The sequence below is a fragment of the Miscanthus floridulus genome, chromosome 11 (assembly GCF_019320115.1).
Source record: "Miscanthus floridulus cultivar M001 chromosome 11, ASM1932011v1, whole genome shotgun sequence".
NCBI lineage: Eukaryota > Viridiplantae > Streptophyta > Magnoliopsida > Poales > Poaceae > Miscanthus > Miscanthus floridulus.
Genome location: NC_089590.1, coordinates 92812199 through 92881990, shown reverse-complemented (window position 1 = coordinate 92881990; position 69792 = coordinate 92812199). Strand labels below are relative to the sequence as shown.

Here is a 69792-nt window from a genome sequence, read left to right as displayed (position 1 = left end):
TCAAAAATACGACTAATATATACCGAATCGATGCGAAAAAAAACTAGGCGAGGGAGCGAGGATATCTTGTTCTCGAAGATCTATGGATCAAATCAAAGTTTCCAAGGTCCAATATGCCGATTCGTGAGGTAGGGTGAAGTGGAGAGAGAGAGAAAACCCGAGAGGGAGGAGAAAGAAGACGAAGAACGCTCGGGCAGGAAGGTTGGGGCGGGGTTAAAATAAAGGCTCGGCGCTAGTCATCCTGGCGTCGAGCTCGGCGTCAAGATCTACGGCGCCGAGCTTCCTGCCATGTCACCTTCCACATTCGCTTTGAGCCCAGGAGCTCGACGCCAGGGACACTGGCGCCGAGATGTGTTAGCTCGGCGCCAGCACCGATGGCGCCGAGCTAAGGGTCCAGATTCTAAAATCTTTCCTCCAGGAGTTTATTTGTGAAAAACTTAAAAAAAAGGCTAAAAAGTAAAAAATTCGACATAGAATGGATCGGAGGGAGTAGCTGTGAGGAGAAATATGACAAAAAAAAAACTACAAAAAAGCGTATCATTTGGCTTCCAGCTTGTTTTTGTCGTAAGCTATATGCAATGCTTTTTTAGAATAACTATATGCAATGTTGTGCCAGCTGCCCAGCCCGCGCTGCGCAGCGGCTGCCAGTGTATAGATGCATGGCCAAACGGGGCAGCATGGCCGGGCCCTTGCTCGATATTGGGCACGATGTTGTAGTCGTGTCGGGTCGTCGTGCCCACTCTCGGGCGTGCCTATGGACACGGCGGCGCACCGTACCTGTGAAGGCCCGAGTCCATGCCGCATCGTCGATGCAGCCTCGCCTTGCACTCGAGGATGTCGCGCCGCGCCGCCGCCACTCCCCAGCTCCCCTCGGTGAGGCCGTCGCGCCGCCCCTCCCTGCACCAAGGTTGTCGTGCCACACGTCGAGGTCGATCCCTAGCTCCCCTAGCACCGAGACCGTCGCGCCGCGCGCTGAGACCGCCGCTACCTAGCTCCCCCAAGCCGAGGCCGTTGCGCCGCCGTGGGGAGTACAGGAGGAGGCGATGCAGACGCGGTCATGTGGACGTGCCAGGCCAAAATCCGTGTCGTGCCTATGTAGTGTAGACCGTGCGGGCTGGAGTCACAGGCTCCGGCACGACACTACTACACTCATGCTGGAGTCACGGCTGAGGCACAACGCTACGCTCATGCTCGTGCCGACACCGGCACTGCAGCATCGCACGTCAGAGGGTAGGGTAACCCAATAATGCCTCCCACAGCCACGGCTTGGCATGTCGGCAGCATGCTGCCAGCCACCGATATATATACTGCCTTTTTAACAGTGCTTTTTTGGGGTCATTTTAACGACGATTTGACGTATGACCGACTGTCATTTTGTGTGTGGATCAGCATAGCGCCATAGCACCTATCATCGAGAGAAGCAAATCATGCAAGGGCAGGGGCAGAGAGCCAAAGAGCAAGAGCAACAGAAGCAAGAAGCAGCACAGCGGGGCCTATATTTTATTTTACAAACACGGCAGGGGTACTTGTACAATCCAGTAATGAAAACACATGAAACTAACAGCATAATCGACTACACAAGGATTAAGGACAGTGTCCTATGGAATGGTGGGGTGCCTGTGCTTGGGCTTCGCGGTCGGCGGAGAGCCAGCATGCATGGCCACGCCACTGTAGTCCGCGCTGTAGATCAGTCCTGCCTCAGCGTCCTCCCCCTTATCCGCCGTCCATCGTGCCTTTGCCTCCTCATCCTCCTCGGGTTTCTTCACCTCCATAGCCACTTCCTGCACGCCATGGACGGAAAACTGTGTCAAGTTCTCTGTCTCCACATTGCTGAACATGTTAACTGAACCCAAAGAATTGAAGATGTTTACTGAACCCAAAGAAATGCATCCTATGTAGGGAGGACGTACTGAAGACAGGCAGGCAGGCAACGGCTGGATTCAGCCTTCAGGCACTCAGTTTTTCTTTAGCAGATAACGAAATGAAACTTCAACAGGCTCTTGGTGATGGATGTATGAGCTATGTATGAAGTATGGAGTATGAACTGACCTCATGCTGCTGCATGTGCTTGCTCTGATGCTGGTAATGGTATCCCGAGGACTGGCTGAGTTCTCTGCCTTTGCGACCTAGAACCAGCTCTGGATGCCTGCCGAGGAAAGACCGAGGCGAGGATGAAGAAGCACCTGCAACTGCAAGAGTGGCTAGAAGAAGGCTTGAAACAAGTACTACACAGGATGCCTTCATCATGCTGCTGTATTGGGCTATTGGCAATGTTGTCGATGCTGGTAACACGAGAAGAGCAGAGCAGGCTCCTCTCCACGGCTCTCTTGGGTATATATAAAAATAAATTGGGACGGCTGCAGGACCCAAATGCACGATGGTGTCTAGAGTTTGACACTTTTGCAGATTAGACCTGTATATTTATGAAAAGTTAGATACTTATGATTCGGGTTAGCTTAGTATCATCTATATGCACCACTTTGCAACACATGGCAAAACGGGTGCGCAACTAAAGATGGCAACGGGCCCCGATACCCGATACCCGATGGGTATTTGATCCATTAGGGGATGGGATGAGATCATATCTTTACCCGCGGGCATCTAAATGGGCAAGAATCCATCCCCGATGGGTATAGCGGGTACGGGAACGTTCCCTATTTACCCGTCCCCGTTACCCGTTGGAAACCCGACTATTTGAGCTGTCATGCGAGTATTAAGCCCAAAGAAGCTCAACATAGGTATTTTGACCCAAATCTGAACAATCATATATATAGTTTGTGTGTTCTAGGAACCATAGTTCAATTTTTCCTCACCATCTCCGTCAGCAGCACAAACACGCCTGCCTCACGAGCGCTCGTGCCCCTCGCTTTCTCAGTTCGGTCTCTCTACCACCTTTGCTCGTCCTCATCGCAACCTCGCTCGGGTGAAGAAGAAACATCTCCGATTGCAAAGCTGCGCCCCCAAGTGTCCTTATTTATCGGGTATGCAGTACCCGTCAGGTATCCCCGACCGATGCCCGACGGGTATGGGGATGGGCAAGAATCTATACCCGAGACAGTTAACGGGGACAGGGACGGGATGAATTCTCCGTAGCAGGGAAGAGAACGTTCCGGCGATACCCGACGGGTACATCCCCGTTGCCATCCTTAGGCGCAACACATGGCAAAACGGGGCGGTACTAGCATAATGAGCCTTAGTTTGTGGACCATTACGTCACATGTGAGTGAGTAAGCAATTGCGTTAGGAGGCTATAGGAATAGAAGTGTACAATTATTAGGTAGCTGGGGGCACGGGCAACCCCGGAGTTTGGCGTTTTCCTGAATGCATTTTTGAATGGCTTTTCTTTCTTTCTTTTTCTCTACGGGCTCTCGTGAGAATGGATCTCTACTAAATCTGCCAAACTAAAGAGGGACCCCATCACCCAGGCAGGCAACGTACTGCAGGCAGCATACACACATGATGCTGCTCCATCGGTCGACTGAACTGATCAATCCTGTCTCTCGTCTGCACTACCGTTTACCGGCCTGATGGGATGGGCAATGTCCTCGCACTGACACCCCATGCCTCAGGGTTCTTTCATGCTCATGGTCTGGGTGGATGCATGATGCATCATGCCTGCTGTGAGATTCCATGTGCTGTGTGTATGCTGCGTGCACCTCAATATACCAAGGTTGTAGGAGACCCTATCTATGGCAATAGAAGAGAGAGAGAGAGAGTGACTCTTTACAGAAGATGAATGTTCAGATAGAAAAAAGCAATGGCCATCAAACTGAAGTTTGAGCTAATTTGCAGGACTTCCGAAAAACATTTTTGCAGATTCTCAACATCTCCTGGCCCCTCTTGGGCCTCACCGTGACCCCCATGCCTCAGCGTTTTTTCACGCTCATGGCTCATGTTCTGGGTGGATGCATCATGCCTTCACTCAGTTTACCCAAACAAGGCCGCCCTGCTCCTCCGACAGGAGCCCCGTCCACGTCGCCCAAATTAACCTCAGCCGTCCGATCTGCCGATCAACGGTCCAAAAAAAACGAAGCGGATTCCGTCGGGAGCAGCTTCTCCTGCGTTATCCGGCTTCTCAGCTGCTTCGTCTCGGCTTCCCTGGCTTCTCATCCGAATCCGGCCTAGCAAATATATATTTGGGCTTCCGCTTCTCGTTCCAGGTTCTTCTCCCAGCTTCCTCTCTCCCTCACCCGTCGGTCTCTCCCTCTCCCTCTCAATCTCCACGCGGACAGGGGCGGCGACGGCGCGGGCGTGCACGGCGGCTGCGGCCGGCCTCCTCCTCCTCCTCCTCTCCCCCTCCTCCTCTTCCCCTGGCCTCGCGCCGTGCCGGCCGTGCCCGCACCGCCCGCTCACGGCGCGAGGCGCTGCCAGGGCGCGGGGCTGCGGTGCCCGTCCCCGGCCACGGCGCGGCGCAAGCGGGCGAGCCGGTGGCTGCCCCTTGGTGATGCCTCCTCCCTCTGCTCTGTGTGTGCTCCTGTGCTACAGGAAACCCTAGCTGTCCGTGCTGGAGGTCGCGAGCGCCCAGCGCCGGCCCCACCCCTGGCGGTGGTGCCCTGCTTCCGCGTGGAGACGCTCGCCAACGACAGCAACGGCGGCTGCGTGGACGACGAGGTAAGCTCCCAGCTCTCCTCTCTCTTGCCCTCACTTTCTCTATCTTGATGAAGCTCACATCTCGCAGCATAGACCTTGTTTGTGCAAATATGGCTCCAAACTGGCCCAGGGAAAAAAGTTCTGGGAGTTCTCCCGACGTGGCGGCGAGGCGCGGCGAGGCCGCTGCCGGCCCCCAGGCGCCCGTACTGCGTCGGGCGGAGAGGGGCCACGTCGCCGTGCCGCACCTCCCATCTCCAGCGCCGGTGGTCTGCCCTCTCCCTTCCCACAGCCTCCTCGATTCATGGTTTCTCCATTGTTTATTTTTGTTTTTGTTTCTACCAGATTCGTTGCCCCTGCCACCTCTAGGGTTTAGGTTTCTAGGTCAGCATTGGGAGCAGTGATTCACGCTGTTTTCGATCCATTCTTTTTTTTTTGTTATTTGGCACCAGTTTGGAAGAGCGGCTGAATTGTGCTACTGTCATTTTCCCTTTTTATCTAATGACCTCTGGTATTGAGCTTACATTCATGTTTTTAAAAGTTTTGTAATAAAATTGATGCACTCATATTTTAGTTCTGAACAATATTGAAACTGCCCACCACATCAATGCGGGGTGTGGTATTGTGCAGTGCTTTTAAGTATGTTGATTACAATAAGGTAATAAGATGACGCTATTCAGTCTGCAATAGTTAAAATTCTAAAGAATTTTTTTTCTCTTTATGATGGTTGCCACATTCGGTACCTATAGAACTATTTGTATTCATTGCTTTTTTAGGTTACAAAACTATTTGTTTCTTCCTCACAGGGACACTATGGTGATAGATGCACAGTTATGTGATCATGGTCAATGCTAAGTTTAATGCTCCAATAACAGTGTGGTTATGGACAAGCAAACCGCTCTACCAGCTGCATCTTAGTTCTAGGTGCCTCTTAATTCATGTGGATCCTTATATATAGTGTTTCCATTTTTTAAGTGGTAGCTACAGGTCCAAAATATCTGATTAGCATTTATATTTCACATTATGTCCTTTTTAGTTTATCTAGCTGTCATATATTCTGCTCTCTTTGTTTTATGTTGGTGGTCACATGTCCAAAATATCCTCTAACTATTATGGCAGCTATCATAAGATATTTTTGGTTCAATATGTGGCTTCCCATCTTGTGCTCACGTTTCCAAGAATTTTGAAGCGATACACGGTTTAGATGAATTCATCTATTGCATACTAAAAGTTTTCCTTCGAATCTTGACTATGCTGCTCAGAAAAGTGTGATTTTCTACCCTTGTTTTTTTGGGTGCAGAGTTGCTCTAAATCAGGTTTGTGTTTTTGGATCAATGACATATCAGTGCCTCTATTTTTACCCTATGAAATTGCAGTTTGTCACACTGCTTTTTGTGGTTCTATTTTTTTTAGGAAAATAGCTTACTGAGTTCATCGGAAGCATGCTACAAGATTGGCTTTAACTACATTATCATGCTTGCTCTGACAATGTTTGCTTCTTTCTGCATAGGTTGAATTGGTTTCACGAGTTTGCTTCTTGTGCCATAAATTGAAGTGGTTTGATGAGCCCATTCCTTTGGCTTCGGCCAAACCTTAAATTAAGATTAGTGTTATCACCATGTTCATCTCTCTATATGCGTATGGGTTCACAGTATTGTAACGTAGTGCAGAGATAATAGATAGACACCACTATGGCCATGACTTTATATTGCTATTGCCTTTTTACAGTGGCGCAAAGCAGGTCTGTGATGCCGTCAGGTGATGGCTTGGAGCAGGTGTGTACCGCTGTGCTCATCTTATTGGTTCTTCAATTTGATGCAATTGTTGATCGATTTGGTTGATTCGTGGTTCCACCTATGAATTTATACTTTCCCAGCCATTGCAGCCGACCTGTGTGCCTCTGACCACACCGCACATTGTTGCCCCTTGTCATACTTTAGGGCAGAGGTAGGCGCTGCTCACAGTGGAGATGTGTTCCTTCTGTTTAGTGCAGGTAATGGTAGAATCCCTGGTTGGAGATTTTTTTTATGTTCGTTTTTTTGGCTTTTTCTTTGTTCCCCAAATTAATTAGTTCTGTAATAAAATCATCTACTTACATGATGCTGCTGTGAATGAAAAATTGATCATCAAGCAATCAACTTCCATCTTCTCGAGGATCAGTCCAAATATATGTGCTTCACTGGTTTGGGTAGCTGCAGCCTGTGTAGTAGACGAAGCAGAAAAAAAATTCATATTTCTTCTTTCTGATATTTTTTTTGGGTATCACATTTTTGTTTGGTTCAATTTATTTGGCTTCGTTCATTCCTTCACTTCAGTCACCGGTGCTTTTCTCATGTTCTCTTACATCGTGCAGTTTCTTTACATCGGTGCGGTTCCAAATTATATGTGATCAGCAAAACAAAAACATTCACTTAATTGCCACCTCAAGATTTGTTCATTTGATACATTTTTGCCGGCAATTTCCAGGCCAGAATTCAGGAGGGAAACTAGATTGAATATATATGGATCCGGGGCTGCCAAAATGTTGGTGAGTAAATACTTATTGCATTTGTTAGTTCTTCTAGCTAGAGCTTATTTGGGCAGGGCTTCATGTTCTACAAACTGAATTAAAATCTCTTTCATGCACATCTCCAACCATTTTTATTCTTATGGCAGTCCATTTACTCATCTGATATTTTTTTAACCTACATGCGCGAACTGAGCTAAAATATTTCTCATGTATGAACTGAGCTAGACCACTGTTCTTATGGCAGGCCATTTACATGTATGAACTGAGCTAACATAACAGAAAGCAAGCTGATATTTCTCATGATGTAACCACTGATGCAGAATAATTAATGGAAATATGTTCAGTACTCTTTGTGACCTCAGTTTCACCCTTTTTAGATCATAAACTTTGTACTTACTGATGCTTTGCTAACTTATTCTAAGTATTTGTGGTGTGAAGAAAAAAACAGCCATTGTGTCTACAGATTCAATATGGTTGTCTTCTGAAACTTTTCCTGCTATTATAAATGGTGAGGTCGATAGGATCGGCAGAGCTACATGCTAAATTAAAACAGTGCACTCTTCAGACTTTGGGTTTATAATATGTTTGCAAGACCACCAATTCTGTCCTATGGGCCTGTAATATTCCATTTGTTCTACAAAGACTCTAGGTAATTGTATCATGCGCTCTTATACTGCTAATAAGACTTAAACACGTGGTGTACAATGAGCTACTTTCCTTTGCCCTTCTACCACCCATGAGTTGTTATAGACAAATTTACTTGATGCAAGCATATATATCCCTGGATTATTCCACGATTTAAAAAGGAAACTAAGTCCATAGGTGCTAATTTGTAATAGTTATATGAGTGGAAACACATGCCTCCATTTTTTTCATGCTCTGTGTTATTTCAGATTTCAATGGAATGAGTGTGTACTTTCATCACAATTTGAGCTTTAGACCTACTGAATCATTGGTGGTTTATACATGTAAGTATTATGTCAATTAGTTTCGAATTACACATGTTGATTTACGAAAATAAACATTTAAGTTACTGCCTCATACATGACTGACCAAGATTTATCTGAATCAGTTGTGTTTTCTTTATAGCTATCTTAGTTCACAGCTATTGGTCTGCTGCTGCCTTCACTCAACCTAAATGAGGGAATGGAGTGCTTCATAAAAAAAGAACATGATCCTTACCATCAGCGAGGATGGAGGGAACATGAGCATTTGAACTGCCTTTGCTTTTGAGTCTTGACGCCACTTCACTCAAGGCACCTAAACAACCTCAATACTATATTAGAATATGTTGGTATAATGGTTTGGACAGTTTTTTATTACATGCAAAACTGAAAATATTGGAGCCCAAATTTAGAACCACGTAGTACCTTTTATGATACCCTCATTGCTTTAGCGATGTCTTTGTGCTGGGCCATCAACCACGTAATCTCGTGAGGATACTCTGCGTCCATACCACACCTATACTGCTTTAGCCTCCATCTTTGGTCCATGGTTCACTTTGGTTGGGCAGTAGCAGTACGCAGTAGCTCCTTTCTTTGCCACTTGGGTGCCTATTACTGTCAAGGCATCTCACTGTTAGTAATTGGATTAGATTCATGTATACAATTGAGACTACGCTCTCAATTTTTGATTTGTATGGCTGCTGTTTTTTTTACAAAAAGACCAAGGCTTCTGTCTAAATAGACAGTTCAAACTTACGCCAGGTTAAAATATATATAATGGACAAACTTTTGATCCATTAGTTTTCAGAAAGTATAACCATAGCCTACCTAAATTTTGCGGATGGTAGACCATCTAGATTTCAGTTATATTCGGTGTGGGGAAACTGTCACCACAATTGATAGCTAACAACTCTAGATGGCCTGCATATTGGTTGATAAACCTGTCCATAATTATGTTTCCTGTATTACTAATGTTTCCTATGTATTGTAGTGACTGCTTATTAGCTTGTTGGCTGCACGGTCGAAATGACAGGTCCTTATACAATGCTAGCCCAATTCTATTTGCAGCGTCCCTGTCTAATCAGTTTCCCCACTAATTTCTTTGCTCCTTGCGGTGCAGTGAATAGCCGGTATTTCGCATCGATTCACTTAGCAAGCAGTTTTCAGAGACGCTCTCTTATTTTGGTAAGAAACCTACTTTGGGCCTCTACCTATCTTCATCACCTAGCACATACAAATTCTTTTAGCTTAGCACCATTTTTCAGTCCAGGTAGATGCCTTTTAGGCCTCGAAATAATATCATCTTATTTGGCAATGCCTGTATCAAATTGGTAAGTTAATTTTACATTGTTTGTGACGAAGCACTGATACTTAGGTTATGTAGAGTCTCATGTGTTACTTGGGGACACCCATTTTGGCATGAGTGCAAGAAGCCCGTGCCAGCCACCATAGGCCATCTGATGGTATGTGTTACCTGAACCACATACCCATTATATACTGATGGTATGGTATCGATCACTGAAACTATGCTGGAAGCCTCTTTGTTTATGATATGTTGTTCTAAGCATTTGGATTTATTTTTCTGATTCAAAAACCGGATTCATTTTTCATCTTCCCTATACGCTGTCATTGTTTCTGCATGATTTATTTCACATTCTGATATGCGGATGTACCTCATATTTTTTGTTACACATACTGTGCAAATTAGAAATAGCAAAATGGAAACGCCGTCCTTTTTTTACATGTACTTTGACTGATATGAGTTATGTTCAGAATTAATTCGTAATGACATTAATCTCACATCCTTTTTTTGTTTCCAGAAATAATCACAGAAGGCCGTAATGTTACAGGATGCTCAAAGTATTTTGTCTCCTTTTGTTCGGCATTGTCCCTTAACTGATCTTCATCTATGTTTTGCTATAGTAAATTAGTAATCGACATCAAACCATGCATGCCTTGCTGCGGCTTGACACCAAATGGAGCAATGCCATGGGTGTTCCAAGTATTTTGTTTTCCCTTTTTTAGGCATTGTCCCTTGACTGATCTTTATGTATGTTTCCCTACAGTAGTCGTCATCAAACGATATGTTTTACTGTAGCTCCGCACCGAAGGGAGCAATGCCATCTTCCTGGATTCAATATATATTTTCAAAAGTAAACTTACATGTTCCTACCAACGCGCGCAAGGGCGCGCGCCTTATACTAGTATTACCATATGCTGCATGCATCTCAATATGTCAAGACTGTAGTTATAGCCTTGTAGGAGACCCTATCTATGGCAATAGAAGAGAGATCCAGTGACTCGTTGCAAAGAGATAAGCGTTGAGATCAACAAAGCAATGGGCATGCCCTTCAAAAACAAAGCAATGGTCATCAAGTCTTTAGTTTGAGCCGATTTGCAGGACCAGGCCGATAATAACCAACCACTAACCACCCTGATTTATTTGGTCCTTGTCTAACGACGGCAAGGCAACCTCCAAAAATGCATATCTTTCTGTGGGGGACTTGTGCTGCAGATTCGTTGTACGCTTGGCACTTGGCAGCATGTGCAGCCTGTTCTTTTCGGATGGATTGGTTTATAAGTCATGACTGAAAGTACTGCTGGCTGGTTTGGTGTGAGAGAAAAATACTGTTCGTTGGCTGAAAGCTGAGACACCTCATTGATATTTGGTTATTATTAGTTCCTGATTAGAGCCGTCTGGTGCTTGTGTCTGCCAGAATGGGGGGCTCGAGGTCAAGCTCAGGGAGGTTTCTTTTTATCAGACCTTGACCTGCTTTGTCTCTTGCTAAGCTGTTGGTCACGGAAACGTCAAGTTTTATATATGGGCCCGGTGTATAATAGTACTAGTATGGAAGTGTGTACCGACATGCATGCGGCCTAAAATGACATGCCACCAGCAGCGGATAGCATCGTCGTCTCTTGCATTGCGATCGTTGTCTTTTGCATTGCGCTTCGGTCTGGACCAGTGGCAGACTTCAGCACTAGTTCTTTTCCCTCTTTCCGCTGCCGTTGCTCTTATTAGTTGTAGTTGGGTTCACAAATCACAACAGAAATCAGAGTGACCATCTGATCACAATGTTTGTCAACAGAAAACTGTGCGCCAACTGCCAAGTGCATATATAATCGTATATAGAACCAATGATGCACGCCTAATTTTGGGGGGAGATTCTCTCTACTCTTATCCACTGTGAGCGTATTTGAATAAGGAAATAGTCTAAATTACCCCATGAAGGTTTGGTCTATGTCTGAATAATCACCTACATATATCAATGTTTGGTTCGATTTACTCCTTGCTCATTTCAGCTAGTCCAGTTTATTCCTTAATAAAATTTGTTATTTTATTTCTCTGCGTACGAGTTGAGTCTAAATTTCATTTCATTAGGTGATAGAGGGCACAATACTTTAGTTTAAAAAATATATCTTGAATTTTTTTTTCATCACTATTCTGGCAGGTTAGGAAATTCAATAAAAAAAAAATAAATTAACACTAAAGGTACAATATATAGTGATGAAATTTCATAATGTATTTTTCTAACACAAAATATGATGTTTTCTTTAATTTCATATAAGAGTAGTGGTACGTATGTCAGCAGAAAACTGAACCAACTAACTTCCAGTCCTCAGCTGCCAGTGTGATAGTAGTACCAATCATGCACGCTTAATCTCGGAGGTAGTTTTCTTAATTAACTATCCACTCTATTAATTTGAATAATACCAACAGTCGCGTATTTATAATACAAAACCATATATGGGAGTTTGGAGTTTACTCGAACTGTGTAGTCGTCTAGTGCATGGTTGGAGCGTCCGTCCGTCTGAACGGAAGAAACAGGGCCAGTCAGCCACCCACGACTGACTTGGATTGGACGCCTCACATTTTAATAGCGGAGAATCCTTATCCAGCGAGCAGATTCGCTTGTCTCATCCCGTGGAGGTGTGGACACACAGCCCTCAAGGGAAGGCCTTGCTTTAGCGCGTGTTTAGTCCCTAAATTTGGAAATGTGAGCTACCGTAGCATTTTCGTTTTTATTTGGTAAATAGTGTTCAATCATGGATTAATTAGGCTTAAAACGTTCGTCTCGCAATTTCCAACCAAACTGTGTAATTAGTTTTTTTTTCGTCTACATTTAATACTCCATGCATGTATCGTAAGATTCGATGTGATAACTACTGTAGCACTTTTTAGGAATTTGGTGTGGAAACTGAACACGCGCTTACTACAGAGAGAGAGAAGGCCTGGCCTGCTTTAATTTCTGGCTAGCCAGGCCCGAGGTGGAGGGCGCGGCGTTTGCGCCAATTCCATTCCATCCGGCTCTCGTGTGCCTCGGCCAGATTGGCGCTTGGCCCATGCCAAACGACCCAGACTTGAACAGTTGAACTGCCGCCACAGCGCGGTCCGAGCCCAGTCGTGGCAGCGGGAATCATGCAGTCCCCTGCGCGCGCGCGCGGGCGTCGCGGTCTACCCAGCTCGCGCCGCCGCGTGCCGTCCGGTCCAGGACGGGCGCCGGCTCGAATGCTCGATTCCGCGCGCGGCCTACGCGTCGTCACCGGCGCTAGCTTGCCACGCTCCGCGCCGGCTGCTGGCCCGCATGACGCATTCGTGGTGCGTTGCCTTGTTCTGCCGGCCTGCATCGGCGCGTTCGTCACGTCGCTGGGATGGCATGCAGGCACTTGCAAAAACAGCTGGGGAAGAAAGCTAGGAACGGCACTAGAGAGAGTGGCTGTTCCTGCTTCCAAATGCGGATCGAGTAGAACGGCACGGCATCGGAATGCAGCACACGGACGGGACGGCGAACACTTCTGACTGCAGTGCAGAATGGGAAGGGGTGTGGGCGGCTGGGCAACAAACAAGTCAAAGGAGGACTACAGGTCTCTCTGTCTCTCTCTCAGTAGTGCGTGTTTGACCCACGCAGGATCATTGTACACGGTAGACGGTACAGCCCAGCGGGCAATGCAACCAACGATAAGCCTGTTCGCTGGGTTATAAACGATCGTAAATTTTCAGTCAGAACAGTATTTTTCTCTCACACCAAATCAATCAGCAGTAAATAATTCACGATCATTTACGGCCTGCCGAACAGGCTGTAGACGGCAGAGCGAGGTACCGTACCCACAGGCCATAACCCACTTTTCTCACCACAAAGTAGCTTTCACAGCAAGCCCCGTTCGCGTGCCCTTAAATCCGGTTTGATCCGTTTTTTTTTCCATCCGGAACAGTATTTTTCTCTCACAAATTCCTCCAGAATTTCTTCAAATCATCTAAATTTCTTCAGAACCATACCATCCGAACGGGCCCAAGTACTTTTACAACATCCAATTTTTCCCCCTTTTTTTTGGAAAGTTCTGGAGGGGCCAAGGCCCCTATAGTAAAGAAATTAAATTAAACAAGCAAGGAGAGTTTTACACCAACATTCAAGAAACAAGAAAGACGTTCTCTAAGCTATGAATTACAACCAGTTTTGAATCCATGTAAAATAGTTCACGTTGGGAACTTTCTTTTGCTTTGAGAGGGGTCAAGGCCAACTCCTTTTTGAAATTGTTCCTGCAAACTTGAATGTTTGGTCCAATTCCATTGAAGATCGAATCATTTCTAACTCCCCAAATTGTCCAACACGTGATGATAGCTGCATTCAAAAAGAATTCAGACTTCAGAAGATCTCTGAATTGCAGCGTGACTTCATGGAACGAAGCATGTGCTGGGAAGTTCAAGTTTAGGATGTTCTGGCACGATCTTGCGATATTCAAGGAAAAGATGGTTAAGGGTCTCTTCAGTTGCTAGCTGACAAAGTTCACAGTTGTAAGACTGTAGCTGGATATTATTTCTCTTTAGGATGTTTCTTGTGCCCAATCCATCTTTCAGGAGCAACCAGAAAAGGCATTATTATATGAGCAACCGAAGCATTATGATTTCATATGATCACAATTACTTTGGGTTGCCAAAAATACTTGAAACCGAAGCATTATGATTTGATAAGAGCTCAGATACTCTGCATTACCAAAAATATGAGCAACCGAAGCAGAATTATTTGACAGAGCTATACATGCAATAGAAGCAAAATACAAATATAATTTTGCAAACTTTATTTTAAATTCACAATCAATATTGGCGTCATCAACTAGGCTTTCGCCAAGTCCCAGCAAGGGGCTTCACCATCCGTGATATCGACTAAGAGTCAGCGCAAACTAATATAAAAGCATGAAGGGGCTCATTTTGCTGCTTCTAGCCCCCTCAGCTAAAAAGGTATGGGATTTGTACCAAAGTAATCTAAAAGAGCTGAGGGGCTCATTTCGTAAATCCTCACCCCGTTGCCCCATCACCTCAAAAGGTATGGGGCTCGGCGCCAAAGTAATCTAAAAGGCGCCAAGGGGCTCATTTCGCTACTTCTAGCCTCCTCAGCTCAAGTGGTATGGGGGTTGGCACCCATGTAATTTAAAAGCGCCGAGTGGCTCATTTTGTGACTCATCACCCCTCACCCCAAATGGAACGAGGTTAGCGTGAAAGTAATCTAAAAAAGTCGAGGGGCTCTCTTCGCTGCCTCTCCCCCACTTCGCTATTGAAAGTTCAGCAACCCACTGTTCGAGACTTTGGTTGAGTTACGACGAGGGGCTTCGCCATCGACTTCGGTGTCATCAATTATGCCTCCGGTAACATTTTGGCGAGGGGCTTCGCCACAAGCCTTGGCGAACTTGACACCAACCGACCCAACATTTTTTGTAAAGGGCCTCACCACTGATTCTGACATCGGTGTGTGTAAATACCTCAAAATGAAACAACAAATTTTCTTCATCCACAGTAAGTTCCTTGACACCTGTACATAACACTCATTGATGAGATGAGCACATGTAAGAATTCTCAACCTCTTTACATTATGAGCAATGGCAAAACAAGTGGCATTTTGAGTGTCATGACTCCTTCACTCCATTCACTAGCTTTGCATCTTTGTCCTTAGACACTTTGGATTGCTCATTCTGTGACTTTGCATTTTTTTCCTTCGATTTTCTGTCATTAGACACTTTGGGTTGGTCATCCTATGGCTTTACTTTTTTGCCATTAGACAATCTGGATTGGTCACCCTGTGGCTTTGATTTTTTTCCCCCTTAGACAGTTTGGATGGGTCATCTTGTGTCTCTGCTTCTGGGTTCTCATGGACCAACACAATCCGTTCATTGTACATAGCTTCTGCCCCGTTTTAATTTTCCCATACATGATGACTCAATGTTGCTTCTACACTAAATTAGAGTGAAGTGTCTTCTCAGCAACACTAGTCAAAGTGACTTGTTTAAAAAATAAAAAGCTATATAAGGTAACACATATAACATTTGAATACTGACAATGCCTGAATGAATAGCCTAATTGTCGATCTTAATGTGAGTTGTCCTAATTCCTAAATGCACTACAACTCAAAATATATATAGTGAATTGACCTAATATAATGGCATATATTAAGACCTAGTGAATATGTGAACGAAGTTACCCCTAACGTTGTCCAAATAGCAATTAAGAGAAATGAAGTTGTTTCAACAACAATTAAACTCACCTGCCATTCCGTTTAGCAGCAATAACATGTTCTTGCCTTCTTGCTAAAAAAATGTGTTCTAGTTGCCCTTGTTGGTGGGGATTTTTTTTTAATTTTAACCTTTTTTCGAAACTAATTTTAAATCTAACACGTCCGATTTTTTTTAAACTAACACTTTTGGCCACGCCTATTGTCCTGGCGCGGCCAAATGCCTGTGCCGCGCCATGCATGGTGGCGCGGCACAGGGCTGACGTGGCGGCGACCAAGAGCGATGACCGCTGACGGGGCAGGGCCTGCCGCGCCACCCATCTTGGCGCGGCAGTGCCGCGCCAGGGGTCATGGCGCGTCTGGGCCAAATAAAACCCCGCGGCCGAGCTCCCGGCCGCACGCACCCCTGCCCGCCCGCCTGCGCCGCCAGCCAGCCGACGCGCCCCGCCGCCGGCCATCGCCCGCCTCCAGCGCCCGCGCCTGCCCGCGCCCACACCGCGCCCGCCTCCAGCGCCCTCGCCGACCGCGCCCGGCCACTCGGGCGGCCCTTGCCCTCGCAGCACCCGCGCCGGCCGCGCCACAAACCTCGGCGCGTCGAGGCCGCCCGCTCCTAAGGTACCGCCCTCTCGGTTTAATGTTATTATGATTATTATTGTTTTAGCATAATTAGTTTGTGATGTACGTATGTAGTTTTTAGTTTTTAGGTTAGGATTTTGGGTTTAGGGATTGATTAGGTATTTGTTATTTAGTTTGTAGTTATTGATTTAGTTATGGATTGTAGCGGTGCAGTTGTCACTGGTAGATCCGGTTATTATTTAGTTTATAGTTAGTTATTTAGTTAAGGATTGTAGCGAGCCGGTCGAGGGATCGTATTCTATTCGAACGTTTCGATCGTAGGTTCATCCCGCTGTGGCCGTAACGCTAAGCGTAACTCGCTCCCTCGCTTCTTGGTTGGCTTTGTCGTACTACGATCTCTAGCCTCTATCCACGTCCCTAGCACATGACCATCGGGTTTTACCTCTTTTGCACGCTTGTTTATCCTATCCTTGTGCCGATTTATTTTGGGTTAGAGTGAATATTTTACTTTGCAATGCTATATAATGTTAATTTGAATTTTGTTAATTTGAGTACTCTAACGCTTTGTTTTTCAATTTGTAACAGGATTGCCCATTCCACGTAGCACCCGTTGTACCCCATTCTTGAGGTGGAGTACGACGACCAGCACCGAGCACACATCTTGAGTGACAACGACGCAGAGGTGGTCTTGCCTCCTTTGAGGCCCCGCACGCACACCAGGGCGCACCAGTGGGACGAGCGTTACGCACCGTACATACGGCGTGCTGGCTTCCTCGAGCTTATCCGTGTTGTCAACCACGGTCTTTCGCCCCTTGACCCAGCACTACTTACCGTAGCTGTAGACAGGTGCGAGTGCATTCTTTGTACGTAAACTTTCTTATAACAAATTTGAGGCAACTAACAGTCGTTCTATTCTTATAACAGGTGGAGGCCTGAGACCCACACGTTCCACCTACCTTGTGGCGAGATGACCTTGACGTTGCAGGACGTGAAGGCTATTTTAGGCCTTCGGTTGGGGGGCTTCCAGTGACAGGGATAGTTGACAACGATCACTGGAGGGAGCTGGTGGCTCAGTTTGCTGGCTTTGTTCCACCGGACGATGAGGCTTCCAAGAAAAATAAGTGAGAAATTCAAGCCTATTTAATATTTGCATCGCTTTCCTAGAGCCATCGGGTCTCATTTTCTTTGGTAAATTTCAGGAAAACTTCTGGTGTTTCGTCGTCCTGGATCACGGAGCGCTTTGATTACTTAGACCCGCAGGCTAAGGAGGCTCAGATCGACAGGTTTGCTCGAGTGTGGCTCTGGCACTTTCTTGGTGCTTTCCTCTTTCCAGACGCCTCGGGCAACACCATCAGCTGGATCTTCCTTGATATACTACGCCAGCCGTGGGAGAACATAGCGGCGTACAGCTGGGGCAGCGCTGTCCTGGCATGGACATATCGACAGCTATGCGTTGCCTGCCATCGCACCTCAGGGTATGCAAACCTTGGGGGTTGCTCGTACCTACTCCAGGTTTGGTGTTGGGAACAATGGCCCGTTGGGAGGCCTCTTAATATGGGTTTACCGGTAAGTACTTGAGTTCATTATATTATTCGATATGGTTACATATGATGAGTTTATTAATGGCTAATTCATTATCGTGTTCAATGCAGCAATGGAACAGGCAGGATACACTCCCTACAGCTCTGTTTATCTGGACGGAATCAGAGTTAGTTAGAGGGAATGCGAGGCGTAAGTACAGGGAGTACACGGACGGTCTCGGCGTCCTGACACAGCACTAGGTTACGCTCTTTTTACTATCATACATGTGTCTTGTTCGATCTACACTATATCACAACCTAACTCAATTACGAAATGTTTAGGTGCATTGGTGTCCTTGGGATGCTCTGGAGTTTCAAAACTATCTCAGTCCTATCACTAGGGACGAGTCAGAGGAGTATCGCTGCAACGTCCCTCTTATTTTCTTCCACGTGGTCGAGATTCACTACCCCGTCAGGGTCTACAGACTGTTTGGAAGAATGACAGGCTGCCCACCACCGCTTTACTCCACCAACCAAGTATTGCATGGGTGCGTTACTTATTAATAACAGAGCTACAATCCAAAGGTGTGTGTGGTAGAACTAACATCGTTTTGTTGTAGGTTTGACCGTAGGAAGAGGTATAAGACCAAGGATTGGCGCGTGACACACAGCGTGTACATCCACTTGTGGGAGACCAGGGAACGGCAACCGGTCCATGCGGGTCCTCCACACGACCAGCACACCTTCGGCGAGTACCTGCGCTGGCTTCACAGGTCTATGAGGATACATATCAAGCCCCCATACACTGAGGAGGTGATTGACAAGGACTCGGAGGAAGATATGATCGAAGATGTGTACGACGTTGCCACTAGAGAGGACACACAGCTACAGAGAGCCCCGCTACAAAGATACGTGGTAAGATACTTGAATGGTATAATTTGTTATCCATTTGGTATTAATTATGTATACTAAAAATGTTCAACCGCGTTTCTAAACCCAGGCGACACAATTGTCGAGACTGTCCAACGAAGCAGCGTACCGGCTTCACGAGTCTAGAGGGTAGGGGCCAGACGTTCTCGAGGCTTTTGTGGAGGTAAACATAAACTAGTCTGTTCTGAAAATGTTTCTTTAGTGTATATGCGTTTATGAAATGCGCTAACTTTAACGTCTATTTATGCGGAAGGTGAAGAAGAGCTGCAGAAAGCTAGCTTAAAAGTTGAGCTACATGGACACTCCTTATGAGGAACCGCCACTCCCAGCGCAGTCGGGTGGTACGTCTTTAGCCTCTTTGAGGACGCCAGCCGGCTCTTCTCAGCCGGTGACAGGTGCCACTTCCGCGGTGCATACACCACCACATTATAGCGCTGGGAAGGACCCTACAATCGAGGACGACGAGGACGACGACGACGAGTGAGAAGATTGGCCGTAGGACGAGATCGGCATGTCTCAGCTAGGTGGTGCCCCGCTTGGCACCCAAGGAGTATCACAGGTACTAACAAAGGTATTCTAAGTAATCGTGCATATCACATACTTGCAGGGTACGAGCCATACGCACCGCACCGATGTTGGCTACACTCCTAATGTGTTGCCAACAAATCCGAAGAGACATAGGCGTCCGAGAAATCCTTACACTCCTGGGTCTTAGTTTGTTAGGTCGAACTATTATTGAGGTCCGAAACTTACAGGCTTATTTGGTTATGTTATATCAAACTTAAGTCAAACTTATGTGGCAGCTTGTCAACTTATGTTATTTGCTTCATATTCGTTTCAATGCGTCGCGACATCACTGCTTGCGAGATTAAGTAGCAACTAGTTCAAAAAACGGCTTTCAAAAAATATTCGTTTCAATCCGATCCAATTTTTCGTAATCGATTAGTTAACATGGTGTTTAACCGTATTATGAAAGACGGAAAAAATATCAATTGCCTTATCAATTTTTCTATTCGGCCTTGAAAAAATTTAACAAAATATAGAAATAAATTTACTATTCATTTTACGTCAAACAATCCTTACAACAACTCCCACCATCGGCGCGACGCGTTCCGATTAAACCGTCCAGGTACCGCCGGTTTGGCGGCGAGCGCGGCGGGCAGGCTTGCTGCTCAGGCTGGCATGACTGGCTGCGGTGTTTTATTTGGCTCAGTCGCGCCATGACCCCTGGCGCGGCACTGCCGCGCCAAGATGAGTGGCGCGACAGGCCCTGCCCCGTCAGCGGTCATCGTTCCTGGTCACCGCCACGTCAGCTCTGTGCCGCGCCACCATGCATGGCGCGGCACAGGCATTTAGCCGCGCCAGAGCAATAGGCGCGGCCAAAAGTGTTAGTTTTAAAAAAAACCGGACGTATTAGATTTAAAATTAGTTTCGAAAAAAGGTTAAAATTAAAAAAATCTTGGTGGTGGTGACGGGTCCTTTGTACTCCTATCTCAGAAGTCCTAATGAGCAGCAATAAACATTAACATTAAGGGTGTGTTTAGTTACCCCAAAATCCAAACTTTGGCACTATGCAAAAAGAAGATTCCCCGTCACATCAAACTTGCGGTACATGCATGGAGTACTAAATATTAACGAAATTAAAAACTAATTGCACAGTTTGGTTGTACTTTGCGAGACGAACGTTTTGAGCCTAATTAGTCAACGATTGGACAATTGTTTTGTAGTCCAACAGGGTGCAAGACGTGACTTGGACGAAGGCGACGTGATGATCCGATGATCAACACCTTAAGCAAGACCTTAGGAGCACAAGAAAAGACCCAAGATATCAAGAAAAGTCCAAGCATGAAGATAGGAACCAAGCCGTACGCAAGATCACGAAGAAACGAGCTCGCAGATGCGACCGGACGCAAGGACCGGACGCTCGAAGTGCGACCGGACGCTGGACCGGTGGCTCGGCAGACAGGCGACCAGACGCGAGGACCGGACGCTGGCGGCAACCAACCGGACGCAGGAACGCAGCATCCGATCGAGTACAGAAAGGATCCAGAGTGGCATATCTGCGACCGGACGCGTCCGGTGGCAGGCGACCGGACGCTAGCCAGCGTCCGATCAGTGTTTTGCTGGCTCAACGGTCGGGACGACCGGACGCGTCCGGTCAGGACGATTCAGCGTCCGGTCAATAGCAGTTTCGCGGGAATTCGACCCCAACGGCTACTTTCTCAGTGGGGCTTATAAATACAACCCCCAACCGGCCATTTGAGGTGTGTGGAGCTGAGGAAACCTACCAAGGGTGTTGATACACCATTTTAGTTATCTCCACATGCAAGGTGCTTAGTGTTTTATTATGTGATTAGCATAAGTGCTTTGCAAAGTGCTTAGGTTGATTAGACCACCGCTTATGCGCTTGCTCTAGGTTTATGCCTAGTGTTTAGTGAGGTTTGCATACCTCTTGCCACTCCGTGCTTGCGAGCACAAGTATTGTACATCGAAGGGGCTTGAAGTCTTGCGAGATCACACCAACCGCTTTTGTGGTGTGGCCGCCACCGTGTACCGGAGGGAACAAGGCCCGCGGCGTTTCGACCGAAAGCTTGATAGTGAAGACGGCAGGGAGCATCCGGGAGAGGCTTGCCGAGAGGCACATCGGAGACCCACTTGCGCGTGAGGAAGGCCCGAGGCTATCCACGGAGTTACCCGACCGGGAGCTTGGCCCTTGCGAGGGATTCCTTGCGAGGGGCTCCAACGAGGACTAAGGAGAAGCTTGCGCGTTTCTCGATACCTCGATAAAATTATGAATCTAAAAAAGGCAAAACGTTTTATAATTTCGAATAGAGGGAATATCAAGTTAGCAATTTTATAGAACCATATTTAGCCACACACACACTAGCATATTTTAGTTTGACAGTAAATGCGTGCCCCATTCAGCTTACTTTATAATCCGGCTTGTTCGTTTTTTTAGTCGGAACAGTATTTTTTTCTTACAATAGTTCAGCTGAAACAGTGTTTTTCAGCCAAGCAAATAGGCCCTAATATAATAGCGCAAAATACTTACCAGCGAGTAGATTCGCTTGTCTCTCGTCCCGTGGACGCATCGCACACGTACGCTCAAGGGAAGGCCTGCCGGCATTTGCGGCCGAGTCCCAATTCCAGTTCTGTTGTGCCCAGGCCAGTTGAGCATGGTCGGTTGGCCCATGCCAGATCCAGACTTAAACAGCCCACAGCGCGCGCGCGCACGGCCCGGCACGAATCCAGACTTAAACGTCTGCTCAGGTCGCGGCTCGCGCCGCCCGGCCCAGGACGACCGAGATCATCGTCCGCGCTAGATTGCCCCGCTCCGCGCCGGCAGTAGGCGCGCATGACGCGTCATCAACATCATCGATCGTGCGTTGTGCCGCCGGCTTGGCGCTCGTCACGTCGCTGGGACACGGGACGGCATGCATGCAGGCCCTTGCAAATGCAAACATAAAAGGAACGACACTGCTAGCGAGAGTGGCTGTACTGCTGTTCCTGCGTCCAAGTGCGGATAGAGACACGGACGGGACGGGGACTGAACGGGAAGGGGGAGAGCGCGTGGGCGCCTGCCGGCCTGCCGCCTGCGCAAACAAAAGTCCAAGGAGCAAGGAGGACTAGGTCTGTGTGTGTCTGTGTCTCTCAGTGCGTGTTTGACCCGCGCAGAGGCAGGCAGACATGGGGATTGCCAAAAGGGTTTGGTTTTTTTAGGGGCTGTCTCATCGAATGTTTGACACATATATGGAGTATTAAATATAGATTAATTACGAGTCGTTGTCTCATCGGATGTTTGGACACATATATGAAGTATTAAATATAAACTAATTACGAAACTAATTGCACAGCTTGTGACTAATTTATAAGACGAATTTTTAAGTCTAATTAGGCTTAATAAATTCGTATCGTGGAGTACTGACGGATAACCTGTTCGTTTGGCTGTGGCTTGTCGTAAACGATCGTAAATTTCCAGCCAGAACAGTATTTTTTTCTCACACAAACCAGCCAGCAGTACTTTTTCACGAACCCGCAATGATACGAACTAGCCAACCGAACAGGCTGGGATTCTGTAATTTATTTTTTTATTAGTATCCAAACACTCCATACCATACTCTTATGTCACACCTCCTAAGTTTTAGTCACCGGATCCGTACTTGGCCAATAGCGAGATACTACCGTATCCTAGCAAGGTAGGAGTAGTTGAGTTGACATCATGATCATTGTACATTGTACAGTGCAAAAAGGGCGAGGAGCCGTACCCACAGGTCACAAACCCACTTTTGTCACCACCAGGCTGCTTTCACAGGAAAAAGTATAGTTTTACGGCAGTCAAAGATTGTATCGACTCAACGGAGACCGAAATTCGACCAGTTCGTCGAAGTCAAGCAGCACCAGCGGCGGAGCGACGGCCATCCAAACGTGGGCCGGCCGCCAGAGATCCGATGGCGCCGGCTTTATTTAGCCCGCGAAGTAATGAGGAGCGCACACGTAGATGAAACATCTTCCGTCCACAGCTAGCAATGCAAACAGCTGCAGACCACACTGGCACACAGGTATCCATCCAGCAGCATTTGACGTCCATGGAATGGTTTATGTGTATCCAGCTAAGCGTCACTGTTCCTGCCGTTACGTGTATGCCCGACTACATCCATGCATGCCGTCTCTCCGCGCGCAGCGACAGTCCCCGTCCCCTTTCCCTGGCATGCATGCATTGGCTTCGAAAGGGCCGCGTCGGATGCACCATGCCATGCTTGCGATTGCGATGCGACATGGTCCCGTTCCGTTCTGCAACACCACTCTGGTTCCTTCTCCACGAATTCCCTGGATATAGTACAACACTACATGTCACGACGACGATCACATGGGCCGTGGGCCGGGTCTCATGTCCTGGCCCAGCGTGCATGGAATGTTCAGTTGGCCAGCTAGGCCCATTGCGTGTCAACGTGTTTTCCATTTCCTGCACTCAGTTCGTCGTTTATTTTTACCACGTACCGGCACGCGGCAGCTACCATGAACGCTAGTTCTGGCAACGGTCGTCTCGTGGGCCTGTACGTTGGTGCCGGAGTAAAAACGACGCCAGACGCGCCTGCTCGTCTGCTCACCTCACCTGAAACTCTTAGATTTTGTACTACTCCTATAGTCGTCATCGATCGTTAATACGCGTATCCAAGCCTTTTTCTGACCTCGCGATCGCGCTCCACAGAGACAGCGAAAGACAACCGGGTAAAAGACAAGCGGATAGATTAGCTACAGATTTAGGCCTTGTTTAGTTCCATAAATTTGGATTTTGGGGCTACTGTAGCACGTTCGTTTTTATTTGGCAAATAGTGTTCAAACATGGACTAATTAGGCTCAAAACGTTCGTCTCGCAATTTCCCACCAAACTGTGCAATTAGTTTTTCTTTTCGTCTATATTGAATGCTTCATACACGGGCCACAAACATTCGATGTGACAGATACTGTAGCACTTTTTTAGAATTTGGGGTCCAACTAAACAAGGGCTTACATATTGATTGCGTTCCTGTGGGCATGCAGGAGATCACATTGAAATCTTCTCTGCTCATTGGAGTTAATAAGATTTGCATGCCCATAATAATCATGAGCCAACTTTAATTTAACCAAAAGATTTGCTAGCAGCTATAGGCCCGGGCCCTGACCAAAATTAAAGCAACTGGAGCGGGTGGCAGTACTTAGGTCCTGTTTGATCTCGTCAATCTCGTAGTGATTCTAATTAGTGGTGTACTCCCTCAAAACTTGTATATTTAAATAGGTTTAGCATAAAAATATATGACGTGATTAATCTAATAATAATGTTTATTTGGTATCACAAACATTAGTATTTTTAATATTTTTTTTGAAGTTAAAATTGTTAATTTTATCGAAATGAAAGATGGACACTTGTATTATTTCAGGATGGAGAGAGTAGAAACTGGATTCTAGATAAGAAAAGAGAGATGTGTTTGTATGCTATTCTCATAGATGTTATTGTCTTTGCATATATTGTGAGAATATCCAAATAGCAGGGTTTTGGTAGACAATTGGATTATAGAATCTTATTCTAGAGTCAAAGTGTTTGCTTATTCTCTTTTTCCCTACTATATTCTCAGTTTTTCTTAGGAGATCCAAAACAAGTCTTACGTACTACTCCATTCCCAAAGCTAGCTTTGTCCTAGTTAAACTATATATCGTACGCTTGATAATGTTTATAGAGAATAACATCATCTTCGACATTTGTTTTTTTTATCAGAATCTTCAACATTTGTGACATCAAATACGTAATATGAAGATATATTACATGATGAAGTCTTATTTGGTACCTCTAATATTAGTTATCTTTTGTATAAAATTTTGGTCAAACTTAAAACAATATGAGTTTAAACAAAAGCCATAATGAGTTTCCTTTTAATTTTGGGATGGAAGACCTACCATGATTTGACAACCAACGGCCGAAAAAACTATCATTTTGGCCTCCTTGGGAACACGTTTTTTTTTCCTGAAATATTTATGGGTCATGCCTAAACTCCAGTCTTGTGTATATGGGGCCTCGATGTCCTTCAAAAGGATTACTAGAGTGTGGCGGCCACAGTCATGGCCTATGCTTGTTATCCAGTACACACATGATTAGCTATTTTGTGGCCCCATATATACCCATATTGTGGATTAGCTCATGACACATACACGTTGGTTCATCTTAAGTGGTACGGTCATATGGTGGATTTGCTGATGACACATATCTACACATCTTCAGCCTGTTCGGTTGGCTGGTTTATATCTTTGCTGGTTCATGAAGAAGTACTGCTGGCTGGTTTGTATGAGAGAAAATACTATTCTAACTGGAAATTTATGATCGTTTACGACAAGCCACAACCAATCGAACAAGCTGCTTAAGGAGGAGGAGGCGGAGGCGGAGGACGTGATTGCAAGTGATCTTGTGCCTTGTTTAGTTGGCGAATTTTTTTGGGAAACGGTACTGTAGCACTTTCGTTGTTATTTAGCAATTAGTATTCAATCATAGTCTAATTAGGCTTAAAAGATTCGTCTCGTGAATTTCGTCTAAACTGTGTAATTAGTTTTATTTTTTATTTATATTTAATGCTTCGTACATGCATCCAAAAATTTGATGTGACGGAAAATCTTAAAAATTTTTACAAAATTTTGGAAACTAAACAAGCACGTGTTGAACCACTACTAGTACACTGTACTAGTACTACCGATGGATCTGAGTCAACGAATTGAAGCCACCGGATTCTTCCATCAGCCCCCCCATATCCATGCATGAATATATTGCTCCACTACACCGGTCCACTACCATTCTGTTGGATTATTATTGGATCTGGCAAGCAAGCTAAGCTGCCTAGAGATCGATGCTGCTAACTCTGCCTATACGCTAGCTCAATTCTGATCGATCGATCCACTGACATGAACGCGGCTAGCTAGCTAGCTTAGCTAGACGATGAAGCTACTAGCACAGTGCTCGCTCGTAGTCGTAGTACTTGCGCAAGAGACGGTGCCCTACAATTTTTCATCTCTTCAAGTGTGCCAAGTGCCAAAGTACAGGAGGAGACTCTGCACTAAGGTTGCGATCAGTTCTCGAAATGAAAATTTTTGGACGTCACATCGGATGTTTTGGGGATGTCGGATACTAATAAAAAAAAATTAATTACATAGCTCGACGGGAAACTGCGAGACGAATTTATTAAGCCTAATTAATCCATCATTAGCGCATGTAGTTACTGTAGCACTTATGGCTAGTCATGGACTAATTAGTCTTAAAACATTCGTCTCACAATTTCCAACCAAACTGTTCAATTAGTTTTTTTTCATCTATATTTAATACTTCATACATATGCCGCAAGATTCAATGTGATAATTTAGGGTAAAATTTTTTTGGAACTAAACCAGACCTAAACCAAAACCAGTGCACAAGACTAGCTACAAGAGTCGGCGTAGGGCCAGCCATCGATCAGAGGGCACTCTCGCGAGTCGCGCGCGCGCGTCCGTGTCCGTGCATGCTTTAGCCTGCGTAGAGTAGGGCCGCCGCGCCATGATCGAGTCTGTGGGTCTGGCCGCTCTGAACGGAGGTGGTTGGCGACGACGTGTCCTTGCCTCCTTTCGCTCTCATCTAGCGATCGAGCGCGTCACGTACAGTACAGGCGCACAGCACAGCACAGCACAGCGCAGCGCAGCGTCCCAGCATTGGCACTTTGGCAGCTATAGCTAGCTGCTCGACAGCGATAGATGGTGAGAGAGAGAGAGAGAGAGAGAGAGGGAGAGGGGGAGTACGGTGCAGAAACAACCAAGGCCTTGTTTAGATTGAGAAAAATTTCAACCCGATGAATAGTAGCACTTTCGTCTTATTTGGTAAATATTGTCCAATCGTGGACCAACTAAGTTCAAAAGATTCATCTCGTGATTTCCAACTAAACTGTGCAATTAGTTTTTTTTTTACCTACATTTAATGCTCCATGCAAGTGGCTAAAAATTGATGTGATGAAGAGAGAGTGAAAAAACTTGGAATTTTGGGGTAATCTAAACAAGGCCCAACCCGGAGAAGGAGGAGAGGGTAGCGGAGGAGGCTGGTTCCTCGGTTGCTCCGATCCGGCCACCTCTTCCTCTTTCTCCTGTCTCTCTCCATCGCCTCGTGCAATCCTTCTTCTTCCCCGGCCCCGGCGGCGCCGTTCCGCTGACCGTTTTTTGTCCCCTCATGCTTGGCGGTGGTTCTTGACTTCTTGCTAGCAAGCTCCGTCCAGTACTCCTTGTGTATACAGCTGCTCCTTGTTTTGTTTGGAGCTCTCGTGCAGTCGTGCTCTCTACACTCTGTATAAATAAATATACATACGCTCTCTACCGTACTGCATGCGTACATACCCGCGCTCGTTTCTCTCTCCTCGTCAACAATGCAACCCTACAAACAAAAACTTGTACCAGGGCCTCGTTCACTTTGCAAAAAAAGTGAACCCGATGAATAGTATCACTTTCGTCTTATTTAGCAAATATTGTCCAATCGTGGACTAACTAGGCTCAAAAGATTCATCTCGTGATTTCCAACTAAGCTGTGTAATTAGTTATTTTTTTACCTACATTTAATACTCCATGCAAGCGGTTAAAAATTGATGTGATGGAGAAAGAGTGAAAAAATTTAGAATTTGGATGGCATCTAAACAAGGCACAGAAGCAAAAATACTATACTAGCCTGCTGGCCCGTGGACAGTGGTGACAGCCCTGTTTCGTCGATCGATCCGCAGTCTCGCTCGCTCCCTCTCCTTGTCGCCATTTACAAGCCATGATGTTGACTGAAGGAGGGGACGAATGTCCTATTCGTATGACTAATAAGACATGATTAAAAGTACTGTTATTGATTTATTGTGAGAAAAAAATACTATTTATTAACTGAAAAAAAGTACGACTTATAAACTAAACTAACGGAACAGCAGATTTTTTTCAACAAACAATACAATGAGGCAGCCGGGCAGGCACTCAGCACTCTCGAATGGGGTTTGACCGTGCAACGCCAATGCTCTCTTTCGAGTTACTCCGTATGGGCTCATGGGGTTATGGCCGGCGGCGACAGTGGTCACTTGGTCACTCGAGCCTCGGCCTGACCAAATGGAACTACAGTTGCCACATTGACTACTCCTACGTACAAATACAGCACGGCTGGGGCAGGGCTCGGCTCTCTGCGTCAGTTGCATATATTGCTAACCGGAGTAGTAGTACGTGCATCGGTGCATGCAAGGAATCATACGTGCATGTGCAGGCAGGCATGCACGCACCTGGTGACTTGGAAGCATGGCGTTTTCGTTCTTGCACGTTCCATCCCAAACGGCCAAACCTATGGGTGACGATTAAACATAACAAGGGCTAGTTGGAGAAACTTCAAACTAGGGCTAACTTGCTGTACAGACACCGTGGTTGTTGCACTCCAGTTTCACCATGGTGTCAAGCTAAAGGAAAACGTGGCCGCCTTTTCAAACCAAATCATCCTCGTCCGGTCCGGCCGTGTGGGCGAAGAGAGAGAGAGAGGGTGACTTTTTTGAGAGAGAAAGCTCGATCTATCGAAGGAAAGGGGGCTACGGGAGTACTCCCTCAGTCCCAACAAGAAAGACGCTACATGCGTGTAAGGCCTTGTTTAGATGTCATCCAAATTCTAAGTTTTTTTACTCTCTCTCCATCACATCAATTTTTAGGCGCTTGCATGGAGTATTAAATGTAGGTAAAAAAAATAACTAATTACACAGTTTAGTTGGAAATCACGAGATGAATCTTTTGAGCCTAGTTGGTCCACGATTGGACAATATTTGCCAAATAAGACGAAAGTGGTACTATTCGTCGGGTTGAAATTTTTTTACAATCTAAACAAGGCAAGTCAATTTTTTTTTAGATTTTGATTAGATTTATAAAAATATGTGTAACATTTTTATCTTTAAATAAGTTTATTATAAAAATATATTCAACGGTGTATCTAATGATACTAATTATGTATTATAAATATTAATATTCTTTTATATATAATTAATTAAAATTAAAAAAATAATTTTTCGAAAAGCGAGAATGACTTCTATTGTAACGGAGGTAGTAGTATCGTCTCACACTCACTCTGTGCGTTGGGCCCCTCTGGTCACCAAACTTTCCATCTCCTCCGCACCTTTTCGGTCTGTGCAAAGTGGCCTGGGCGCCTGTGCCTGGGTCCTGGGTGTCAGGGTGTGGGCGTTTCCTTCTCTCTCTTGCCCACGGCTGGCTACCGCTACCGCTACGGGGCTGAGACTGAGACAGTGGCAGGGAGGCCCAGAGAATTGAAGATCCTTCAATGCGGTTTGGTGGCATCCCCGCACTGGCCCCTAGCTGCCCCCTTGCCCTCTGCACCTTGCCTCCCCCTCGCTCTCCCTCTCCACAGTGGACGCGGAGGCAGTCATGGCATGGCATGGGCCGACCCGTCCATGGCCGAGCACCCCCACCACCAGGCCACCACCACCCCCTACATAAAAACCCCCCTTTGCAGCGTTGCAGCAGCGAGGTCGATCGCGAGAACCTCAGCTACCCTGCAGCTCCGAGCTTTTACCCCGCTTTGACTCCACTCTATCTCACGCCAGGCTCCAGCCCCTGTTGTCTCCCACCGCAAGAATCCGGCCGGCTACCGCTACCTCCTCCTCCTCCTCCCAACGCCTCTGCTAGTGCTAGCTAGCTCGATCCACACGTCACCGCCGTCCCCACGCGCCTCAGCTTGTTCGTTAAGCTTGCTGGCCGCCCGGCGCCCCGCGCCTTCATTCATCGGGCGTCACCGCGGCGGCGGCCGCCGCTGCTGCGCACACTGCGCCTGGCGGCGCATCGGCGCGTGCCCGCAGCATGAAGAGGCGGTGGTCCCGCGCCGCGGTGCTCGCGTGCTTAGTGCTCCTCGCGGCCGCCGCGTGCGTCGCCGAGTCGCGCGCGGTGCCTGCGGCCGGGAGCGGGACCGGGAACGCGACCGCGGCGGGCGGCGGCGGCGGGAGGCGGGGCGCGTTCGACGTCGTGGTCGTCGGCCTCGTCAGCATCGGGCTCGGCCGCCGGTGGCGCGCCGGCGGCGGCGAGATGGTCGACGAGGACAAGCGCCGCGTGCCCACGGGGCCCAACCCGCTGCACAACCGATGAGCGCCACAGAGCCGTGCCTGCCTGCCTAGGCGCCATAGCTACTAGCTACCTTATGATCGAGGTGCGGTCATTACTGCGGCGAGCGCGCTGCGTCGCCTGGCCGCCGGCCCTCAGGCCGGTGGTGAGTCCGTTGTTGCCAGCCATCACCGGCCGGGGCGCGCGCGCGCGTGCTGGTCAGGTCTCGGTCGCCCGCGCCCGTGCATGGCGAGGTGGAGGAGAAGAATGCGAAGGAGAAGAGAGGAGCGTGTTAGTATTTTACTACTATTCCCTTCTGCTTCCCTTTCTTCTCTTTTCCCGTGCTAGTATTTTTTTTTCTTCTCTCGTCTGTTCTCGTGGCTGTTTTTTCCCTGCTTGTATTGATTGGCTTGCCAAGCGAACAGCAGCTATTCTGTTGATTGAAAGAGATAGATATATGAGTATAGTGTTTCTGGTTTGAATATACTTGTATTTGTATATATATATTGTCATGGATTTGAGTAAAGTGCACCAGCGGTTTCTAAACTTGTACCGCTGTGTCATTTCGGTCCCTAAACTCGTAAATCGACCGTTTAGGTTATATAAAATTTGAAATTATCCAAAATTTTGAAATTTGAAATTTAAAATTATTAAACAATCTTAGATATTGATATGGTCTATATAAAAGTTATAGTTCTCAATACGATCTACAATTTTATAGTTGAAAAGTTTTTTTGTTTGAAGTTATTTAGTGTCTCAAAATTTAATTTTAAATTTCAATTTTCAAAATCTATAAACATATAATAATATTTTGGGACCCTAAATAGTTTTAATTAAAAAAAATTTTAACTACAAAGTCGTAGATCACGTCGAGAGCTTCAATTTTGATATAAAGTTTGTCTTTATTCGAGTTAATATGAAATTATTTTTTGATATAAAATTATTAGATCATCATATTTTGACTCAAAATTAAGTTTAGGGACCGGAATGACATAACTAAACAAGCTTGAGGACTTAAACGGTCGATTTGCAAGTTTAAGGACTGGGATGACATAGCCGGATAAGTTTAAGGACCGAGATGATACAGTTGAACAAGTTTAAGACCTAAACGGTCAATTTGTGTGTTTAGAAACCAAGATGACATAACGATACAAGTTTAGAAATCGTAGGTGCACTTTACTCCATGGATTTTATATCACCTGAACCAGGACGATGCAAAAGTGTTCGTTTGGGCATCCTTTTCGCTTCTATCCAGTACTACGTCCGCAAAAGAACGTAGCTATACGATGCGTGTCAGTTAAGGAAGCATAAGTTTAATCAAGTTTATAGCAAATGTCATTAGTATTTATATCTTTAAATAAATTTATTATAAAAATATATTCTATAACTAATTCAATGGTATTTACTTTAGGTCCTGTTCGGCTTGTAAAATTTTGGCCGAAATTGGCTAAAAAACACAGTTCTGGTTGAATTGTTGGGAAAAAAAAACACTGTTTCGGCTAAAAAAAAGCCGAATAGACCGAATATGAGGTAAACCGAACAGGCCATATCGTAAATGTTTGTATTTTTTATATAAATTTAGTTAAAATTTAAATTATTTGACTTCTCGAAAAATAAAAATCGTATTCTTGTGTGGACAGAGTTCTGTGGACAGAGGGAGCATTAGATTTCTTCCTTTTGATTTGATCCACTACTACAAGAAAATAGTGGACTCTGTTAGGATGCATATATGGATCGGTGAAAAGTCAAAGTTTTGGCAAGAAACTAGAAAAAAAAAAGGGAAAATGGTGTTCTTACCCCTTACACACATGTGTAATTGTGATTTTACTCTTGCTTTTCTAACTTTGTGATTTTGCCCTTAACTGTAGCAAAGTCAACGCGTTTTTGCCCCTAGTCAACGCGAATTTGCCCATGTTTTTACCGTTGACCAGGGGCAAAATCACGTTGACTTTGCTACAGTTAAGGGCAAAATCACAAAGTTAGAAAAACGAGGGCAAAATCACAATTTCACGTCAAAGTAGGGACAAGAACACCAGAGCCAAAAAAAAAAAAGGGAAAATGGTGTTCTTGCCAAAAAAAAAAAAAAAAAAAAAGAGCTAGACAAAATTGTGGATTGAGGTATACGATATCGTGAGTACTGACATCGATCAAGAAGGTAGGGAATGCCGGAATGGAGTGAAGGGAGTCTTCTCCAATAAGAGATCAAGAGAAAAGTCATCTTTTTTTCCGACCTTTTGAAAAGGTGCAGGTGAAGTGGTGAACACATTGATCGACACCTCCGACGCCACTTAATGCACTTCCAGTTTTTTACCAACAATTTTCCGGGTTTTTTTATTTATTTCTTTGCTCACATGATTCAATTTCAATCCAACTTCCCAAGCTATACTCCTTTTCAGGTCAGTACTCCTTTCTTTATTGTTTCTGAATACAATACCGTACCAGCTGAATTAGATCGAGCACAACTAGCTGCCTCTTCATGATCGAACATTCCTGTTAGAACAAAAGTGGATGGATGAAAATGACTGTCAGTATTGATGAATGAACAGTGTACAGATATTTATACAAGCTTAATAAACAATTAAATGTTAGCAAAAGGTGTCTCTACATTGAACCGTCATTAGTAGTTGCTAATGACGAGATTAACTAATTGATCATAATTTATTTAATCTTAACACTCCCCCTTGATCAATTGGTTCCCGTAGACGTCTTCATTTGTTCATCAGTCATCATCTTGAAGCTTTGGAAAATATTGTGGGAAAAAAACCAAAGTATACCGATATACCAGGCAAAACTCTTTGAAACCCGGTGGAAAAAAATAAGGAGAAACACCATGATATATATATATATATATATATATATATATATATATATATATATATATATATAACTTCAATGTTAATAGACCCTTTAGGTGTCCCAAAGACATAGTCTAAAAACAATTTGATCAAAGATCAATATGTCATAAATATTATCTTCGAAAAACATCTGTGAGAAAAAATAGATAATATGACATTTACTATGTGTTAACATTACCTCATTAAAAACTTTATGTGAGAAAACTCCAGAAGAGTAAAACTCATATAAAGGAAAAAAGTATAATGTGATGTTGAAACAGGTTATATTTTATAGAGGTTCTCCCCTTGATTCTTGTAAATCTCTAAGTCTTTTCATACCAATGCCCTCAACACATTTATGAAATGCGGAGTATGGTAGAGATTTTGTGAACAAATATGCTAGATTATCACGTGACTTAATTTGCAAGATTTCAATTTCTCCATTCTTTTGGAGTTCATGGGGGTAGAACAACTTGGAAATAATATGCTTAGTCATATTACTCTTAATATAACCTGATTTCATTTGTGTAACACATGCCGAATTATCCTCAAAGATAATTGTCGGTGTCTCAAGTGCACCAGTGCACCAATACCACATGATTGTATTATGTGGTTTATCATTCTGCGAAGCCATACGTATTCACGTGATGCTTCATATAAAGCAATTATTTCAGAATAATTAATGGAAGTGGGCACCAAAGTCTGTTTTGAAGACTTCCAAGATATTGTTGTTCCACCTTGTAAGAATACAAAGCCTGTTTGTGATCTGCCATTGTGGGGGATCTGATAAATAACCAGCATCTGTATATCCTAACAAAATTGGATCTTGATTTTTACTATAGAATAATTCAAGATCTCTAGTGCCATTGAGATATCTTAAAACGGTTTTAACTCCTACCCAATGACGTTTGGTAGGTTCAGCATTATGTCTTGTCAGGAAGTTTATTGCGAATGCAATATCCGGCCGAGTGCTATTAGCAAGATACATTAGTGCTCCAATGGCACTAAGATATAGGACATGTGGTCCCAATATCTCTTCTTCTTCTTCCCGTGGTCTAAAAGGATCATTTTCAACATCTAAAGATCTCACTACCATCGGGGGTTTTGTTGGATATGACTTGTCTATATTGAATTTCTCCAATACTTTCTAGACATAGGAAGCTTGGTATACAAATATACCAGAACGTAAATGATCAAGTTGTAAACCCAAGCAGAATTTGGTTTGACCCAAATCTTTCGTTTCAAACTCCGTCTTTAAATGATGATGTGCTCCATTAATATCAGGTTCGTTGCCAATGATATTTAGATCATCAACGTACACCGATATAAAACAAAATTCTCTTGATGATTTTTAATGAAGACACATGAACAGTCATCATTATTTTATGCATCCCTTCAACTTAAGGAATTCACTTAACCGATTGTACCACATTCGGCCCGACTGCTTTAAGCCATATAATGACTTATGCAACTTGACGCAATACATGTTGCGATTTGCCTTGGGATTTAGTATACTAATTCCATCAGGAACTTTCATGTATATCTCAGAATCTAATGACCCATATAAGTATGTGGTCACTACGTCCATCAACTGCATAGATAGACGATTTTGTACTACCAACAATATTAAATATCGGAATATTATTCCACACATTACCGGAGAGTAAGTTTCGTTGAAATCAACACCAGGTCTTTGCATAAAACCTTGTGCCACAAGTCTTACTTTACATCTCACCACTTCGTTGTTTTCATTCCTTTTATGGATGAAAACCCATTTATATCCCACAGGGAAGATACCAGGGGGTGTTGGCATTACAACCGAAAACACTTCCCTTTATAAAGTGAGACAATCTCTATTTCAATTGCTACCTTCCACTTATCCCAGTCCAAGCGCTTCTTGCTCTCCGTAATAGACTTAGGATCTAAATCAGTTTGATGGATATTTGAAATTTGTTCAGAGAAATAAATATCGACTATTATGGACTTACGATTATAAGACTCTCCCATTTTATGAAATTTATAGAGATTTCGTCTACCCTTAAAGATTCATCATGACTTCCCAAAACGATGGATCTAGGGTCTTTCGATGTTCTAGCCTCAGTGTTTATGCGCATAACTGAGCTTGATTGTGGTCACTTCTATCCACGGTACATTGTATGCCCTCTAGGTGTCTTTCAACCAAAGGTTGAGTTGCATTTTCAGTCTTCTTTTGCTTGCCAGCAATCATATCTTGCCTCTTGGAAGTGCTTTCCCCCCTCTTTTTGCCAATTTGGGGGTGAGTGGTTTTATTAGGTACCTCCACTTTTTCAGGCACATTCCTTGCAGGATGGAGAAACTTTGTAACACCTTTATAATCAGAGAAAGTGTCTGGCAGATTATTTGCAATATTTTGCAAATCAATAATTCTTTGAACTTGTAGTTCAGTTTCTGTAGTACGTGGATAAAAAAATGGAATACCTTCTGCATTCCAATCAATTTCCTGGCATTCCTTTTGGTACAATTCTCCCCCTACTGCTGGGAAATGAACCTTATTAAAAATACAATCAGCAAATCGAGCTTTAAATAGATCCCCTATTAGAGGTTCTAAGTATTTAATGATCGACGAAGATGAATATCCCACATAGATCCCCAATTTTCTACGAGGACCCATCGATGTCCGCTAAGGTGGTGAGATAGGTACGTATACTTGAAAGGTCCTTGTGTGGTTTTGGTAATTAAGTGACAACCTAGGTGGACTAATTGTGTTTATATGAGATACACATGTGATTAGTCCACATGTATATATGTGTGAGCAACATATGCCATGAAGGTGAAAATGGCTTGGAGATGTTGCAAAGCTCACACATGTGATGATAAAGGAGCTCATTGCAAATGAGACATGATATTGAGTCATGTGATCAAGGTGGAGAAGATCAAGACATGACTTGGCTTGATGGATTGGTTGCAAGCGTGAAGGGCAAGTTGGAGGCTTTGGAGCGATGGACCACGTGGCGGTGAAGCTTAAGCAAGACTTGGCGCCGATGGACGAAGGCAACGGTGAAAAGCAAGTGAAGTCAAGATCGATGAACCAATATGATCACGTGATGATATAAAGTGGATCATATCATTGTTGATCGTGTTGGTGCATGTGTTCCATTGACATTGGAGGAGATGGAATGGAATGCGCAAGGCAAAGGTATAACCTAGGGTATTTCATTTCGCCGGTCATAAGTGTGTAGAGAAGTTGATGACCGGGTTTAGGATAAATGGCCATACTATAAAGAGGGGCAAACTTGTTTGCATATTGGTTATCTAGTGCCACTCGAGTGATCTAACTTTGCATCATCGTTAGGATCGAGTGGCGTGGCAAGTTGAGTGGCTAATTCTTTAGAAAATGTTTGTGAAAATGCTAACACGCATACACATTGTGGTGTACACTTGGTGGTGTTGGCACATTTACAAAGGAGATGAAGTTGGAGTTCATGTGGATCAACTCGACGATGAAAAGGAGACGAGAAAGGTTCGAAACTCTACCGGCGCCCTATATAGAAAAGATAAGGGTTTCACAGTGTGCGGTGGCATGGCCCACGCATGGCCTGGCCGGCAGCGCGCACGCGATGGCCACGCCGCAGCAGCCCAGCGGCGTAGCCTGGGCCCATGGAGGCGGCTGAGGCCAATCTCAGCCCGACGCGCGGCCGATAGCCCGCAAGGCCGGAAAGGGCACGACCATGGCCAAGAACGGCTAGGTAGCGGCAGCGCACGCGCGTGGTGACTGCAGACACGGGCCGCGCAACGACGAGTGGTGACGTGCATGAATTTTGAAGCGTAGCAAAAGTTACTAACGATCACAGTTGAGCTTCAACTAACTCCCCTATTGTAAAGTCCACATTGCCAATGACCTAGCAACGCCATCGCCATGACCAGAGAGCAACCAAGGAAGGAGAGAGATGGATGCCAGTATGAGCTCGTCGCGTTGAATGCCAGTTCGCGAACAGAGCGTCCACAACATGTTTTCACACATTTTAATGACGTTTGAGCAATTTTTAAGAGGGCAACGTAACACCCAACACCCCTACGACCTATACCAAGCTCAAGAGCTCACTTAGAGGCAATCAATAATACTAAAACATAAAGGTAGTGTTTTAACAATTTAGTTATAATTTGAATGCCAAAACGGCATTGTCTACTTCCATTCAGTCTTAGAAAGTCAAAAGTTCAGCTTGAACTAAACATCCATTAACACTTTTTTCATAATTTTTAAAATGTCTAAACCTTATTAACTACAACCAACAAGTATTTCACACAATAGTCCATACCTTATACTAACCCATAGAAGTAAAACATTTAAACACCCTTTAATTATTTTGTTCAATATAATTCGTCAAAAATGATACTTTAACTACAATTTTGACTTCTTACTGATTCAACGAAAAGTTCTATTTAAGCTTCGGATTCGATTTTTGAGCTTCCAAACACTAGTGAACAATATTTGTTTTCACAAATTAAAGTTGCATCTTCAACTACACCACTTGCTCGTCATCTTTACTTAAATATTACACACAAGTTATATTTTATTTTTGTTTATATAAATTGTTTTTCATGCCAAATAATTAAAACGACTTATCCCATGTTTCCTGTTAGGATTTTCATTAGTACTTTACGCACCAAGTAAGTTAACTCACGATATTTACTTGAGTCCTCAAAAGTGAGTCACATAGGGTTGGATTATCATTTCACGTGCGTTATAAAATTTTAAAACCCGAAAATTTGTTTGGCTAATTTCTCTCGGACCTAAATCTCGGTGCTAAGCAAGCTCGTAACACCAGAGGTATTACAGGAGCGGAGGAGCACCACGGCGCACGGCCATGGAGCCACCGCCTCCGTTCCATGGCAGCGTGAGCGGCGCCAGCGGCGTCGGTGGTGGTGGCGACAGCAGCGTCACCGCGCGACCTCGGCAATGTCGACGGCATCGGCGGCGTCCTCAGCGGTGCCCCCATGTGCCTGACGAACATGGCTGGGCCATGCGTCGGGCAGACGCCGGAGGTGAACTGCAGCGGGGATGACAGGCGCGGCGACGAACGGCGGCCACTGCTCCCTCCAATGCGGACTCCATGGAAGCGGCGAGGAGGGATACGGTGGTCGGAGATGTCGCGGGGGGCACGGCGGACGGCGCCCTGGAGCATGAAGCGGCGAAGGCCTCCGGCATGGTTGCCGCGGGCGATGGCGGTCTCCACGGCGTCGGTGATCGAATCCACCGTCGCATTCATGGAAGATATGGGGTTTACCATCTTCTACCTTGGGTTGAGATGCAGCGACGCCGACGAACTCCCTCTCCTATTCGCGTCAGTGATGTGGAGAGTGCGTGCTGCTGATAACGTGTTAGAAGAAAAAGTATCGATGAATGAAAATGACTGTCCGTATTGATTGATGAACAATTTACAGATATTTATACAAGCCCAATGGGCAGTTGCCTGTTGACCAAAATGTGTCTCTACAGTGAACCATCATTAGCAGTTGCTAATGACGAGATTAACTAATTGATCGCTATTTATTTAATCTTAACAATTCCATTCTAGTACATGTCACACGGCCGTCAAATAAAAAAATCCAAGGAAAGTTCTCTCTCTTTTCTGATGTGCTTGACGACGAATGAAAAATGTCCCGAACATATGGGAATGTGAAGCTCCGAAAGAAAAAAAAATGGAATTTGAATGCTTTTTTTTCTCCCATGCTAGCCGAATTCTGGTGGCATCTAGCTATTAATTTCTATCGATTTACTATTTACTTTCGCCAAGGACATAAATTTGAGTGGGGCTCTAATAATTTGCGATGGTCCATGAAATAATTCTACCATATAAGAGCAAGTTATTTTTTTACTCCTTCAAGCAACATTCGCGCCTAATCGATCCGTACTGCGGTAGCTTGTTTTTTAATCCGTATTTTTCAGCTTGTTTTTTCAACCGAAACAATATTTTTTTCTCACAACAAATCAGCCGGAACAGTATTTCGGCTTGTTTTTTCAGCGAAGCGAACGGGGCATACATGGTCTCATGCCTTAGCACAGCTAAACGTCTTAATTACGATATTGAGATGAGCAATAATTGGTAAAATATGTATTTACGAGACTTGCGATTCAGATATGTATAGACTGAAACTTGAACGGGCGATCAATCTACAACTCAACATCTACCTCCTCGGATAGTTTGAAACTATTAACAGCGATCATGCATGATTTTGACTTTCAACTCATCTGGGACGAAGAGTTGTGTAACGTTAAAAGGTGCAATTTTTGCATTTTGGTCCCTTTTTAAAACATTTTTTTTATAAAAAGACCCCTGTCAAAACTTTTGCTACAAATAGACCATTTTTAAGCGTCTTAGGAAATCACGCCGAGGTATGAAGGTCGGCGTCGACTGACATGACGCCGAGTCCTTGCCACGTCACCGACGACTCCGGGGCTGGCGCATGGGGCCCAGTACGTCGGCGTCGTGTCAGCCAACGCCACAGGCCTAACTTCGGCACGGTGGGGAGTCACGCCGAGCTCTTGGCACCATCCGGCGCGCGGCCCAGGCGGCCCAACAACGCTTCGTGGGCTAAGAGGTCGGCGTGCAATCAACTGACGCCGAGACGCTAACCTCGGCGCGGCCCGACTCAACGCCGAGGTTAGGTCAGTTGAGGCCGCGCCGCGGCCCCCTTCTTCCTCCTCCCTCCATTCAGAACCAACAGGTGGCCATTTCCCAGTCCCTCTCTCTTCCCATGAACCCTAAATCCTAAATCCAGCTCTTGGGAGGCCAGATCGAGGGTTTTGACGTTTTGCCAAGGTACTCCTCTTTCTCCTCTTTCATTTCATCCATTTAGATTCGGTTGTTTGTGTTTTTTTTTAACTTGGCATTATAGGTTTGGTTCATGTTCATGTCATTCGTGCAATGTATGGTGGTTCAAATGATTGAATGACCCAAATGTATGGTTGCTGTTGTTGTATATGTTCTGGTTTATAATCACTGAGTTAAATTTTGTGTTTGTTGGGATTCAAATTTGCTTAGGGTTTGTAATGAAAAGCTTATTTGGGAGGTATGGTGATTTAGTGTTAGTAGCTTTACATTCGTTGCAAGGTACTTTGGATTGATTTTTTTCTACGTAATGTTAGGATGCCAAGGCGTGGTAAAGCTCGTATTCTAAGGTAATTCTAATGTTTATTCATTATTTGTGCAACAAATAGAAAACCCTAGGTTTAGGTTTGGTTCTCGTTAATATGACTAAATTCTTTTAATTGTAGCTATGGTCGCCAGAGGGCAAATCCCTACGACCTAAAGCCTCACCCTGAAGGTGTTCCTCGACCCATGTGCTTTTGTGGTGATCCTTGCAAGGTAGACATCTCTGAAGATGAGGAAACATATAGACAGAGGTACTGGATGTGTCCCAATTATGCATGGGAACCTATAAAGCAACAGCGTCGTGCATCGATTGTGAGTAATTTTTATTGTGTGTTAATTAATTTTCTTGTGATATTAAGTATTACTTATTTATTTATTTTGTAACAATTTGTTTTTCTTGCAGACCGTTCCACCACTGTGTGACTTTGAGCAGTGGATTGACACTGAGATCAAGGAGTCAGACAAGCAGCATCTAGAAGGCCTGAAGGAGTGGGATGCGAAGGTTAAGGAGAGGTTTGAGCAGAGACGCAGACAGGAGGCCATAGAAAAGGAGCATAAGGAAGAGGAGGAAAGGTGGCGTGTTGTTGCGTACAGGGTGGAGAGGGAGAAGAAGCTTGAGCGTGTGCGCCGAGCGAAGGTAGCGATGGAGGAGAATCCCGATGCCCAGAGGAAGGGAAAGTGGCATTGTTGCACTCAGTAGGTATTTGGTTTATTCATGAGCGATGTCGTGTAGCCCTGGACTTTTTTACTATGTTGTAATGCACTCTGCTTTTATTTCAGATGAACTTATTCTCTGGACTTTTTTTATTATGTTGTAATGCACTATGCTTTTTATTCCAGATGGTCTTATGCCCTGTACTTCGTTAACTATCCTAGGACTGTAGTGCTACTGTTTGTATCACCGAAAATGCTACTTGTGCTGTTGCAGTCACTGAAAGGGCTACAAGTACTGTTGCAGTCAATGAAAAGTCTATTGGAAAACTCACTAAAAAGTCTAGATTCGTTTACTGTTGTATCCGTATACGCAATGAATTAATATCAGAATGATGTACTGTATTTAGATGAAGTGACAAAACACAGGTGTTGCCTTTTCAGATGAAATGACCAGTCATTGTTGTAGGCTTTTTAGATGAAGCATCTAGCCTTTGCAGATTCAATAAATGAGTACGCACACAAGTTTTTTGTCAAGTAGCATTTATGGTGAACCTGCCTTCATCTCTATATATAGTGCTCCATGTCTTGCTCCACATCCACACAACTTGTTTTCTGGTTTAGTTTTAGCAAATGTCGAGCGGAGGTTCCTCGAGTGGAAAGGGTTTCGACGGAGGAAGAGGAAAGGGGGTGAGGAAGGGACCTCCGATTGTGTGGGAGGGTTCTCTGGGTCCTGATTCTTTTGAAGAACCAATAGAGGAATTTCCTTTGGAGAGGAAGAGTGACTTCACCCGTGAGAGACCTCTTAGATCATACGATAAGCGCATTGAATATTGGCCAAAATGCTGCCACGGTTTGGATTGCGTTGTGCAGATGTACAATGACTGTGACGGTGGAGACCGTCGTTTCTTCAGATGCCCGTGAGGATTTGTATTTCCTTTGAACTCTCTCCTTTTTTAGATTTGCATTTGGTTTGTAGTAGTACTTATTGGTAGATGGGTTTTCAGGATTCAAGCTGTCCAGATAACTGTGGCTTCACTAGATGGGTCGACCCTCCTCCTATCTATCCCCATCAACAGTACATCGCATATCTATAGGGACGCATCTTTGATGTATTTGGCCCGGTGATGTATTTGGCCGTAACCAGGAATCTCTTGTTCTATGGCATTCAGAATGCCAGCATGCCTATCGGATATTACACAAACATCACGTCCCAGACCAATTACCACTTGCCTTACTAGCCTGAGAAACCAACACCAACTATACGTGTCCTCCTTCCAAACAATCGCAAAGGCCAATGGCACAAGCTGGTCTTTTACATCTGTCCCAATACAAACAAGCATTGTGCCTTCAAATTTCCCTGTAAGAAAGGTCCCGTCAATTGAGACGACGGGCCTGCAATGCTTGAATGCTTCGATGCTCTGCCCGAACACCCAAAAGGCTCTTCCAAATACCTAGCTACCATTCCTTGTTTCGCCCTCCTTAGATAAATACTTGAAGTGCATCCCAGGATTTACAGCCCTCATTGCGTTCAACATTATAGGGAGGCGCTCATAAGCTTCTTCCCAATTTCCAAATATTATTTCCAGCGTACGCTGCTTTGCCCTCCATGCTTTTCCATACTTGACATAGTAATTGTACCATTGAAAGATGATCTCAACCAACGTGGACAGCGTAATGGTTGGCATATGCTTCACCACGGGGCATAACTGCCTTGCAATGAACCTAGAATTGAGCTACAGATGGTTCTCTTCTGCCTCAACAGTGGCACAAACATGTGGTTGCTTCATTGAGGTAATCTTCCATTTGCCTGCCTTCATCTTCCTAGCACATACTCTCCAACCACACTATTGTTCTTCACAAGCAACAGTGTACCTCTTCTCCTTGAATGAATTGATGACCCTAAAAGGTCGGTTGTGTACAATGGAGTACTCTTGCAACCATGTTTTCAACTCATCCATGGTAGCAAACAATATGCCCTTCCGTATGATGAGGCAACCGCTAACATCAGGCACTGTTGTATCACTTAGCCCACCATTAGCTACTGCCCTGTGACCATGGCTAAGGTCCTCGAAATCACCAACTAGTGGATCTCTCCAAGGCAAGACCCTAAACAATATCTCTATTTCCCTAAAATTGAGACGACCAACAGGGCGATCGTCATCAGAGTCTTTGGCTATCTCCTCTACGAAGGATTCATCGTCTTCAGCCATCTCCATGTCAAAACGATTCGTCGCCCTAGCGTCACCAAAGTCTTCTTCACCACTAAGATCATCTTCGTCGCTAAGCTCATCCTCAATAGAAAAGTCTAAGCTAGCGTCGTCCAAACCTTCTTCTGCATCACCAATTACATAATCATCATCCTCTTCATCACTATCGTGGTTGCCCTCACCATCGGCAACCGCATTCTCCTCCTCATCTTCACCGCCCTCAAACCAACCTCCATCACGCTCGAGCGATCCAAACACTTCACCACCACCGTAGCCTAGTTGTGTGACAAGTATTTCTTCTTCAGACAAAGGACCATAACCTATGTGAGCGGGGGAAGATGGGCATGCTTCGAAGTTATCATTTCCTAAGCCAGACTCCTTACTTACTACTAAATCCAAAGATCGCACTTCTGAGGCCAATACAACTGTCTTGTAATCATTCCATTCAGACTCACTTGTAATTTTGAGCAACCGCTTGATCCGAGGACCCTTCGACGACCCAACATCTATGACACCTTCAAACTGAACATGCACGTCTTCTTCATTCCAGCCTAACTTAACATTCACTCGCTCCACTAACTGGGTCAAAGATGGTGTTTCAGAAAAAATCAACAACTCCTCACACATGTCCAGAAATTCCAAACTACCATCTCTTATCCTAACAATACGGCTTCCATGATACAACCTCACTAATTTATCCATCTACAGCCATCACACAACAAGTAGTGTCACATATCAATATATCATGCGAGTTTCAATCCAATAAGTAGAAACTAAAATATATCATTTCATCTTTTTCAACCCCAACAATATAATCATTTCTAGTCATAAAAAATTGAAATCTAATGACCAACAAATAACTAAAATACATACTAACCCTAATGACCAACAAATAACTAACCCTAATGACACATACAATAAACAAAGAACCCTAATGACCAAAATAACTAGAAACCAAACTAACCTAACATGTTCAGCACATAAAACAGTTAAACAACAATGCACTCAATTAACCTAAGCCATATATTTTGCAAATGCAAATACACATATACCAAAACACCATACACCCATGATTCCACATGATTAGAGACAATGTAAGCACATCTACATGGATAGATTGGAGGAGGGGAGGGACCATTACCTCGAGGAAGTTTCAGGAGACGAGATCCGGACACCTAGGGTCGCATTTGGGGGTTAGGGTTTCGTGGGGGCCGTGGGGGGAGACAAACAGAGAGCCGACGCTTTCAGAATGGAGGGAGGAAGAAGAAGGGGGCCGCGGCACGGCTTCAAGAGTCCAGACCTCGGCGTTGAGTCGGGCCGCACCGAGTCTGGTGGCTCGGCGTTAAGTGACCCCGCGCCGAGCTATTGGGCCACGAAGCGTTGTTGGGCCGCCTGGGCCATGCGCCGGATGGTGCCAATATCTCGGCGTGTAGTCCCACCACGCCGAGGTTGGGCCTGTGGCGTTGGCTGACACAATGCCGACGTGTCGGACCCCATGCGCCACCGTGTCGCCGTCGACCGGGGTCGTCCGTGACGTGGCAAGACCTCGGCGTCGTGTCAGTCGACGCCGACCCTCATACCTTTGCGTCATGTTCTAAGACGCCTAAAAATGGTCTATTTTTAGCAAACGTTTTGGCATAGGTCTTTTTGTAAAAAATGTTTTCAAAAGGGACCAAAATGCAAAAATTTCACACATTTGAAAAAGAAGTCCAGTTCAAGTTTGTTTAGGCCCGCTTTGGAACGGACGTCTTTTTTCCTTCTATTTTCTGTGTTTTTTTATGTGAAAATGAATTGGTTCTTATACAATTCTGTTCAAATTCCTGCGTTCTAAATGGGTCGTTAATCTACGCATTTCCAACTCCTCAAATGACCCTCTGAGTAGATTTGAGGTACCTCTGTCCAACAATTAGTCCATGTCGATAGCACTATACCTCGTGTACGTTGAAGAGATTTTTGGTGGGGGAGGCCAGCACCAGCCCAGCCCAAAGGGGGACGAAGCTAGTGGCGCCTATTGGTGTAGGTGAGTGGTAGCTTCACTCAGGTGCACGAAAAAAAAATACTAAAGGCAGCATGAATATAGATGCAATTCCTTCCGAATGGGGCCATGTTTAGTTACGCCTGGAATCGGCGCCGCCAAAATTTTTCTGGTACTGTAGCGCACTGTAGCGTTTTGTTTGTATTTGGTAATAATTGTCCAATCGTTGACTAATTAGGCTCAAAACGTTCGTCTCGTAAAGTACAACCAAACTGTGTAATTAATTTTTGATTTCGTCAACATTTAGTACTACATGCATGTACCGTAAGTTTGATGTGATGGAGAATCTTCTTTTTGCATAGTGTCAAAGTTTGGATTTGGTAGGAACTAAACATGGCCTGGGACGTATGATTGCGTAGAGACGTAGTGTGATCCTGCAACATTCTATTTGCAACATGACTTGCAACTTTTGCTTACCAGTAATAATGTGGAAAAAGTGATAAGAATACTACATTCTCGTACATATGACTATATGAGCAAAAAAAAAAAGCTACCGTGTGCAGAGTTCGCAATGTAGATACAAAAAAGAAAGGCCAGAAGTATGCCAAAATTTTGGAACACAACGGAAAGAGAAAATTGAGGAAACATACGAGTAAAAAGGTCCTACCATTGGATCAAATTCGGTGCACTGACAAAAAAGAAAAAGACATTTGTCTTGCAGCAGCTGGGTCCAATTAATAAATATGGGAAGTGATTTATCAATGACAACATCCAGTGGCGTAATTAGCCACTCAGGCAGCAGCCACAGAAGTACTAGTAGTACTCCGGTGAAGCTCTGTAATTGCCCCAGATGACTGGATCAACGATCATCATCTGCGCGAGCTGAGCAGATCATCCATGCAGCAGGAGCAGAAGCAGCTAGCATCTTGCGTCGATTCGCTGTCAGTGTTGCCGTCGAGATCTGTCCCCGCCTGCCACCATTGCCGGACTTAAATTTCGCCATGGACTGGCGGCCCGGCCGGGGGGCCGCCGATCACCGATCAGATGCGCTCGCGCGCGCGCTAGCTCCCGCAATTATTTGCCGGCCGGCCGGCGCCGTCGCCGTCTCCACGTACGCTCGCCGCGGACCACCGGCCGGCTCCCGCAAGGAAGGCTAAATAACCGAAGGCAATCTATGGTGTTTCTTTTTCATTTTTTCCTCAACCGGCTCTCTTTTGTTCAGAGTATTATTCTCACGTCTTAGTAAAGTTTTTACTAGGTGACAATTAGTCAATTTATCCGACTACAAAAATTCTTAACCCGACTTTCTTTAGTTCAATTCCCACGTCTTACAAAAATATTGGCCAGTCGTGACTCGTGACTAGGTGAGGATATATACGCGTTGGTTGGTAGTGCGTGGCAGCCCGGGCGGTGTTGCCTCGCAAGTGCCGTTCGACGTGGTACGCCAGTATAGAGCGTACAGAGCACAGCTACACGGCACAGGGAATTTTATTCCGGACGACATCATGATGCAGAAACGGAAACTTTGGCCTGCGTTCCACCGCCCGCCCCGCGGATTTATTTCTCGCCCGCCGCTGCCGTCTCTGCGGGGAGGGCGGAAAGCGGCTTTCGGCGAGGGCCGCGTCGAGCGCGCGCTGCCGCTGCCGCTGCCGCTGCACAAGTGGAAGTGGAAATGGAAGGCCGGCACCGGCAGCGCGGGCCGGCACGTGACGCGCATATAAAAACTAGCTGCGTCGGCGTCGCCCTGCCGTGCGTTGCTAGCTTGGGGACTTGGAGCGAGTCAATGCGCCCTTGCCCCCGCCGCTGCCCAACTCCAGCCCCACGCACTCATCAGTCAGATCACGCAGAGGCAGAGAGATTTGTGACCAACACAATCCAGTTTTCAGACAGAACAGGAGTGTTATTACTCTGCTACTACTAACACGCACTACTTCAGGAGTAATTAAATTAAAGTCTGTCTTACACTATCTCTGCGGGTGGACCTAGGAGAGAAGATAACAAGAGCAATGCCGTGCTACTACTGCATCTGCATTGCATGGCAGGTGGCAAGGGGCAAGGGCCGGTTGATCCAGCAGGAGTGACCGAGTGAGCATCCAGCTCCAGCAGCAGCAGAGCTGGATCTGGATATCTGATGATTAGTGTATCTTATCGGAATCAGAGGGCGATTAACGGGGGTCCGTACGTACGGGGGCGCGGCCGTTAAGCCTGATAGCAGTAGGGCACAGCCTGCCCACTGCCCAGACGGTCAGGTGTGTGCCCCAACCCAGGGCTCTTTTTCAGGTCTTCGCCTCACCCTCACCAATTCGCTATTAATGCGGTTACCAAAAACCACGGCTAAAGGTACTGTTTACTAATTTAGCGTGATAAAAAATATTATTTATTTGCTAAATTAGTACCGCTTATAAGGCAAATAAATAGAGCTATTTTTTTTAAGCAGGAAAGGGTAGAAACAAAGAGGGCATGAGGAGTAAATGCTCCTCCTCTTTTGCCGCGCTACATTACCATTGCCCGGTGCCCGAAGCAAGCAGGGGCTTAGACCTGTGTGCCTGGGTCTGTCCTCACGCAGAAATTAGACCGCATCACTCGGTGAAAAGGAAACATAGGCCTTGTTTAGATCATCTCTAAATTTCAAGTTTTTTCACTCTTTTTCCATCACATCAATTTTTGAACGCATGCATGGAGCATTAAATGTAGATAAAAAAAATAAATAATTGCACAGTTTGGTTGTAAATCACGAGACGAATCTTTTGAGCCTAGTTAGTTCATGATCGGACAAAGTTTGTCAAATACAAATAAAACGTGCTACAGTGTCCGGATTGCAAAAATTTGTAATCTAAACGAGGCCATGCTCTTCTACTCCTACCAGTAGCATACGTATGGTAATTAGTACTGATTTGTCTACTCCTACCAGGTTACTACAAAGCGCCGCTGGACTTTTTTTTTGCCACATTTCCACTGCGGCCTGCAAAGCAGATAGGCTAGACTGCCTCGATACAGGACTAGAGTAGGCAAACACTGGTCTACTCTAGGTTGGTTAATTTGCCAGAGTGTAGGTGAAGGCAGGCAGAGAGGGCAGCAATCAGAGGCAGAATGATTTTTACCATGATTCCATTCTTTTTATTTTTATTTATTTTTTGGCACGATTCATTTGATGGTTGTTGAGTCGATCGATGCAATGCGAGTGATTGCATAGTGCTTACAAAAGGATGTCTCAGCGTCATCTCTCGTGCTGCTTCCTTGTAGCCTACTCAAATCCTCGGGAATTTCAGCCATCATTTGGGAGCTTGATGCAAGTGTTGACGGCTTCACTTTCACATCATGAACAATCAGCGGCCTGTCCGGTGGTGGATTTCTGAGCTGATAAGTGCGACGATTGTTGGTTTGTTACGAGAGAAAAATACTATTGGGTAACAAGCGAACAGGCTGCAGATCTCAAGACTAAGGTCTAGAGCACAGATAGGAATGTGAAACTAGCAAGAAATCCTTCCGAAAAAATATTGAAAGAAAATAAAAGTGAAATCCATCCTCTCTCCTCTAAAGGAATACGTCTATTTTTAACCATTGAACTATTGCTGCAGTCCGATTTTAGCCACTGAACTAAAAAAAAACAAATATCTTGTTTGTCTTGCCTATATTTGCATTTTCTAAAAATAATAAAATATGACTTAATATCTAAAAAAATCAGACCTAATATTTTAAAAAATCAGAAAAAAGAGGTCGGTACCAAATTTTTCTTAAGCATAATATATTAGTTGTTTCTCTGATTATAATTATAATTATTTGAATTTTATTTGTTTCTCTAATATATTAGTTATTTCTAGTGTTTTATTGCTCGTAGCCATGATGACTGTTTATTTAAACTATTATTTTGTGCTTTACTACTTTATGTTGATCAAATGATTAGTTGATTGCATAATATTCTTGTTTTAAATATATTGGCCCTGTTCGCTTGTCTTATAATCCATACTTTTCGGCTTGTCTTTTCAACCGGAACAATATTTTTCTCTCACAATAAATCAGTCGGAACAGTGTTTCAGCTTGTTTTTTCAGCGAAGCGAATGAAGCCATTACCTAGTCGGGCGATGAAAGTAAAGTAAAGCTCTAACCATGCAATGCCCAAATAGGATTTTTATATAGTGGAGCATGACCTCGATGAGGTTTGTCACCTTCGCAATAGAAAAATAAGATCAAGATAATTGTAAATAAAATGTCAATATATATATATATATATATATATATATATATATATATATATATATATATATATATAGTAGAAAAATAGTACCGATTTAGTATATTTGTCATTAAGACAAATGAACTATAACTTTTTAGAGAATAAACCATATTTTATTGTCGTTAGAAAATACATATATAGGCAAAACCACCTTTGAAATAAGCTAGAGGGTCATATTTGTTGAGTTTTCATAGATGGGTAGTAAAAAAATGTTTGTTTTTTTTAAGTTCAATGGCCAAAATCAATCTCTAACATTATTTTGTCGATAAGAAAAAAAATGACCTTTCCTATCCACCCCTCCCGAAAGCGTAAGCATACAGGACAACGTTGATCTATAAACTTCATTACATTTGTCAGGGGAAGGCGTGTCATTTTAGGATATTTAATTTCTTCCCTCCGCCAATAAATGTTGAAAGTTATATTGGTGATTGTGTTTGTTTTGGTATAAAAACATCATACATTTATACACGAATGGAATGTCATTTTAGAATACTTAATTTATTCCCTCTGCAAATAAAAAATGTTGCTTTCGTTTTTCTAGGTTCAGAAAAGTACATCTCCTTTATCGGTAGTTGTTTTAGAGAAATGAATATGCTATTGTGCAACGATGCGCTCCATACCAAACATTGTTTGGTATAAATACCAAGTCATGCTTTTGACAAATCCGGATTTATATTTGCGAACACAAAATTTGAAGGCGTTCATCAACTTATTTCAGAATTAATGCATAACTAGTTCAAAAATCATAACTGTCAACAACTGTGTAGTTCAAAAGTGGCTCATATCTACAGGAAACACAAGAAAAAAACAGTACTAGTGAAATCGAATTATTACATGAAATCCCCACCAAACTTCGGATGGCTGTGGAAAACAAAAACACGCCACACACTTTAGTCTGATGATCTTGTGACAAGTGATCGATCCCCTGCATAATACTGCTTGTTTGGTTGGCTGGTTCGTATCGTTGCTGGTTCGTGAAGAAGTACTGCTGGCTGGTTTGTGTGAGAGAAAAATACTGTTCCAGCTGGAAATTTACGATCGTTTACGACAGGCCACGACCAAATGAACGGGCTGGATATTGTCACTGTAAATTCTCAGTCTCTAGTCATGAAGAGTGTCAACTAACGAAAACTGCAAATCTGTCGGCCCCATGCTGTTCCTGCTGCTACACAGCACTCATTATTCTTTTTACAATAGTGCTGCCCGAGTTTGTACCAAAAAAAAGGTGTTCTACAGTGCTGTGTCCGATTCACAGCATTTCATCTGTTGCTGAAACATGAGCTCCCAGAGCCCTGGGTCGCATGGAAACAGTTCTTACCGGGCATCACACACTACACTCACAACGCGACGTTGAATGCGCACAGCAGTGTCCTGCTCGCAGGGCATCCACGAGAACGAACGCCTGCTAGATGCCACAGCTCATGTCGTACGGCTTGTCCACCATGGGCGACGGCGTGTTCATCCAGTAGGACGCCGACCTCATCTCCATCGCCGTGTCCGACGTGACGTTCTTGTCCTTGAGGCTCTTCCTGTCGAGGAACGCCGGCTTCATGGGCGCCGGGACGGACTGGTCGCCCTTCATCGTCAGCATCAGCACGACGTCCGACATGGCCGGGCGGAGGTTCGGGTACGGCTGCACGCACAGCAGCGCGATCTGGCACACCTGCTGGACCTCCTTCTCGTCGAGCCCGTCGGCCTGCACCTTCGGGTCCACGAGCTCCAGGATCTTGGACTGCTCGTAGAGCCGCCATGCCTGAAATGTGTTTCAGAGACCGACAATGGTTGGTTCATCGATCAGAATGCCAATCTCATACCAGCACTAGGCTAGAACTGGATTCAATCAGAGAGCAGCATACGTGTTCTGGGAGGTACTGCATCTCGTTTGGAAGAGACAGGTCCGTGTTCTTCCTGCTGCTGACGATCTCGAGCACGAGCACGCCGAAGCTGTAGGTGTCGGCTTTCACCGTGAGCTCCCCTCTGATGGCGTATTCAGGCGCAGTGTAACCCCTGAATGAAAGTAGATCATACATTACTGCACCGTTTACATTATTGTGAGATACAAACAAAAAAAAAGTGAAATGGGTTCATTCAGATGACTTACAAAGTGCCGGCAAACGCAGTGCTGAGGTATGTCTGGTCCTCGGGGAAGAACCTGGCCAAGCCAAAGTCGCCGATCTTGGGCTGGAACTTGTCGTCCAGGAGGATGTTGCTGGCCTTGATGTCGCGGTGAACGATCCTCAGGTTTGACTCCTCGTGAAGGTACTGCAAGCCTCGTGCGATGCCGACGATGATCTGGTGCCTGGTTCTCCAGTTCAGAAACGGCGAGCCATCACCCCCTGCAAATTGTTGACAATTAGGAGTCCATGAGCAGCTAAGCCAAAGCACCAGTCTTTTCTCCCCCAATAGACGACGGACATCCAGGGACTTCATGCTTACCAAACAGTATCTTGTCCAAGCTTTTGTTCTTCATGAACTCGTACACCAGCAGCCGCTGGGACCCCTCGGAGCAGCAACCCACGAGGCGCACGAGGTTCTTGTGCTGGATGCTTGTGATCATGTTCACTTCGACGAAGAACTCTGACTCGCCCTGCCCAGACTTGCCGACGCTGAGCTGCTTCACTGCAACTTTCCTACCGTCGTCGAGTTTCCCCTGATGGACAGCAGCATAGCAAAAGGAATCATGTAGAATCACAAGTCGCCGAGCAATACAAAACTACAAATGCAGTATAATTTTTCACGTTTTCGCCATAGAAATTTACCAGATAAACAGGCCCAAAGCCTCCTCTGCCAAGTTGGTTCTTTTGGTTGAAGTCCCTGGTGGCCTTCTTCAGCGTAGCATAATCGAAGTAGGTGATCGTCCGGAGGTTTCCGCTCATGTTGCTGCTGAAGTACTCAGGAACATCTGGTGTACCAATCAGAATTGCCCGATTTGTATTGCTTAGCAAAGATGCTATGAATGAAAAATATGTGTTGTTCCAGAGTGGATGGTCATGATTTCGTTCACCTGAACCAGGGCTTCTTGGCCGCATCAGCTTCCTCATGATGTCTGGTTTGAGGAACTTCCAGCAGATACCAAGCAGGATTATAACGACAATGGCGAGAATGACGATGAAGACGAGGAAGACCGTCCGAGGATCTGGAGATGCCATTGCTGCTCCTTACTTCTGCCAAAGCTAAATTACATGCAAGAATCAACAATATCTGAATTTCAGCAGTAAGATGTTAAAAAGTTCTCTCTTTTTTTTGGCTAATCAACAAATGAACTCCAGCTATACCGAACTGAATGAAAGATTGAATGACAACTCCATGCAGTAATAAAAGCGGACGAGAGAAGTTTTGTTAATAGAAGGCACGATTCGTCGGAGCAGTAATTGTCTGTGGAGAAGAATCAACTACTATCACCAACTGTTAACTACTATCACCAACTGATGAAAGGTCGAGCTCAACGAAGAGCTGGGTTAAGCATCATCCAAGGATACAAAAATCCTCCAAAGTTAACATAACGCGCTTGCCATCCTTCGAAAAAGAAAAAACATAACGCGCTTGCCGGCACGACCTTGTCATGCATTGTAGCAACTTTTCGTCTAACAAAACTTAATTAATTAAATGATCACCCTTTTCATTTCAGACTCAGTCAGCGATCTAATCAAATACTAACTAACACTTTGCACTATTTATGAACTACTTAATGAACGATTTACCCTACCACAAAGAAAATCCTCTCAACCGCACTGTAAATACAGAGAGTACGTCGATTCGGCAAAAAGAAAAAAAGAAAAAAGAAAAAAGAAACACATCACAGCGTTTTTCCCGGAAAGCACACGGCGAACCAAATCGAATCACCATGACGGAGCTTCCGTAGCTCCATGGCTAATGCCTACTCAAGTTTCACTACCGACGTGAACCAAACAAAAACTGTGTTCGCTTACATTGCAGTGGCCACCGGAAGGCCGACCTGGTCAGTCGCCGGTGACGGTCACCGGACTCGCGAGTCTTGCCCCTATCTCCCAGTTCCAGCCACTACCGCGCGCGCATCCCCCGGCCGGCGTGGCCCGGCCGCCAGGCGTGCGTCGATCGGCAAGTCGCACCCCGACGACCTGTGTGGCGGGAGTCGTGACTCGTGAGCGAGCAAGCGACGGGGACAGAGCGGGGGCAGGGGATGGGGAGGCTTCCAATGCCGAGACGACGGCATAGTTATCGGTTTCTCCGAGGGAGATTTAGGCTGTAGCCCCGCTCGCGTGGCGCGTCCGGCCCGATCCGCCAACGCGCGGGCGCTGGCACTGCCGGCCGCGCGAGAGAGAGCCAAATGAGCTAGCTTGCGCGCAAACCGGAACGAACCAGCCTTGCTGCGAATAGATTATCGGGCGGGCAATTCCTGGCGACTGCGACGTGGTCGGGCTCGTTTCTAAAAACTCTGGATTTTGGCGCCGGACACGTCAGCAGGACCCGGGTGGATGGGTCTTGCAGCTGGAGCGGGCGGCGAAGAGGCCGCTCCCGCTGGAGTCGGCGCCCGGCGGCTGTTCCGTTCGCCGCGCGTGCGTGCGTGGGTAGAAGGAGCGCGCGCGTGCGGCGTGCGGCGTGCGGCCGTGCGCGGGAGGGACGGGATGGCCGGATGGGCATGGGCCAGGCCCAGACGGATAGGCAGGGACAGACATGGGCTGCTTTTGCCACGGCACCATGCAGCAGCAGCAGCAGCAGCCACCAGCGGATGTGTGAGGAAGGCAGTTGGGCTCGCGAATGTGCACACCAGGCACCACCGCAGGCCGCAGCACAATTCGGCCCAGTTCTCACGCGGGAGTCGAACTCGAACCACCAGTGTGCGGCTGGCCGCTGGCGGGACGCAACGTTCTCCCTGTGCGGTGTCTGTGCCTCGCCTTTCCCATGGCCCCACATGTCCAGAGACACCACACGGTCCCACCCGCCAGACCGAAACGCCCGGCCCGCCCGGAGAACCCAAAAAAATCGCCAGCGCATTTCAAACACCGACACCGAACGAACGAATCCCTCTCCACGGATCAAATCGAATCAAACGCTCTGCCTAGGGTTTCCTCCTCTTTCCCCACCCCACCCCCGCGCCGCCCACCCATGGCCGCCGCCGCAGACGCGCCCGCCGAGGCCGCCGCCATCGCGCGGCGCCTGGCCTCCTGCAACACGGGCACCCGGGAGCTCGCGGTCCGCTACCTCCTCTCCGACTTCCTCCCCGCCTCCGCGCCGCGCCTCTCCGCCACCGACCTCCTCAAGCTCTGGAAGGGCCTCTTCTTCTGCTTCTGGCACGCCGACAAGCCGCTCTACCAGAGCTCCGTCGCCACGCGCCTGGCATCCGCGGTCTCCGCGCCGCCGTCGCCCGCCAACGGCGCCGCCTTCCTCGCCGCCTACCTCACCACGCTCCGCCGCGAGTGGGCCCACATCGACGTCCACCGCCTCGACAAGTTTTACCTCCTCAACCGCCGCTTCCTCCACCACGCCTTCCTGCTCCTCAGCGCCAATTCCTTCGCCCCCGACGTCACCTCCCAGGTCGTGTCCGTCCTGTCGGATAAGGCCCTGCTCCCGGAAGCCGATAACGTCGCCGCAGGCACCTCCCGGGGCCTCGGGTACCATGTCGCCGAGGCGTTCCTTGACGAGCTCTTGCCCGTGCTCCCTGTCAGCCTGGAGACGATGGACGCCCTGCTGGCTCCGTTCTTCACTGTACTGGAGAAGTCGACTGATCGGGTGATGGTGAGTAAGGTGAAGGCAGGCGTATTTGAGAGGTTACTGGATAGCGGCAGTCGGTTGCTTGAGACGGTGAAGAAAGGGGAGGAGGTGCAGAAGGGTAGTGCTGAGGAGAAGCTCGGGAAAATTGGATTGCTGTTTGGATTCAGCAAGAGGTTCCTGGATATTGGTGCAAAGGCAGAGACGGTGCAATCGAACCGGAAGGTGGTCTTTGGGTTGAGGGATGCATTTGTGAAGATCGAGAAGGGTTTGCGGCTATCTGGTCTTGAGATCACTGTGCCAAAGTTTGAGGCTGCTGAGGTGCCAGTGCCACCAAATGCAGGCGAGGAAAAGGCACAAAAGAAGAAAAAGGCCAAGAAGGCTGCATTGGCTGAAGGTGAGATGGAGGAGGCCAAGGATTTGAAGCGTGAGAAGAAGGTAAAGAAGGACAAGAAGGAGAAGAAAGAGAAGAAGAAAAAGAGGAAGGTGGAGGTTGTTGATGAAGGGAACATTGCTGAGAAGATTACTGATGCTCCTGTAGATGACCAACAGATGGGTGATGGTACTGATGGCATTACATTTGATGAGACATTAAAGTCCAATCTTCAGAAGCAGTTTGAGATGGCTGCAGCAGAAGCTGGTATGCCCAAAGGGGGCAGCAGCTCAGGCGCTTCACCAGTGACACCAGCTAGTGGGAAAGTGGCAACAAAGAGGAAGCGTTCAAAATCTGCTGATAAGCTGTCTGAAGCTTCTGATGGGGATGATGGCAGCGAAGGTAATCTTCTTGCCCGGGATGGAGAGAAGAGTGGTAAGAGGGTGAGGTTCTCGATGAAGAATAATTTAGTTTGGAAACCTCACAATCCTTTGCCACCGCAGTGTTTGAGGCTGCCACCTTCGGCTACTCCAAGGGGAAGCGCACTAAAAAAGGGCGTTCAGCCAGGGCCCATAACACCGACGCCATTGAAGAAGGCTAAGCCAAAGGCAAAATCTGCAAAGAAGGTCTTGAAGAAGCAACCTTCATCTGCTGTGAAGCGTTTGCGGAAGTTGCAGAGTTTCTCAGCATGAGCTTTTTGGTGTATGACTCCATGATGGTCATAACTTTGTATCTTTTTTGTTTTGGTTTATCATTACTTGATTCTTATTGTTTTTGTAGGTTAGTTTTATACTATGTTGACTTCGCTGTCAGTCATATTCGATGAATTGCTTAATGATTTGTGTTCACTGTGCTTTTATGATAATCATGTGGTGATTGCAACAGTAGTACTGTGGTTGTTCTTATGTTTTTGGCAGTACTTGGTTTCCTGATGCACCCCTTTCTTTCCTGAACTGCCCATCTTGCAGCCACGGTTGCAGGTTAGAATATTGTTTGATATGTTATGTCACTGTTGGTACTCTGTTTAAGCTGAAGATCAATATAGGCATGCAGCCAGCCGAGCCATTGTGGTTTCTATTTAGATTGTTCTGTTTGGATATGGCTATTCTAGATTTTGTGGTTATTTATGAAATTTGCTGAACTGTGGACAGAGACAATCTGTAAAATTTCTAATGACGTTGATAATGTTTTTAAATGTCTAATTTGTGGTAAATTGAATTTGACTCCATCCTGTAATTCAGAAACTTTCAGTAAGATGCAGGTTTTTTTTTAACTTGCCCTGATCTATGCTCTGGAAATGTTTAGCAGACAAAAGTACTTATGGTAATTTATAAGTTCATTCAAACCTGTTATTTTGTTCTGCTCTTCTTAGCCCAGGATGCGTCAATATCCAAGCTGTTCAGTTTCAGCAAATAAGCTTTGCTTTACCATTGATCCTGAATTTGTATCTGCTGTGCAATTTAACAATTGCATCATGTTGACAACTGTTGCTTCGTGCTAATTTACTTGTGCTGTTTGCTGATCACCGTGGTCATGTGCTGCCTGTATCTGAATGCCAAGCCTGTGCCGTCAGAATTTTGTTCAGAATCCTCAACAGCTTGAGTAAACTATGTTACTATTTCTTGTCCACTTCTCTAAACACATCAGGGCAGGGCTTGCACTGCATGGTGGTCATATGTTTGTATCTTTTTTTCTCTGGTTTATCAGTACTTAATTCTTGCCCTGTGTTGACTTCACTGCCGATCCATATTTCATGGATTGCTTAATGATTTTTGTTTTCACTGTGCTTTTATGATGAGCATGCTGTGATTGCAATGGCAATGGCAATGGTAGCAGTAGTAGCTCTTATTTTCCTGGTGCCCTTGGCTTCCTGATTGACCCCTTTCTGTCCAAAATCCATCTTCTTGCAACACCGTTTGCAGGCTAGAATATTGTCTGATGTTTTGAAACTGTTTGTACTCTCCACTTTGACGATCAATGCAGCCATTGTGGTTTCTGTCCAGATTGTTCTGTGTTGGGTTTGATTGCTGAATAGTGGACACTGGCCAGACACGATTTGGAAAATTTTGTGGTGGGGCAATGGGCACCGGCGCCTTGTTTTGGCCTCACCTCTGCAAGCGTGTCTGACTGACTGTGATACACTCATACATCAGCAGTGAATTACTACGATCGTTATGGAATTATGGAATTGACCGTCATTATGAGTTCGACGGATCACTCGGTTCACTGGAAGCTTGAGCAAGCTCCCCGTTGGATGGAACTGGAAGTGCCCCATCAAAGATAGCTCGCGCTATTTTTAAGCAAGCCGTGCAATAATCTCAGAGGGAAGCCCGGCACGCCGCCTGCTTGTCATTGCCACTTCCACCGCATGCCATGCAAATCCTCTCCCGCGACCGCGAGCGATTCATCGGAACGCCGTCCATGATCGAGACAGGATGACGTCGCCGCTGGCACCTTCCCAGCCGGCGCGTCAGGGCATGCAGTCGCCGTCGCCGACGACGAAGGTGGCTCCACCGCCGCTGCCGCCGCCGCCGCTGGCCGTGGACGCTGCCGTCATCATGGGCGTGCTCACGGCCGTGCTCCTGGCGCTCTTCCTCTTCCTCATCTACGCCAAGCACTGCAAGGAGCGCGGCCCCGGCGAGGGCGCCGGCGGCCTGGGCCTCGGGTTCGCGCCCTCCTCGTGCGACCGCTGCCGCTCGGGGCTCAGCAGCTCCGCGGTGGGCGCGCTCCCGGTGGTCCGGTTCGCCGACGCCGACGCCGACGCCGGCCGCGCCACCGAGTGCGCCGTGTGCCTGGGCGCCTTCGACGCCGCCGAGCTGCTCCGAGTCCTGCCCGCCTGCCGCCACACCTTCCACGACGAGTGCGTCGACACCTGGCTGCGGGCGCACTCCACGTGCCCCGTCTGCCGCCGCCGCGTCACCAGGGGCCACGTGGACGTCCCCGAGCCGGAGGAGCCGGCGGCTGGGGCGAGGACGTCGGTGCCCGGCCGGCGGTCGGCGGGCGACGCGGAGGTGCAGGTGGAGGTGGTGGTGCACCGCGTGCGGGACCAGCGGTGGTCCACCGACGGCTTGGTCGGCCGGGTCGCGTACCTCGAGGCCGCCAGGCATCGGAGGGACGACCTCGGCATCCTAGTGGTCACCGCCGACGGGTCTCGCAGCTCCCGCAGCGTCGTCATGCCGCGGTCCTGCTAGCTGGCTGCGCTCACGGCTCATCTGCTGCTCCGAGATCGATCGAGCTTCTGAATTCTAGGTAGCTGACGCTCGTTCACCGATCGATCAATCGATCACCTGCATGTACATAGTTCGCGACACATCGGTAGTACAGTGATAGCATGGTAGGGTGAAGTGAAGACTCTTGTAAACTGTAATCTCAATGTGCCAGTGAGGCAGCGAGGTGATGTAGACAACTTATGGATGAAGTTCCAGATCAGAAAGTTGCAAACCTTTTCTTTTTTTTTTTGTGGCCACCAAATCTCTGATGTTACGATTTGCGAAGGAACACCATGGTTTATCCATTGTTGGAACTAGCAGACACGCTGAATAATCTTATACTAGATGATAAAATGAATGTAAGATTAAAAAAAAACTCTGAAAATGTGACTCCGTTAACAACATTTCGGCACTTGAGAAATTAGCAGTCCTCTAATTCTTTACAAAAAAGAATCACCTTCAAGAGTATGAATTGTGAATTTAAAAATGAACTTTGCTATTTATCTGTTGACAGATTTTTTCGTGCTAAATCTGTCAAATTTATGTGCGTTGGATTATACTTCAAGATTCGTGTTCCCATTGAATTTACGCTTCGAGATACATGTTCCCATTGTGCTAAATCTGTTTGTGTGTTATTGGGTTTTTGTTCCGGCTACCCGTTAAGTGATCTTTGGTTAGTTTTGTGGAATTTGACATATTTGTTGATACATCTATATGTCAGATTTTGTGATGAACTGATAGGTAAAAAAAACCAACAGTTTTGGCTGCACAAATCTGAACAGATGGATAAACAGTCCCTTTAAAAGTTGATGTTTTTTTGGGTTCTTCTGTTTTCCTGAACGACCGTTACAGATAAGGCCAGAAGTGCCGTACGAGGCTCCCAACGGCCGCCCGATCACACACAGAGTCACGCGCACACCGCGGCGCGGCGCAGCGATTCCCCGCCATGGCCACCACCTTCGTCGCCGCCGCCTCCCCCCACCCCTACCTCTCCCGCTCCCGCTCCCGCCGCCGGAACCCCAGCGCCACCTCCAGAGCCTCGGTTCGGGGTCGCCTTCCGCCAATCCGGTGCTCGTCCGCCTCCTCGTCGCCACCGCCGGCCACCGGCGGCGAGGAGGGAGAATCGAGGCGCGGGCGGCTGTCTAAGCAGTCTTCGTGGGAGGCGAAAGACGCGGAGGGGGACGACTACCTCTACCGCCTTGGGAAGGAGGCGGACAACTTGAACGTCACCGTCGGCGCACGGTCCGGCATCGTCGATGACCTCTTCGTCGGAAACTTCCTCGGGAAAGACTGTACGTGCTCTGCCACTAGATCGGCTCCCTACAGTCCACTGGTTCGATGGAGCGTCAGTTACTAAATCGACATACCTACATTTGATAAGATCATAAGAACAATGCTTGCTCAGCTTAACTCAGTGTGCTACACTATGTAAACATATTGACGTGCTTGGAAAAAATCAAAGGGACGAGTTAAAAGATTTTGATAGCCTGGGTGCTATTTGGTTGCAGCGGATATTGTGTTCGATTACCGGCAGAAGGCAACTAGAACATTCGAGTACCTGCAGGGGGATTACTACATCGCACCCGCCTTCCTCGTGAGTTAATTTTGGATCACTGCAATTATGCTGCTTTTTATTCAGTTTTATATTATCTAATATCCGATTGGCGAAGATTTGACACTGCAGATTCGTTTGGTTGCAGGATAAAGTTGGTAAGCACATTAATGTAGAAGGAACTTGGCAAATATTCTTGTATTAAGGTATCAAATTTGAACAGTCAGTAATTTGGTATACAAGTGCTTCTTTCGATTTGCATTGGTCAATTTGCAGCTTTTACTTTTGCTCTTGCACTTGGCGTGGTAATTACTGGTTGTGATTCTACTGAGAAATGTATTAAATGGGAGTGGTTAGCATAAGGCGACCTTCTTTTTATAAAAAAAAGAAATATAAGCCAACCAAATCATTAGACTGGATATGTTTTAGTCAAATACATAGACAATCTGAGGTCAGCCTGCAGATGAAATGTTAGTAACAATCATGCATATATGAATGAATGATTTTTCTGCTAAAATCATCTTTAATAATTGATTCTTGGTTTTGAGAGTGAGCTGTTGCTGCACAGTACATACAAACACCTTAATTCTTAAGGAACATGGATATCTCTTGTATGATTAACATATTTCTTGTTCTTCTTCCCAGGTACACATACTAAAATCTAAAGGACTGTTTGTTGTTTGCAGCATGCCACATTGTAAAGAACTACATTGCACATCTTAATAATATCAAGGTTCCCCTAATACTTGGTAGAGTAACCTAGTTCTTTGTTTCTGTAGTCTATTCTTGATATCTATTAATGTAATTGACCCTGATAGACTGCACTATGCAGGGATCTGGGGCGGAAAAGGTCAAGGGAAAACATTCCAGACTGAACTTATATTTAGAGCAATGGGTGTGGAGCCCGTTATTATGTCTGCTGGTGAACTAGAATCTGAAAAAGCAGGTCAAGAATCACTTGAACTATATATCCCTATGTGTTTTATCATTATACCATAATTTGCCCTGCTGTTCGAGTGCTTCTCACTTTGTTATTTTTTCATGCTAATGTGAACTTTATTCCAAACATTGAAAAACTTGTTTCACTTCTTCTTTTCCTTTGTATATACTTTCTTTGAGTATTTGATTAGTTGGGAAAGTGTGAACCGTCAAATTTGGTTCTTGGTGCTTCTGTTAATCCCCAGCTTCAAGTGGATAAAATTTGGTATTGTTCTGAACTACCAATTTTAGGAATATGAGGGAGAAGGGTCTCTCCATATTAGTTATGAAGGAAAATTAGTCACCATTATGTTTCACCAGATCTAAATGTGCAGAAATAGTAGGAATTGGTTGTTTTTCTTTCACAATTTTCTATCAGTTGCATGGTCTGAAAGTGTAGCTGCTTGTTGGTTGCTCAGGTATTTCTGTGCTCTGTTTGCAGGTGAACCAGGGAGGCTAATACGTGATCGATACAGGACTGCCTCCCAAGTAATCCAAAACCAAGTAAGAAGGTGTTTGCAGTTACTCGATCTTAGATTTGAGCATTTCATGTTTAAGTTTCTCTTTCTGAATAGTGAGCATGAAATGTTTTGCAAATTTGCAAAGTTTAATCACAGAAGTTAATCATCTGCATACATGGGGATATAGTTGTCTAATCATTTTGGATGCTTCAGTATGTTAGTTTATCATTCACTTCCATATGAATTGCTAATAATTTTTTGACATGGTAAAAGTGTTCCTGAATTACCAAAAGTTGGTGCTATTTTAGTCTTCCATATTCAGGGATTGTGTTCTACTGTTCTGAATACGACAGCTAGTTCATAGTTGTTTTGCTCCTGGAGATTGTACCAAACAAAACATGCTGTGAATTTTGTTCATTTACCTTTTTCATAAGAAGCCACTTGGTTTTCACAAGGTTTTCAATGATACAGGGGAAAATGAGTTGCTTGATGATCAACGATCTAGATGCTGGTGTTGGAAGATTTGGTGGGTTATTTTCTGTACATGTTTATTTTTCAATGCAATTGTGAATAGGGTTTGTCGATTTTACCAGTTACATGCTATTTGGCAAGCTTTGTTTGCAAGGATGAAACCTCTCTTCTGTATATTTTTGAATAATTTTTCTTTTGGGCTAGGAATGTATACAGTTTTTGAATCTTCTTTGAGTTTGTTGTTCAAGAATATAGTTATTAGAAAGCAACTTAGTGCTATGTGTTTCTCTTGTTGCCAGGAAACACTCAGATGACAGTCAATAATCAAATAGCTGTCGGAACTTTGATGAACTTGGCAGATAATCCTAACAGGGTGAGCATCGGCCAGAAATGGAGAGAATCTGATGTTACACACAGAGTGCCAATAATAGTTACTGGAAATGATTTTTCAACTCTATATGCACCCTTAATTCGTGATGGCAGAATGGAAAAATTCTACTGGTATGTTGTCCTATCTGGAGCAGTTCTGTACAACGATGGATCACCAACTGAAACTTCTGGACTGGAGTATTTTAATTTCCATTTAGCTTTGTGTATAATTAGGTGTTTGCTTGCCTTCTTGGCATTGACATTTTATACAGTACAAAATTTGATAGCTGAAGATAGGTGCTGATTTCGTGAGGCATTCATTTTGTGCTTAACAGGCAGCCCACCCGTGAAGATATAATTAGTATTGTTCATGGCATGTATAGAAAGGATGGATTATCTGTTGAAGAAGTAGCAAGAGTTGTAGACGCATTTCCAAACCAAGGTACCTTTTGCACAACATTATTTCAAAAACATAATTGGACTTCCATTTTTTCGCTTGTGTATTATGCTGTTAGAATACAATTCATCGTTGTAAGGATGTTGTTTAGCATTCCTTATGATTTGGTGTCCACAATTATAGGTTCGGCCTTACATTTGAGTGAAATTAGTGTTTAGTGATCAGCAAATGCTTTGTTTCTGTTAAAAATTAATTTAGTTATCTAAGAGCCAGATAAAATATTGGTACTGCTGAAGAATCGGGCTTAGAAATAATATCCAAGCTCATAAGCAATCCACTTCATTCTTCGAAATTTTTTTACTCAAGAACTAAATGAACATTCTGCAGCTCTGGACTTCTATGGAGCTTTGAGATCCAGGACATATGATCAGGCTATCTTGGAGGTATTTTTTCCATTTTATAAAGATATTATTTAAAATTCATATGGTTGGTTGTAGAAAAAGAACTTTAGGCTGTGCTTGTGCAACAATCTAGGCCATGCCTGTTAGTTTCAGCAGATGCGTAACATATATGCTTGTGCATTTCTGTTTGTCAGATAAATTGTTTGCCATGGAAGTATATATAGCATATGGGTCATGTTTGGCATGTAATAACTACAAACAGACATAATTAGAGCTGAATTCTGAAAATATAGATGTTGGTCTGTGTCAGGGTATTCAGAATGGAAAGGGGCGCTTTTTTCCCCACCGCAGCTTCTGAAAATGCTCAGATTCAGACATAGCCGAAGTAACATATCACTGTTTCCCTTGCACTGCAGTGGGTCGAAGAAATTGGTGGACATGAACAGCTAAGTGTAAAGCTTCTTAAGCGAAAGAAAGGAGAGGAGCTTCCAACATTTATACCACCAAAGGTATTCAGTATTGAAGCATATATACTACTACCTCCAGACTCCAGTCAGGGTAGCAAGACGTTCAGACATTCACAAAACAAACTGACCAGCATGTCTCATGTCTGAAACGTCATGCGTTTTTGACTGGAGGGGGCAGATGAGTTAACTGATTAGACTGCTAATTTTTTTTCATCCGTTTTGAGAAACCAGTACCATGACTGACACCCTGATATTATTTTTTCTACTCGCAACCAGCCATCACTGGAAGCATTGATTGAGTCAGGGTACTCACTGGTGAAGGAGCAAGAACTAATAATGAACTCAAAACTATCAAAAGAGTACATGAAGAACTTAGAATAGTTTGATTTGATACACGAGAGGGTAACCACCAGAGTCGGTGCTGCTTCGATTTCAGAAATCTCCGAGAAATCGTGGGTTCAGATATGAACTGCTGAAAGGATGGATGCATATCGGCTTGTCCTTGACTCCTTGCTCTATGGATTGTCAAAAGTCTTCGGTTTGACTTGGAAGACTTGTGAGCTGTGGCACAAAGTAGCCCGTGTATGTATGTGGAGCGGAAGCGTCCAAAGAGCCATCAATTCAATCCTTCTTCTTCTGCCTATAATATCTGATGGAATTGGAAGAGTCATACAGTGCCATTTCAGTTCACACAGTTTATACTTGCAGATCGTACACGTGTGCAGGTTCACATTTAATAGTACCAGTACTGGCAATATGAAAGTTGCAGAAATCCTATACCTGACTTTCTTGCCACATTTGGGAACGAACAATTCCGCTAGGAACTTCTCAGATTTCCTTGACATGAAAGATCTGGCAGTATATATCCTTCAGCATTTCTGCTATTTTCTGCTATGTAGAAACTTTTTGGACTCAGAGATGTATACACGGAAATTAAATTACTAATCTGGTGAAGATAGATATGGTTAGTTATAGCAAAGGACATGAGACCTTGATCCGAATTAAAAGCTTTTCTTTGCTTGTGGGAAACCAATCCAACAAATACACGACGACTAAACTAGTTTATCCACCACGCGGGATTGCTTGCTTAATTAGCTAGCTTAATGAAGCCTTTTTACTTCCGTGGCAGAGACGATGAGTCACGGGCGTGCATGGCGGATATTAGGAATGGGCGCCTGGCGCAGGGCGCGAGGCAACGTGTAGGGTATCCAACAAGGGTTAGGTGGCAGGCGGCGTCTCCTCCCCTTTCTGCCTTGTACTTAAGCTCGCCGCTTCTGTTCACAGTCCATGTTTGTTTTCCTCCTCCTGCTTCGGTTCCTTCTTGCCCCCTCCCTTCTCTCTGGCAAAGACGGACGGCCGACGACAACGGGTTGTCGGCGGCGGCGCTTACCGGCGGACGGAGGCGGCGTCGATGGAGTGGTGGCAGAAGGCGGTGGCGGTGCCGGTGAAGCGCGCGTGGATCGTCGTCGCCGCCCGGCTGACGACGCGCCGCAAGAAAGACGGTAAGATCATCATCGCGATATTATCCGATCCGTTAGTTCATTCACTCATTCATCCCAGCATCCAAATAAAGCTTCTTCTTTCTTTTTGTGTGTGCGTGTGTGAATGTAATAATCTCTCAATCTGCATATGGCCGTCTACTGCATGCCTTGATTGGTCATTGGTTTACTGATCGATTTCTTTTGTCTGGCGAACAGTCAGTCTCTGATCCTGAACAATCCCTGACCGTATATAGTTCCCATCTGATTTCTAGCATCGTTTAGCTTAGAGCTGGTGAATCGTTTCAGACTTTCAGTAACAATAAGCTAAGATTAGAGTAACCATTGCAATGTGGAACAGTCTAGAATAGAACGAAGACATCGTCGTGACCGGTTATTCAGTTCTAACAGCTAGCTAGCTAGCCAATATAGCCACCGGTTTGTTTAATTTCTTTGATCGTCGTCAGAGTAAACACGTGTCGCGCGTGCAATTTGTGATTAGCAGCAGATGACGAACTGACGACGCTCATCATGCGTGCACGCACCGCATAGAATGGTGATGGATATGCATGCACATCCATCATGGCAGGCATGAGGCCTGCAGGCAGCATGCTGCATGCATGCGTGGCCGTGTCGTTTTGCTCCCGTGCAAGAGGACAAAGCAGCGCGAGCTATCAGTATGAGCAGGGGTCAGTGCAGTGGACAAGGCATGCATGGAATTTTGCAGCTTTTTTTTTTCTCTTGCTTTTCCGTGCACCAAAGTAGGAGTACAGTACATGTAGGATACTTTTTAGGCACAGTGTTATTTTATTTATCAAACACTTAGGCTCCGTTTAGATGCCACCCAAAAGCCAAAATTTTTTGCACAGTACTTGTCACATCGAATCTTGCGGCACATGCATGGAGTACTAAATGTAGATGAAAAAAAAAACTAATTGTACAGTTGGGTGAGAAATCACGAGACGAACCTTTCGAACCTAATTAGTCCATAATTAGACATTAATTGCCAAATAAAAACGAAATTGCTACAGTAGCCAAAATCTAAAATTTTTTTGATCTAAACGGGGTCTTATTTCTAAAACAGTTTCACGTATCCTTCTCTCGTAGAGACATGAGTTGGATAAAGCTAAAAAAAAAGTAGCCCTAGCTCTCTCCCTTGTTTCTCTCCCATCCATGCACGAGGTTATTACAGCTCACTTGACCTGTAAAGTCGCTCGTGACGCTGTTTTTTCAAAAAAAAAAAAAATTGTTCCGTTGGAGCGGCACGTGGCTGGATGTGGGGGTGCATGCGGTGTCTTGCCGCTCGGCTGGATTGGATTGTCCACAGCACATCGGTGCGTGCGTGCGTGCAGGCTGCATGTTTTGTACTCTTTGAAGAGTCAAACTTTGTAGAGTTTAATTAATTAACTATATTTGTTAACAGGATATATATTATGATATGAAAAAAAAATATATTCAACTACAGATCTAATGATACCTTTATTTTACATATTATGAACAAATTATTTTCTTAGTAACAAGGTCATATATACATCGAGAGCTAAAAAAAACACCTAGGTCTATAGATCTGGTGAAGCATAAAGCAGCGTTGTCCATTTTATTTTATGTTTTTAAGATGGCAAACGGAGCTTCTCACATACTGCCATACTGGTACTGGAACTAGCAGTATATTATGAATGCTGGCTGTGCCGCAAGCCGTCCGGCACCTACCAGGCACGTGACACGTCACTCAGATAGATATATAGAACCGGCATGCATCATGTGCAGTATAAAACTATAGCTAGGAAACAAAAGAAAAATGGAGATGAGCAGGGAGCAAAGAGTAACACCTGGGCCTGCACCGACGAACGAACGAACTCCTTCTGGAAGCGATGCCGCCGTGGCATGCTGTAGCATCACACTAGCATCTTTATTTGGCCCACTTAACCACGCATGGCCAATTCATTCTGTCATGCATCGTTGGCTTTCCCCTGCTACTAAGATCACAGCAAATCTGGCTTGTCAGCTAGTCTTGTACGTGTGCCCATTACATTACACACCGGGGGTACGTGGATACGTGCACTTTGTCACGGCGCTGCACACCCCGTACACGTGTCAATCCAGGGCACTGCGGTTAATTAGTGACTGGCTTCCACCCCGTAATCATGCATCGATTGAGTCCAATCAGTTGGCATCAACGTCACACCCATGCCATGCATAGTTTAATCACTACGTGGGTCCCTTTCTCATGTGGAGCTGCGTGGCGCGTACGCCAAATAATGCACACATTCAGGTGTATTGTAGTATATGGCACTCCATCATCAACCCATCTTCCTTCCTGCTAGACAATCTTGTACCAAAAAAATCCTTCTAGAAGACGGGGGAACTTTTCACTGACTATTTTGACAGGATACATGTTGTAACATTGCAAGTTAAGCACGACCAGTTTTCAGCCGTGGCAGATTCTGAATTATTGGATTTTAGAGGGAGCGAGCAGCAACAGGGGAACCAAAAACTGAACGCTTGTTGTCCCCCACACGGCCACCCCCCGTGACCAGCCCTATCCCTGACTCTCCCATCGAGGCTGTTGCTGTGTTGCTGGTGATGCTTCGAGGCTACGAGAAGTGGCTGAAGTGAACAGCGGGAGGCAACCAAGAACAACACGTGCCCCATCAGCCGCGGCATGCCATGGCATCCATCTCTCAGGCGGTCGCAGGAAAGCATGGCCGGCCTGCCACTGCCACTGCCAGAAGCATCGCATCTTTCGTTCCCCTGTCACGCTCACACAAAAGAGGATTAGCTAGTGTACAAAATAGCTCCAGCTGTTCAAGAAAATAAAATTTATTCTTAAATACTACAAGTAACACACTTTTTCTTTTTCCTCCTCGGAAGAAAAATAGCTGATGATATGTGCTTGTGCTGACGAAACTAACCCTTGTGTTTGCTTTGCATGCATTCAGACGGCGGCCACAGCGTGCTGGTGAAGCTCCACGACGACGTCCAGACGTGCGCGTACGAGGACGTGCAGGTGATGTGGGAGATGCTGCAGCGGGCCGAGACGGACAGGCAGGCGCGCGAGCCCTCGCCCAAGGGCGCCCGCGCGTTCGTCTGGCTGCGCCGCCACCACAAGATGGACCCGCGCCGGCGCTGCTGAAGAGTACACGAGACCCTGCTGATGCTTCCTTCCTGTTACGAAACGGTGTCTGTTCACGCCTCTTTATACTCAGTGATCTCATCAACAGAGAGATGATTAGCAGTTAGTTAGTATAAGCAGTTAGCATTACGAAGGGTAGTTAGCATTACGAAGGGGCACGCCCCTTCGGTGGTAGACAGTTCCAGTGAACAGTTATCTTTTCCCGAACAATATGTCTGTACGGCGTCCGTACAACGCGACCTTTCACTTGTATATAATCCAAAGAGATCAATGAAACAGACAGTTGTTTTCAAAATCTCTGTTCATTTACATTCACATTTAATACGTTATCAGTCACGTTCGCTCTTGTGGACAGAGAGAGAGAGAACGCAGAGGTAACGAATGCCTCTCAACCAACACAAGTAAGCATCATGACCAAAATTGACTTATCGTCTCACATCGCTTGTGGCTTGTTCTTCACCCTTCGCAGCGTCGGTGGAGTTCGCCGTGGCCCGATCCGCCACCATGGACAGCAATGTAGCGTCTTCGAGCGCCTTGGGCCTCGTGTTCGCCGCATCGCTGGCAATGGAGGCCATGGTCCTTTCGGCCGCCTCTTCGACTCTGCTGTTCGTGGCCTCCGTGCCAATGCAGTTCCTCGCCGCCAATGGACTCCTGTTCGTGGCCGCCATGCTTCTCCTCCGCGCAATCTTCGTCTACAGAGCCAGCCACCATCTCCTCGCCTTGGCTTGGACAGTGCCGGCCCCAGCAACGTCGAACCGTGCGCTGTTGAAGCCCCGGCGCCAACAGTCGTCGAAGCCCCGACGCCGTCCATTGAAGCAGTGGTGGTCACACCCACCTATGTCCCCATGGAGCCGATGTCGCCGGCACCGGCACCGCCTCGCTTTTGGTGCGACTTCTGCAAGTTCACCTCGATCCCGCACACGCTCGAGTACGCCTACTCACTACCGACGCCCACACCAGCGTCTCCGACTCCAGTGGCGACAGGCAACGACGTCCCCCACTCGATCCGTGGTTTCTGAACACGCAGGCTGCTCCCGCGCTTGACGCTGTGAAGGTTGAGGAAGAGGAGGATGTGGTGACCGGCCTCGGCATCGGCGGCATCTTCAAGAGAGGCGAGGACTGGCGTCTCGCCATACTTCTTCCTCGACAGGGCCGGACCCTCGGCTCCGCCTCCGGCATGCGCGGGCCCCTCGGCTCCTCCTCCGGTGGCAACCCCGCCAACGGCTCCTCCGCCCGCGACACGCGCAGAGTGAAAGCTCTAGTTTGGTTTTGGTTAATTGATGAAACCCTAAGTACTAACCTAGTTTATCAAGATGATCATGAGATAGGTAGCACTACTCCAAGTGATGAAGCAATGATGAAGATCATGCCATTGGTGATGATAAAATGCTTGAACTTGGAAAAGAAGAAAGAGAAAAACAAAAGGCTCAAGGCAAAGGTATAAAATATAGGAGCCATTTTGTTTTAGTGATCAAGACACTTAGTGAGTGTCGTCACATTTAGGATAGATAGCCGTACTATTAAGAGGAGTGAAACTCGTATCGAAATGCGGTTATCAAAGTGCCACTAGATGCTCTAATTCATTGCATATGCATTTAGGATCTAGTGGAGTGCTAACACCCTT

The 69792-nt window shown here is 45.7% G+C and overlaps 7 protein-coding genes and 1 long non-coding RNA gene across 10 annotated transcripts; 6 read left to right on the top strand and 2 right to left on the bottom strand.

Annotated features, from left to right (window-relative positions):
• Window positions 1-1470: 1470 nt before the first annotated feature.
• Window positions 1471-2339, bottom strand: LOC136494742 (uncharacterized). The gene is made up of 2 exons (XM_066490919.1): window positions 2050-2339; window positions 1471-1781 (listed from the first exon to the last, which is right to left on the bottom strand). Exons 1-2 carry the CDS (start codon window positions 2245-2247, stop codon window positions 1599-1601), a joined length of 381 nt encoding a protein of 126 aa, XP_066347016.1. The 5' UTR covers window positions 2248-2339; the 3' UTR covers window positions 1471-1598.
• A 4739-nt stretch (window positions 2340-7078) lies between these two features.
• LOC136491078 (uncharacterized) lies at window positions 7079-9990 on the top strand. Of its 2 annotated transcripts, XR_010767940.1 has the most exons (4): window positions 7079-7114; window positions 7990-9073; window positions 9161-9225; window positions 9861-9990. It is a non-coding gene; the product is annotated as an uncharacterized lncRNA (long non-coding RNA). The 2 variants fall into 2 exon arrangements; XR_010767939.1 differs by lacking the exon at window positions 9861-9990 and having other exon boundaries at window positions 9161-9304.
• A 19445-nt stretch (window positions 9991-29435) lies between these two features.
• On the top strand, window positions 29436-30725 carry LOC136494564 (uncharacterized). Its single transcript, XM_066490715.1, has one exon. It carries the CDS (start codon window positions 29918-29920, stop codon window positions 30197-30199), a length of 282 nt encoding a protein of 93 aa, XP_066346812.1. The 5' UTR covers window positions 29436-29917; the 3' UTR covers window positions 30200-30725.
• A 19676-nt stretch (window positions 30726-50401) lies between these two features.
• Window positions 50402-53165, bottom strand: LOC136492630 (cold-responsive protein kinase 1-like). Its single transcript, XM_066488618.1, has 7 exons — window positions 53121-53165; window positions 52196-52364; window positions 51951-52093; window positions 51628-51841; window positions 51293-51527; window positions 51048-51198; window positions 50402-50944 (listed from the first exon to the last, which is right to left on the bottom strand). The coding sequence occupies exons 2-7, from the start codon at window positions 52338-52340 to the stop codon at window positions 50597-50599; spliced, it is 1236 nt and encodes a 411-aa protein (XP_066344715.1). The 5' UTR covers window positions 52341-52364; window positions 53121-53165; the 3' UTR covers window positions 50402-50596.
• Window positions 53166-54205: 1040 nt separating this feature from the next.
• LOC136492629 (uncharacterized) lies at window positions 54206-56087 on the top strand. 2 transcript variants are annotated; one of them, XM_066488617.1, is made up of 2 exons: window positions 54206-55654; window positions 55756-56087. In XM_066488617.1, exons 1-2 carry the CDS (start codon window positions 54277-54279, stop codon window positions 55851-55853), a joined length of 1476 nt encoding a protein of 491 aa, XP_066344714.1. In that variant the 5' UTR covers window positions 54206-54276; the 3' UTR covers window positions 55854-56087. The 2 variants fall into 2 exon arrangements, with proteins under 2 accessions (XP_066344714.1, XP_066344713.1); XM_066488616.1 differs by having other exon boundaries at window positions 54206-56087.
• Window positions 56088-56274: 187 nt separating this feature from the next.
• Window positions 56275-59052, top strand: LOC136492631 (RING-H2 finger protein ATL43-like). The gene has a single exon (XM_066488619.1). It carries the CDS (start codon window positions 57688-57690, stop codon window positions 58441-58443), a length of 756 nt encoding a protein of 251 aa, XP_066344716.1. The 5' UTR covers window positions 56275-57687; the 3' UTR covers window positions 58444-59052.
• Window positions 59053-59130: 78 nt separating this feature from the next.
• LOC136492634 (ribulose bisphosphate carboxylase/oxygenase activase, chloroplastic-like) lies at window positions 59131-64411 on the top strand. Its single transcript, XM_066488621.1, has 12 exons — window positions 59131-59753; window positions 59970-60055; window positions 60162-60171; window positions 60700-60762; window positions 60846-60959; window positions 61434-61495; window positions 61924-61978; window positions 62223-62424; window positions 62628-62734; window positions 63077-63132; window positions 63507-63599; window positions 63834-64411. The coding sequence occupies exons 1-12, from the start codon at window positions 59408-59410 to the stop codon at window positions 63936-63938; spliced, it is 1299 nt and encodes a 432-aa protein (XP_066344718.1). The 5' UTR covers window positions 59131-59407; the 3' UTR covers window positions 63939-64411.
• A 211-nt stretch (window positions 64412-64622) lies between these two features.
• Window positions 64623-68409, top strand: LOC136492633 (uncharacterized). Its single transcript, XM_066488620.1, has 2 exons — window positions 64623-65059; window positions 67975-68409. The coding sequence occupies exons 1-2, from the start codon at window positions 64969-64971 to the stop codon at window positions 68166-68168; spliced, it is 285 nt and encodes a 94-aa protein (XP_066344717.1). The 5' UTR covers window positions 64623-64968; the 3' UTR covers window positions 68169-68409.
• Window positions 68410-69792: the final 1383 nt, after the last annotated feature.

Excerpts from the sequence above, each read along its gene's own strand:
- LOC136494742 (XM_066490919.1), bottom strand. The coding sequence starts at position 2,247 with ATGATGAAGGCATCCTGTGTAGTACTTGTTTCAAGCCTTCTTCTAGCC. Across the intron at positions 1,782-2,049 it reads AGCACATGCAGCAGCATGAG|GAAGTGGCTATGGAGGTGAA; the intron begins GTCAGTTCATAC and ends CATGGCGTGCAG.
- LOC136494564 (XM_066490715.1), top strand. The coding sequence starts at position 29,918 with ATGAAGAGGCGGTGGTCCCGCGCCGCGGTGCTCGCGTGCTTAGTGCTC.
- LOC136492630 (XM_066488618.1), bottom strand. The coding sequence starts at position 52,340 with ATGGCATCTCCAGATCCTCGGACGGTCTTCCTCGTCTTCATCGTCATT. Across the intron at positions 52,094-52,195 it reads GCCAAGAAGCCCTGGTTCAG|ATGTTCCTGAGTACTTCAGC; the intron begins GTGAACGAAATC and ends TTGGTACACCAG. Across the intron at positions 50,945-51,047 it reads TGCAGTACCTCCCAGAACAC|GCATGGCGGCTCTACGAGCA; the intron begins GTATGCTGCTCT and ends AACACATTTCAG.
- LOC136492629 (XM_066488616.1), top strand. The coding sequence starts at position 54,277 with ATGGCCGCCGCCGCAGACGCGCCCGCCGAGGCCGCCGCCATCGCGCGG.
- LOC136492631 (XM_066488619.1), top strand. The coding sequence starts at position 57,688 with ATGACGTCGCCGCTGGCACCTTCCCAGCCGGCGCGTCAGGGCATGCAG.
- LOC136492634 (XM_066488621.1), top strand. The coding sequence starts at position 59,408 with ATGGCCACCACCTTCGTCGCCGCCGCCTCCCCCCACCCCTACCTCTCC. Across the intron at positions 59,754-59,969 it reads AAACTTCCTCGGGAAAGACT|CGGATATTGTGTTCGATTAC; the intron begins GTACGTGCTCTG and ends ATTTGGTTGCAG. Across the intron at positions 60,763-60,845 it reads CAAGGTTCCCCTAATACTTG|GGATCTGGGGCGGAAAAGGT; the intron begins GTAGAGTAACCT and ends TGCACTATGCAG.
- LOC136492633 (XM_066488620.1), top strand. The coding sequence starts at position 64,969 with ATGGAGTGGTGGCAGAAGGCGGTGGCGGTGCCGGTGAAGCGCGCGTGG. Across the intron at positions 65,060-67,974 it reads GACGCGCCGCAAGAAAGACG|ACGGCGGCCACAGCGTGCTG; the intron begins GTAAGATCATCA and ends GCATGCATTCAG.